Genomic DNA, 55,384 nt, shown 5'->3' on the forward strand with positions numbered 1-55,384 from the left:
GATGATCACGAATGGGGAACAATGTGCCACAGAGGCTTGCAGAGGATTTCAATCGCAGCTTTAATCTGCCAAGTCATTTGCTGTAGTGTTTGGGGTGAAGTTTATGCTGCAGACACGTCTTATTTTTCAGACTCAACTTACATGAGTGAAAAACATGTTCTTGCCAATCTGTAAATCTGAGTTGGAGGTTTCAGGAATTTCTGTCAGATATATGTCCTACTTGGTGAAAACAACCAAGCATGATGGGAGCCGTGTTGCCATGGTAGGCGGCAGCAGGCAGACACATTTGTGAACATGCATGGCTATTCGCGATGATGACTGTACTTTTTAAATGTGCTGAAACCACACCAGGTTAAACAATACATCTAATACATATACTAAAGTAAATTTTATGGGTATGACTACTATGAATTACACACTTCTTCGCCAGAAAAATATAAGTTAATAACAAAAATGGTCTTCAACCAATGTCATCTTCATAGTTTGATTATCCAGTCTGGGCAACTACATAATTTTTTTCAGCTACAACTTCCTCTTTTAAGCTACAGTAGGTGATCAGATAAGAGTAGATGGATAGCAGCCACTTGATTGGAGGTAGCTTGCCGAGGGCACTGTGCTGCAACTGCTGAACAACAACACTGCTGGTTGGCAGTTGCAGCTGTCTGAAAGCGGCGTAATGTGTGAATGTTTGACGGACATAATAAAGAGAGGTTTTCCCCATTCTTACTGTTCTGTTGACATGGCGTGAATGCAGCATAAGCTCTTTGGCACTTCATGGCTCATGGCTCCCTGTTCCTTCTGGTGTCTTCACTGTTGAGAGGATGTTTACAGATCTACCTACCCAGGTAACAGCTTTTATGCATGTTTACTGAAATTGCAGCGATGTGCTGACTGTGTAGAGATGATTTTAGAAACAAGAAGATACAGCTCAAGTCAACTTTATGTTAGGTTGTCCAGACTGCTGCAGCGTCTGTACAGTCAGGACAGATGGAGCTCAAGTCAGCGTTGTTGACATTCCACTACAAGCAGGTACAGTGTTGAGTAAATCTGAAATCTATTGATTCCAGGTCTGCAGTTCGGGAAAATGTGCAATAATACCTCAAACTAGTTTTAATATGACAATGACAGTGGTGTGCGCGCTACCTGTCAGGTTTCCATCGAGTGCAGTAACTGATTTTAAATCAAACAGATGCACAAAAGTGACAAGTCACTACAAGTGCATCCTAGAATCTAAAATGGAAAGAGCAAAAGTTATGTAGATATTTACATTATTTCCCTACATTGTTTTCCATGAGAGGGACCTAAGAAAACAACTTTTTGCACATCATTTTTTATATATAAAGTTTTCCCTATCTTTCTGTACCAGGGACCGAGGCCAGTGGAACGACTGTAGATAGAACGACAATGTGTGTTGATGTTTTCTTTATAAACTATCATAGTGATTTATGGAGGAAAAAAAAATCTGTTTATTGTAATTGTGTTGGACATATTTCAATATTTTTCTTGTGATGGTTACAAAACCAATGTGATCAGTTTTTATGATCTTTAAAATCTTTAAAATCTACTTAATTTACTTAGCAGCTGGTGAAACTTTGATTTACCATTTTCAAAGAGTGGACACAAAATGTGAATATTATTGTCTCTTTAAATGGCTAAATTGAATTTTACTGTTGTTTTGTGTCATTATGACATGTACATATTGATTTTGTCAAAAGGTGCAGATGAGGTTGGAGTTAGTAACAGGACACGCTATTGCCATCAGACACCTCCAGTGGTTTATCATGTGATTCTCTAGGTTTATAGATGTGTTATGGAGGCTGTATATACAGCACAGAGATTAACATTGTAGTATTAGTACGTTTTACACTCACAATATTGTCAAAATTCATGGAAAATGGTTCAGTTTCTTCTGAATGTTACATGTGGCATCCATGAATTATGAGTAGGATCACCGACACTCTAATTCTTAAAGGAGCACGATGACCTTGCAGATCGGTCTACTTGTTCTCTGTCTTCTCCAGAGTTGCATGTTTCAGATGGATATCAGTTTCATCTCTGAGTGTCCAGTAAAGAGATGGGTCTAGGACATGTTTCAGCCTTGCTTAACACAAATCCCGGAAGCCCAAGAAAAAACCCTCTGACAACTCCAAAGCTCTCTGATTTAAAAGATTAATATTATTTACTCAACAGGTGTAGAGACTGAAATGTAAAAGGGAGAAGCTGTGGTTTGATAGGATGTGTTTAGCCTAGTTGGCACAAAGACTGGAAAAAGGGGGAAACTGCTTCCGTATTTCCGTCAAAAACTAAACAAAGCTACGTGCTAACTGCTCACAATGACAACATTAACATGGTGACTTATCAGGTGATGTTAACTACAGTCACCATCTTAGTTTTTCGTGTTAGCATGCTAACATACATGCAAATGTACTGCTGAAGCTGACGGTAATGTCATTAATTTTAGAGGTATTTTCTTGTTAAATTTTCTTACATGTTGTCATTTGTAATCCTGCCCACAAAACCAGACATATTTAAAATCACTGAACAAATCAATTTTGGGGTGTGATTCAGAAGTGAAACCAGACTGTAAGCAGTATCTCAAACACCCTGTACTCTTCGTGGGGTTGCCAAGCCCAAGCAATGGGTTTGTTTAAATCAGACAGCTTCGGTGTTTCTGAAAGGTGGAGTATCCTCTCCTTCTTGAGCTAGGCTTGAAATTTCTCTGTGCTTCCAGTTTTGCTAAGCTAAGCACATACTGGACCCATCTCTGTACTGGACACACAGAGATGAAACTGATATCCATCTTCTCATCCGACTCTGGAGAAGTGGGAGATCAATAAGATTTATAGAAATGTCAAACTGTTTTAAAATACTTTAAACGCTGAGACTCAGAGAGAAAAGGTGGTATTAAACCTCTACCGGTTTTGTTTCCACGTTTTCCCTCTCTCTCTCGGCAGTGACTCAAACAATCTGAATAATGGATGACGAAGAGCGAATTTTCTCTTCCCACCCGCCCCTCTTCACCCTCTTTGCTTACGTTACACAAGGACACAGAGAGCTGAAAATAGTGCTGCTGTCCTCATGTGAAGTGAAATTAAAAGCACACTGGAGCGGAGACGCTTGCTGCTGGGGAACTCAACACTTGTTTCACTCCATCTGACAATCCCTCCATCCAGCCTGCAACACCACCTCCATCTGTCTGTGCAAGGGTACTTTTCACGACAGCAAGCTTTTTGGAATATGATGATGTACATGTGATTGTAATAAAGAGATTTTAATTAGCTATGACATAGTGGTTTTGTGTTTTCACTGAAGTGTTATCAACAAATTCTTGAAATGTGGGAAATGCTTAAGCTCAGACATGAGCAGTAAACTTTGGGTTGCTTTAGTCATCCATAACTGCTTTGAACAGGATCAATGTATTACTTTGATACTATTTTTTACGTACAACATATGAAGTCAACAGATGTTATAAGTGATGCAGATGTTATTCATTGGAAAAAATGAACATATTTCTACCAGATATACTGTATGCAGCTTCTCTTCTACAGCTCAGAATCAAAGAAGAAAAAAAGAAAAAGGTTACTTATATTTATAATTCACCATTTCATGCTAGAACAACAGAACCCTGTCTCTATGAGAGGAGCAAACTCCATCCGCAAATGAGGACTGTGAGATGCGGTTGAAATATCTGTAAAAGCTATTAGGTGTATCTTGTGTTAAGATTTATTAAATTTACATTGAATGGATGACACAGTAATAAAATTAATAATTTCATTGCTTACCTATATGTTCTTTGAAATCTAAAACTAGTTTAAATGGACTAAAGAAATTTGATGACCCGACATAATCTACATCAGTCTTTGATGTGGATTAATGTCTTTGAGTGGATCATTATTAACAAATTCAATGGGCCTCTGACAATATTTAGATTTTTTTTTTTAAAAAGTTTAAAATCGGTACACTTATCAGCTCCAGGTCTTGTAGAAGGGATTAGTTTACTTCAAAAATTTTCTCTTTCCAAAAGGCCACACACTGAAGCAAATGTGTTGCTTATTGAAACACAAATGTATTGATCCTTCAGTAAAAGCAGTGAAAGGACAGAGTGTGGGAAACCAGAGAAAAATGACTCACAGGGCCCCCGTAGAACAAAAGATCAAGACCTCTCCCCTGGAGAGACAGGGGTTAAGAAGGAATGTGGTGGTATCAAAGTGAAAACCTGCTCATATCTTTCAGAATTAATATTACATAATAGTGGACACCAAGAGGTCCAGAAATATGAAATAAAACATCTTGTAGACTAAGCTATATTTTGGCTATATCTTCTTGTTTATAGCTGTGCGCAGTCTCAACAACAAAAGACATATATGTTAGTATCTAAATTTAAAAAAGAGACATGTCTGAGTGTATATTTCTGGTGAAATATGTTTTAATGCTTTTTGCCATGAGCAATATTTCATGATATACAACAATTTTGGATATTTTTCATCCCTTTAATGTTACATCTTCCAGAATTTCAATAAGTACTGTAGCTTACACAGACATACTTTTATTTAGTTACATGTGGGTTATTCAGTAATTTCTACCTTACATGATATAGTAGTTGTGTCTTACACATTGACTGTACGTAGAGTCTAATGCAGGTGCGTGATGGGATGATGAGTATGTGCTCAGTCAAAGTCATTGATTCTGTCCTCCACCTGTTCCTATGAGATTTAACCATTGTCCACACAGCAATAACAGCATTCAGCATGCTACATCTTTTATTGTCTCACCAAGCTCCCTGATTGGCTGAGACTGTGAGAAACTCCAACTAGAGCAAGACCCACACATTCATATGGAGATGTGGGACTATAAATAGGAGGGATGAAGCCAGCAGAGATCAGATTCTCTCTACAGAGACCTCTACAGCACAGAGATCCAGACATGGCACCTACAATCACTGCAGCAATGACCAACTCTCAGGAGCATCTGACTCTGACCCACAAGGTAAATTGGAGATTCTAGGAGATTTAATCTTCATTCCTGAGAGGCTGACTTTGTTCATGCTAACTCTTTACTCCAGAACAAGTTTATTCATGACTTTGTTCTTCTTTCTGCAGCTCAGAAAACCTCTGGTGGAGAAGTTACGCAGAGAGCGAATCAACAGCAGCATTGAGCAGCTCAAGTCTCTCCTGGGTCCAGAGTTCCTCAAACAGCAGCCAGACTCTAAGCTGGAGAAAGCAGACATCCTGGAGATGACAGTTTGCTTCCTGACACAGCTGCAGCAGCAGAATCAACAGCAGAGAAGACTGCTGAACCACGTCAACAAGCTGCAGTCTTCCTCTGATAAGAACCTGAGAGAGGCTGACTTCTCTCTCCTGAGCTCCACAGTCCAGACCAGCATCACCAAAGACAAGAGTCCAGTCAACAACGCCCTCTGGAGGCCGTGGTAGACACCTGCAGACTGGAGTTTCTACCAGATAAACTGAGATGACCATGTTGGTCAAAGATCACTGGAACTGAATTCTATGAAATCTAAGGACTTGTTCTTCTGTATGAACAGAAGGTTGTATTTTGTGTGTTTTTTCTCTTTGTGTAAGACGACGTTTCCTAAGGAAATGGCAGCAACAATATCTTTCCTGTAAAGAAAGAGATCATCTTGTCATGCGTGTTGCATGAATCAAACATGATTGCATGAGCAATTATTACACCTCACTGTACTTCATGTATTGGTCGTATATAATGCTATGGTAACATTTGTTATCTTTTGATTGGAATTGATCATTGTGATAAAGTCTGTAAATGTCCTTTTTTATGGACATATTGTCTTTATGGACATTACGTCACTTTAATCTCTCTGATTACTCAAAACTGATCTGTTGTAAGATCAAAATGTTTATTCTTTTTTTTTTCCTAATAGTTTTGTTAAAATCACAATTTTTGGTGATAATTATTATGCTTCACTGTGCGTCATGTATTGGTAAAATATAATGCACTAGTGATATTTGTTACCTCTTGAATAGTATTGATCATTTTGATTAAACTGTTGTTCTTTCTATGGACATTTTGTCATAATAGACTTTGTGATTACTGAAAACTGATCTGTTATAAGATCAATATGTTTATCCTTTTACTGTAAAAGGTTTCATTTAATGTCACACTGTCACAGTTTTCCAGTGATAATACAATTTTTACTTTTTGAGAATCAAGTGAACTTAGTGGTTATTTAGAATAATGTGACCTGTAGTGGGGTCAGTTTTTTCTGTTTTTTCTTTTGTTCATTAACTGCAAACGTTTAATCCATTTGGTAAAAGCTCTCAAAGGACAGTGAGCACTGTGTCCTCAAATATCTGTCTTTCATAAAGACTGTTGTTCCCTTACTCTCTCTGAGTACAGTGTGTCTTGTAGAAATCTACAGGTTGTTGTTGTGATGTATCATCACCTCTAGTTGCAGCTTCCATTCTTGTTGTGGATCATTGTGCCTTGTTGAATAAACAAACACTGCCAGATGAAAATGGTGTGTTCTCATGTCATGTGTGTCATGGTGAAATTTTGATGTGGTTCAGTTGATATTTTTTTTAATGAAGAGAGAGATTATCAGTGTTACCTCACTCTGTTCATATGGAATAAGTCAAGTCATCAAACCAAATGAAAAACTATACATTTCAAAGACATTTTTGTTTCACCATTAATTTGGTAGAATTGTCTGTTTCAGGTGTTTTAATGTAAAGAATTTAAAATTAACCATTTCCCTCTTTAAAGAGGTCACAAATCGTATTTAATGTGATGTATAATAGGACACACTTCTATTGTTCCTCCAGTGAAAGCAGTGAAAGGACAGAGTGTGGGAAGCCAGAGGAAACTCACTCACAGAGCCCTGTGGGACAATAGATCCAGACCTTTGCCCTGAAGAGGCACAGATCAAAAGGGACACTGGCTCCCAAATGGGAACTTCTTGATCTGTTTCTAATCACTGATAGAATTCTAACCTTTTTTTCTTATGATAGCAAATCACATTCACCAATTCTACATTTGTTGCCAATTTCTCAAGCTGGGCCGTCGCAAAGTCATTAAATACATTTCTGTCAATTAAAAAAATAAACTGTAAAAAAGGATTATGTAGAATTTATACTGTGTGATATTTGGTTTGTTTAATTTCATTATAATTTGAGAAATTATGACACTTTTACTTTGAACATAAGACTTTGGAATAGAGAACACTGTTCAGTGATTGAGCCTCAAATGTCCTTTTGGATTTAAACAAAAACCTTCATTTTGTTTAATGCACAGAGTGTGGGAAAGCTCTGGAGGGCGAGTTTAGACTGATTAGCAGCCTTGACTCCACCAGCAGCCGACTATTCTCCAAAGGGATTTGGCACACTTCAGGAAACAGCTGCCTCAGCCTCCCACCCTCGTATATAGAGCTGAAATTTTGATCCAGTTGGTGATACAATGGCACAATTATGATTGGACTGTCAAAATGTTTGAAAGTTGGCTAAATAATCTGCCAAATCAACTGAGCTGACCCCTTATGATAAATCTTTCATCATACTTTTAAACACTGCGCACTCTCAGAGCCAGCCAATGGTGCTCTTTCCCTCCAGATGGCTGGTGACGTCAGGTTCTGTTTCTACTACAACACACATCCAGTATCAGCCACAAAAGCTCCATTCAAAGTCCCTTTGTTGTTCACTGACCACAGCATTCACCGAGTCAGTGTGGGAAACTGAGAGCAACTTTCTACTCACACTGACGATGAGACACATGTCAGAGGACTGTGCCACAGCTGGCCAGCAGCATGACTGTTGTAATTATGTACCATTTAAATACATCACGGGCATTACAGCCTTTTTTAATGCCTGGCAGAACTTGCTTCCGAAATACAGCATCTTAAAAAGAACAAGAGTTAGGAAAAAGGTCACATTTGGTGAAAAGAGAAATGGAATTGAAATATTAAGAAAAAAAGGAGGATACATGGCATGTATTGTACTTGCTAGATTTAAGTTGTGGCTCAAATGAAGCATTAGAGTAAAAAACAAATTCCCAGTAATGATTTAATTTAGTATATGTATACAATTAATTGCTATTTCCCCCACGTGTGTGATGGGATGATGAGCGTGTGCTCAGTCAAGTCATTGATCCCAGCATCAGGCAGCAGATCTGCTCTCTACAGGGTCACCACTTTCCCAGATTCACACAGAGCTCTGTGAGTCCCCCCCCCCCAGTCATCCACCTGTTCCCCTGAGATCTAACTATTGTCCCTGAGGCAATGTAACACCATTCAGCATGATGCCGCTCCACACGCCTTATAGTCTCACCAGGCTCTCTCATTGGCTGAGACTGTGAGAAACTCCAACTAGAGCAAGACCCACACATTCATATGGAGATGTGGGACTATAAATAGGAGGGATGAAACCAGCAGAGATCAGATTCTCTCTACAGAGACCTCTACAGCACAGAGATCCAGACATGAAACCTACAATCACTGCAGCAAGGACCAACTCTCAGGAGCATCTGACTCTGACCCACAAGGTAAATTGGAGATTCTAGGAGATTTAATCTTCATTCCTGAGAGGCTGACTTTGTTCATGCTAACACTTTACTCCAGAATAAGTTTATTCATGACTTTGTTCTTCTTTCTGCAGCTCAGAAAACCTCTGGTGGAGAAGTTACGCAGAGAGCGAATCAACAGCAGCATTGAGCAGCTCAAGTCTCTCCTGGGTCCAGAGTTCCTCAAACAGCAGCCAGACTCTAAGCTGGAGAAAGCAGACATCCTGGAGATGACAGTTAGCTTCCTGACACAGCTGCAGCAGCAGAATCAACAGCAGAGAAGACTGCTGAACCACGTCAACAAGCTGCAGTCTTCCTCTGATAAGAACCTGAGAGAGGCTGACTTCTCTCTCCTGAGCTCCACAGTCCAGACCAGCATCACCAAAGACAAGAGTCCAGTCAACAGCGCCCTCTGGAGGCCGTGGTAGACACCTGCAGACTGGAGTTTCTACCAGATAAACTGAGATGACCATGTTGGTCAAAGATCACTGGAACTGAATTCTATGAAATTTAAGGACTTGTTCTTCTGTATGAACAGAAGGCCTTTTAATTACTTTATGTTTACTTCAAACTTTCTTATTGAGAAAAACATCATGTCCTGTGGAAATAGCGAAACAAAGTAACATTATCTTTCGTATTAAGAAAGAGCCTTTGTCATGCATGTTGCATGAATCATATCAACATTAAGCAAATGAGAATTTATCTTGGCACAAAACTGTTCACCACTTGGTGGTGGTACTTGATGAAATGAAGTATACTACTTCTGGAGTGTCTGATCATTTTGATCAAAAACTTTGTTCTTTGTCTGGACATTTTCTCTCAGCTGACTTCATTTTAATGTCTTTGATTACTAAGTATTGGTCAGTTATCAGATCAACATGTATATTTTTTAAATTCTTTTGTTGTTTTCATGAGAATGTATTGACTTTACTTGATATTAACCTGCATGGATCACTATGTGATTATCCTAAATTGATCTGTTCTAAGATCAGTTCTTCTTCTTGGACTTTCTGATAAAGTGCAGATTATGCTCATTTTGAAACATGTTTTATGTAAATCTGAATGAATATGAATCTCACACCGTTTGTCTTTTGTAAAGACGACTGTTCCTTGACTCATTTTGAGTGCAGTGTGTCTTGGTGATGTTACCAAGTTATAGTTGTGATGTATAGTCACAACTATCTTCCTCTAGTAGGAGCTTTCATAAAATGAATAACTGAGTTCAATTCAGTAACTAAATCAATGTAAACTAATGAATTTTGGTGTTCATGCGTCATTTCTTCTTATGCTTAGTTATGCTGTTATAATTAGGGATGGTTTTTTCCAGTGTCCCTTTTAGAATTTCTCTCACATAACTAACTGAGTGCTGCAGCATCACTCTATAATACTGACAAACATCAGCATTCACACCTGGCAGAGGAGTGCTTTTCCATAAATACACATGCAGCCATAATTTTAGTTTCAAAGTGAGAATAGTACATTTTCATTTGGATTGATGGCGAGATTTGATGAATTGACATCATCCATCCCACACAGTTTACATGCAGTGGGTCACTGTTAGTCACCAAACCAAGTGGAGAAATTTTCTTTGTCTCTACTCTTCACCGTCTTTTGTAAAGACGACTCTTCCTCTTCTGAGTACAGTTTGCAGATGTTACCAAGTTATTGTTGCGATGTATCATCACACCTATCTGCCTCCAGTGGAAAATGTCATACTTTATCCCTGATTTGTTTGAAGAAAAACATAATCTAATCAGCAGCATTTTGTGCTCACGTGTTTGTTCTTTAACTGGATAGCTACATTTCAGCGATGAAGGATAAATTCTACAATTGTTCTGTCATGCATTTTTTGCTCCCCCATTGATAGAGTGCTCTGTCATCGTAATCATGGTTCGAATAACAAATCAAATCTGCAACTTGATTCCCTCACTATTATGTGCACCTTAATATTTAGTTTAAATCAAAGCAGAGTACATTTTCATGAGGACTGATGAAGAGATTTCATGAACTGACATCATCCATGTCCCTATTTTTAAGTGCAGGGGCTCATTGCAAGTATACAAACCAAGTGGGGACATATTCATTGTGTCTCTATTTATGGTGACAAATTTGGTGTGCCATAATCTTTAGGCAGTCGTCAGTTCAAGGTGTTGGAATGTGAAAACTTTTAAAGTGACATGTTTTCTCCTAAAGACAAGCCACACATTACAGCTAATGTGATGCACACTAAGACACACTTGGATTGTTCCTCCACTGAAAGGACAGACTGTGGGAAACCAGAGAAAACTCACTCACAGACCCCCAGTGGGACAATAGATCCAGACCTCCGCCCCAAAGAGACAGATGTTAAAAGTGAATTGAAGTACTAAAACTAAAATACGTCCATGTGTTTCAAATCAGTTTTGTAAATTGAGCACTGTTGAAACAATATCTAAAAGTTCATCATTAACAGTTGTGATGATGTTGCCAGTTGATTTTTGTTTTAAAATATCCTTAAATGTCCTATCACAACATATCAGTTACATAACATGTTATATTGAACTATAACCCAAAATCTCAAATTCAAAATCCATCTGATGTTTTCCAAAATTTCTGACCATAATCTCAGATAAAATTAGTCTTAATACTAGTGAGATGAAACAGAACATTTTTAAAATATGAATGTTATCCATATTGATTCTGTGCACTTAAGAACCATTTTACTCTTCGCTCAGAGTATGTTTTTTACATTGTAAGTTTTCCAAGAATGTGAATGATTAATGTACAGGTCTGCTACGTTAATAACTTATTAAAAATGATTTGTTTCCAAATAAAATCTTGAGAAGCCTTTATCTTGGAAAACAAAAAAAGTACACTAAAATTAAACACAAGAAATTGCTTCTGCATGTGCCGGCTAGAATACCTCTCTTAACACAGCACACACCAAACTTTAATTTAATGGACAAAGTGTGGGAAAGCTCTGAAGATGAGAGTCACAGTTCAAGTTGATTAGCATTCTTAATCACACAATCAGCTGCCTCTTGTCAAGGGGGATTTGGCACACTTCAGGAAACAGCTGTCTCAACCTCCGACCCTCATGTGAACATGTGAAATATTGATCCATTTGACGATACAAGAAATTCCTTTTGACTGGGTAGTTAAGTTTACTGCAAGTGTAACTTGAAAAAGTGGAAGCCCATTTAGTATGATCGCTGACATTTTACTTTTGTGATGAATTTTCATAATTCTGTTACAACATCAAAGTCAGCCAGTAAGGTTCTTTCCCTCCAGATGGTTGGTGACGTCAGGCTGTGTCTCAATTACAGCACGGGTCCAACATTTTTCACCACAGCTCCTTTTGTAGTGCACCGACTACTCAAAGACTGTGGGAATCTGAGAGCAAATTTCTACTCACACCAACTACCAACCTAAAGAAAGAGGACACTCCTGCTACATCTGGACACCAGGAAGACTTTGTCTAAATTTAATCATTAATAACTATAAGAAAATAAAATGATATCTGCTGTTGTCTCCCAGTGCCTTGCAGCACTGCAAAAAGCTTTCATTTTAAAATAAAATGTAATACTTTGGTAATTTGCATACACTGCAACACAGCACAGAGCAAAGTAATTATTATATGAAAGTAAATGTGGGATGTGAGACTTTCTAAATTTTAATACATTTTCTAATTACAATTACATATAGTTACACATATTTTATAGACCACCAGGTGATTTTGCTGTAATAAACAGACTGTATGTAGATTCTTTGGTTTCACATGTGTGACTGAATGATCACGTGTGCTCAGTCAAGTCATTGATCCCAGCATCAGGCAGCAGATCTGCTTTCTACAGGGTCACCACTTTCCCAGATTCACACAGAGCTCTGTGAGTCTCTCTCCACCCCCCCCAGTCCTCAACCTGTTCCCCTGAGATCTAACTATTGTCCCTTACTAATATGACCACTGAGCATGTGGCCGCTCAGAGGTCCTTTTACTCTTGTTAGGCTCTCTGATTGTCTGAGACTGTGAGAAACTCCAACTAGACCAAGACCCACACATTCATATGGAGATGTGGGACTATAAATAGGAGGGATGAAACCAGCAGAGATCAGATTCTCTCTACAGAGACCTCTACAGCACAGAGATCCAGACATGGCACCTACAATCACTGCAGCAATGACCAACTCTCAGGAGCATCTGACTCTGACCCACAAGGTAAATTGGAGATTCTAGGAGATTTAATCTTCATTCCTGAGAGGCTGACTTTGTTCATGCTAACTCTTTACTCCAGAATAAGTTTATTCATGACTTTGTTCTTCTTTCTGCAGCTCAGAAAACCTCTGGTGGAGAAGTTACGCAGAGAGCGAATCAACAGCAGCATTGAGCAGCTCAAGTCTCTCCTGGGTCCAGAGTTCCTCAAACAGCAGCCAGACTCTAAGCTGGAGAAAGCAGACATCCTGGAGATGACAGTTTGCTTCCTGACACAGCTGCAGCAGCAGAATCAACAGCAGAGAAGACTGCTGAACCACGTCAACAAGCTGCAGTCTTCCTCTGATAAGAACCTGAGAGAGGCTGACTTCTCTCTCCTGAGCTCCACAGTCCAGACCAGCATCACCAAAGACAAGAGTCCACTCAACAGCGCCCTCTGGAGGCCGTGGTAGACACCTGCAGACTGGAGTTTCTACCAGATAAACTGAGATGACCATGTTGGTCAAAGATCACTGGAACTGAATTCTATGAAATTTAAGGACTTGTTCTTCTGTATGAACAGAAGGTGGTATTTTGTGTTTTTTCTCTTTGTGTAAGACGACGTTTCCTATGGAAATGACAGCAACAATATCTTTCATGTAAAGAAAGAGAACATCTTGTCATGCGTGTTGCATGAATCAAACGTGATTGCATGAGCAATTATTACACCTCACTGTACTTCATGTATTGGTCGTATATAATGCTATGGTAACATTTGTTATCTTTTGATTGGTATTGATCATTGTGATAAAGTCTGTAAATGTCCTTTTTTATGGACATATTGTCATTATGGACATTACGTCACTTTAATTTCTCTTATTACTCAAAACTGATCTGTTTTAAGATCCAAAAGTTTATAACTTTTTTCTAATAGTTTTGTTAAAATCACAATTTTTGGTGATACTTATTATGCTTCACTGTGCGTCATGTATTGGTAAAATATAATGCACTAGTGATATTTGTTACCTCTTGAATAGTATTGATCATTTTGATCAAAATCTTAATTGTTCTTTTTATGGACATTTTGTCATAATAGACTTTGTGATTAGTGAAAACTGATCTGTTATAAGATCAATATGTTTATTCTTTTACTGTAAAAGGTTTAATTCAATGTCACACTGTCACAGTTTTCCAGTGATAATACAATTTTTACTTTTTGAGAATCAAGTGAACTTAGTGACTATTTAGAATAATGTGACCTGTTGTGGGGTCAGTTTTTTCTGTTTTTTCTTTTGTTCATTAACTGCAAACGTTTAATCCATTTGGTAAAAGCTCTCAAAGGACAGTGAGCACTGTGTCCTCAAATATCTGTCTTTCATAAAGACTGTTGTTCCCTTACTCTCTCTGAGTACAGTGTGTCTTGTAGAAATCTACAGGTTGTTGTTGTGATGTATCATCACCTCTAGTTGCAGCTTCCATACTTGTTGTGGCTCATTGTGCCTTGTTGAATAAACAAACACTGCCAGATGAAAATGGTGTTCTCATGTCATGTGTGTCATGGTGACCTTCTTTATCATGATGAAAGACAGACATCCTCCTTTTTTTTCATTGTCAATCCATTGATAGATGTCTACATCATTGTTCTACATTTGATTAAAAACTCAAAAATTCAGCAAACATAGTTACGGTTTATCCATAACACACCTGTTTTGTGTAAATCTAAGCACAGTAAATTTTTAATGTGGTTCAGTTGATTTTTTTTTTAATGAAGAGAGAGATTATCAGTGTTACCTCACTCTGTTCATATGGAATAAGTCAAGTCATCAAACCAAATGAAAAACTATACATTTCAAAGACATTTTTGTTTCACCATTATTTTGGTAGAATCTTCTGTTTCAGGTGTTTTAATGTAAAATATTTAAAGGTAAGCATTTCTTTTTTAAAGAGGTCACAAATCGTATTTAATGTGATGTATAATAGGACACACTTCTATTGTTCCTCCAGTGAAAGCAGTGAAAGGACAGAGTGTGGGAAGCCAGAGGAAACTCACTCACAGAGCCCTGTGGGACAATAGATCCAGACCTTTGCCCTGAAGAGACACAGATCAAAAGGGACACTGGCTCCCAAATGGGAACTTCTTGATCTGTTTCTAATCACTGATAGAATTCTAACCTTTTTTTCTTATGATAGCAAATCACATTCACCAATTCTACATTTGTTGCCAATTTCTCAAGCTGGGCCGTCGCAAAGTCATTAAATACATTTCTGTCAATTAAAAAAATAAACTGTAAAAAAGGATTATGTAGAATTTATACGGTGTGATATTTGGTTTGTTTAATTTCATTATAATTTGAGAAATTATGACAATTTTACTTTGAACATAAGACTTTGGAATAGAGAACACTGTTCAGTGATTGAGCCTCAAATGTCCTTTTGGATTTAAACAAAAACCTTCATTTTGTTTAATGCACAGTGTGGGAAAGCTCTGCAGAGATGAGTTTAGACTGATTAGCAGCCTTGAATCCACCAGCAGCCGACTATTCTCCAAAGGGATTTGGCACACTTCAGGAAACAGCTGCCTCAGCCTCCCACCCTCGGTTATAGAGCTGAATTTTTGATCCAGTTGGTGATACAATGGCACAATTATGATTGGACTGTCAAAATGTTTGAAAGTTGACTAAATAATCTGCCAAATCAACTGAGCTGACCCCTTATGATAAATCTTTCATCATACTTTTAAACACTGCACACTCTCAGAGCCAGCCAATGGTGCTCTTTCCCTCCAGATGGCTGGTGACGTCAGGTTCTGTTTCTACTACAAAACACACATCCAGTATCAGCCACAAAAGCTCCATTCAAAGTCCCTTTGTTGTTCACTGACCACAGCATTCACCGAGTCAGTGTGGGAAACTGAGAGCAACTTTCTACTCACACTGACGTTGAGACACATGTCAGAGGACTGTGCCACAGCTGGCCAGCAGCATGACTGTTGTAATTATGTACCATTTAAATACATCACGGGCATTACAGCCTTTTTTAATGCCTGGCAGAACTTGCTTCCGAAATACAGCATCTTAAAAAGAACAAGAGTTTGGAAAAAGGTCACATTTGGTGAAAAGAGAAATGGAATTGAAATATTAAGAAAAAAAGGAGGATACATGGCATGTATTGTACTTGCTAGATTTAAGTTGTGGCTCAAATGAAGCATTAGAGTAAAAAACAAATTCCCAGTAATGATTTAATTTAGTATATGTATACAATTAATTGCTATTTCCCCCACGTGTGTGATGGGATGATGAGCGTGTGCTCAGTCAAAGTCATTGATCCCAGCATCAGGCAGCAGATCTGATTTCTACAGGGTCACCACTTTCCCAGATTCAAACAGAGCTCTGTGAGTGTCTCTCCATCACCCCCCCAGTCCTCCACCTGTTCCCCTGAGATCTAACTATTGTCCCTGAGGCAATGTAACACCATTCAGCATGATGCCGCTCCACACGCCTTATTGTCTCACCAAGCTCTCTCATTGGCTGAGACTGTGAGAAACTCCAACTAGACCAAGACCCACACATTCATATGGAGATGTGGGACTATAAATAGGAGGGATGAAACCAGCAGAGATCAGATTCTCTCTACAGAGACCTCTACAGCACAGAGATCCAGACATGACACCTACAATCACTGCAGCAATGACCAACTCTCAGGAGCATCTGACTCTAACCCACAAGGTAAATTGGAGATTCTAGGAGATTTAATCTTCATTCCTGAGAGGCTGACTTTGTTCATGCTAACTCTTTACTCCAGAATAAGTTTATTCATGACTTTGTTCTTCTTTCTGCAGCTCAGAAAACCTCTGGTGGAGAAGTTACGCAGAGAGCGAATCAACAGCAGCATTGAGCAGCTCAAGTCTCTCCTGGGTCCAGAGTTCCTCAAACAGCAGCCAGACTCTAAGCTGGAGAAAGCAGACATCCTGGAGATGACAGTTTGCTTCCTGACACAGCTGCAGCAGCAGAATCAACAGCAGAGAAGACTGCTGAACCACGTCAACAAGCTGCAGTCTTCCTCTGATAAGAACCTGAGAGAGGCTGACTTCTCTCCTGAGCTCCACAGTCCAGACCAGCATCACCAAAGACAAGAGTCCAGTCAACAGCGCCCTCTGGAGGCCGTGGTAGACACCTGCAGACTGGAGTTTCTACCAGATAAACTGAGATGACCATGTTGGTCAAAGATCACTGGAACTGAATTCTATGAAATCTAAGGACTTGTTCTTCTGTATGAACAGAAGGCCTTTTAATTACTTTATGTTTACTTCAAACTTTCTTATTGAGAAAAACATCATGTCCTGTGGAAATAGCGAAACAAAGTAACATTATCTTTCGTATTAAGAAAGAGCCTTTGTCATGCATGTTGCATGAATCATATCAACATTAAGCAAATGAGAATTTATCTTGGCACAAAACTGTTCACCACTTGGTGGTGGTACTTGATGAAATGAAGTATACTACTTCTGGAGTGTCTGATCATTTTGATCAAAAACTTTGTTCTTTGTCTGGACATTTTCTCTCAGCTGACTTCATTTTAAAGTCTTTGATTACTAAGTATTGATCAGTTATCAGATCAACATGTATTTTTATTTTTTTTTATACTTTTGTTGTTTTCATGAGAATGTATTGACTTTACTTGATATTAACCTGCATGGATCACTATGTGATTATCCTAAATTGATCTGTTCTAAGATCAGTTGTTCTACTTGGACTTTCTGATAAAGTGCAGATTATGCTCATTTTGAAACATGTTTTATGTAAATCTGAATGAATATGAATCTCACACCGTTTGTCTTTTGTAAAGACGACTGTTCCTTGACTCATTTTGAGTGCAGTGTGTCTTGGTGATGTTACCAAGTTATAGTTGTGATGTATAGTCACAACTATCTTCCTCTAGTAGGAGCTTTCATAAAATGTATAACTGAGTTCAATTCAATAAATAAATCAATGTAATCTAATAAATTTTGGTGTTCACACATTTTGTTCATATGCTTAGTTAAGATATTATGATGAAGGATCATCTTTTCAAGTGTTCTTTTTTGCATTTCTCGCACATAACTGACTGAGTGCTGCAGCATCACTCTATAATTCACTGACAAACATCAGCATTCACACCTGGCAGAAGAGTGCTTTTCCATAAATACACATGTAGCCTTATTCTAGCTTCAGTCTGAGAATAGCACATTTTTTTGTGGATTAATGAAGAGATCTGATGAACTGACATCATCCATCTCACTCAGTTTACATGCAGTGGGTCACTGTTAGTCACCAAACCAAGTGGAGAAATTTTCTTTGTCCCTCTGGTTAAGTTCTATGGATAAACTGACTGCTGAGTCATAGTTTTGGTGCAGTTCTCCGTTCCTGGTATTGGAATGTGAATAATTTTAACTATAATATGTTTTCTCTGAATGTGATGGGTAATGAGACATACTTCTATTGTTCCTCCAGTGAAATCAGTGAAAGGACAAACTGTGGGAATCCAGAGAAAATGCACTCTCAGAGCCCCATGGGACAATAGATTGGGACCTCTGTCCTGAAGAGGTTAAGAGGGAATATGGTGGGATCAAAATGAAAACCTGCCTGCTTGTAAAGTTAGTATTCTACTGAGGTGATGACGACCGCATCAAAAGCTCTGAAAATATTGCAAATTGATCATGCAGAAAAAAAAAATAAAGCTACTGAATAACAGTTCATACAATTTTAATGTAACATAACATGATATATGAAACTTAAACATTGAAGTTTGTGACAAGTACAGTAATATGAAAACTGATTCTTTACAGAATACTAATGAGTAAAAGCATGAAGATTGTTCCGTGTGAATTACAGGCAGAGCAGTGTGGTGACTATGAGAAGTTCAGACTCATTTGGCTTCTTTCTTCCTCAGTGTATGTTTTTATTTTGACACGTACTACATTTTTAAAGAACATGAAAAGCTAATCTATTGGCACTAATCATTTATAACTAATGTTACATGTGACTGTCAATTACAATATTGAGTTTTATGGTTAATTTCAAAAAATAAAAGAGACACAATAAAATGAAATAAAAATATCGATTCCTGGTTTACCAAAAGCAATCCTGTTTTAACATGGCAGACAGTAAACAGTCTCTCAGTAGACGGAGTGTGGGAAAGCTGAGGACAACTGAATCAGACTTCAGTTTGATTAGCATCCTTAACCACACCAGCAGCCGACTATTGTCCAGAGGGATTTGGCACACTTCAGGAAACAGCTGTCTCCCCGCCCCACCCCCCCACCCCCCACCTCCAAATATAAAGCTGTAATTTTGAACTAGTTAATGATACAAAGGTTCTATTTTAAATTTATTTTTTTCTCCAACAAGCTGAAAGTGTAGATGTCAATTCAGTATATTTGCAGAGACCTGATGTATTTTTGATTATACTGTATTTTTAAGAAATATCAAACCTTGGAGGCAACCAATGAGGTTCTTTCCCTCCAGATGGCTGGTGACGTCAGGCTGTGTCACTATTGCAGCACACGTCCAGCATCCGTCACAAAAGCTCATTTGAAAGCCCTTTTCTTGTGGACTGACAACATCATTCAAAGACTGAGTGTGGGAAACAGACCAACTTTCTACTCACACCAACTGACAGCCACATGACAGAGGACACATCTGCTACATCTGGACACAAGAAAAAACCTATTCTCACTTTAAAAATAGACAGAAAAAGGCAGATTTTGCACTGAATTTTATATAGATTGTATATAAACTCAATAGTTTCATGTGCACCTCACTGTACTTCATGTATTGGTCCTATATAATGCCATGGTAACATTTGTTATCTTTTGATTGGTATTGATCATTGTGATAAAGTATGTAAATGTCCATTTTTATGGACAAATTGTCTTTATGGACATTACGTCACTTTAATTTCTCTGATTACTCAAAACTGATCTGTTGTAAGATCAAAATGTTTATTCTTTTTTTTTTCCTAATAGTTTTGTTAAAATCACAATTTTTGGTGATACTTATTATGCTTCACTGTGCGTCATGTATTGGTAAAATATAATGCACTAGTGATATTTGTTACCTCTTGAATAGTATTGATCATTTTGATCAAAATCTTAATTGTTCTTTCTATGGACATTTTGTCATAATAGACTTTGTGATTACTGAAAACTGATCTGTTATAAGATCAATATGTTTATCCTTTTACTGTAAAAGGTTTCATTTAATGTCACACTGTCACAGTTTTCCAGTGATAATACAATTTTTACTTTTTGAGAATCAAGTGAACTTAGTGGTTATTTAGAATAATGTGACCTGTAGTGGGGTCCCCTTTTTCTGTTTTTTCTTTTGTTCATTAACTGCAAACGTTTAATCCATTTGGTAAAAGCTCTCAAAGGACAGTGAGCACTGTGTCCTCAAATATCTGTCTTTCATAAAGACTGTTGTTCCCCTACTCTCTCTGAGTACAGTGTGTCTTGTAGAAATCTACAGGTTGTTGTTGTAATGTATCATCACCTCTAGTTGCAGCTTCCATTCTTGGAAAGAATTTAAAATTAACCATTTCCCTCTTTAAAGAGGTCACACATCGTATTTAATGTGATGTATAAAAGGACACACTTCTATTGTTCCTCCAGTGAAAGCAGTGAAAGGACAGAGTGTGGGAAGCCAGAGGTAACTCACTCACAGAACCCTGTGGGACAATAGATCCAGACCTTTGCCCTGAAGAGACACAGATCAAAAGGGACACTGGCTCCCAAATGGGAACTTCTTGATCTGTTTCAAATCATATATCAAATTTTAACCCTTTTTTTCATCATGGTAAAATTCCCAGCAGTTTTACATTTATTGCCATTTCCTAAAGTTGACACTTGACACAATCATTGAAAAAAAAAATCTGTCAAAAATGTAAAGTGTAAAAGTAGATTGTTATTTATGATTAAAATTATACAATATTTGGTATGTTTAATTTCACCAACATTTCACTATTACAGCCTTATATTTTTCCATTGAAAACAAGACATTGTAAAAAAGAACATTTTTAAGTAATAAAATCAGGCAAGTCACTGTTTTACTGAAAGAATATGACTATAGCCAAGTATCACGTGTTGAACTCAGTGCATGTTGGTTACATTTACACTATAGGTTATAAAACAAAAACATTTGAATGTCATTGTTGATATCCCCAATGGATTCCATTACTTCAGATTTTGACTGGGTATATTTTGGAATTCAGTCTTGATGAGCTTTTCACGGTAAAAAGAAAAATATGGACTCAACATGTTGAAAGAGAAGTCTCCAAAGGTCAATTTGGATTCAGGCAGAGCCTTCATTTTGTTTAATGCACAGAGTGTGGGAAAGCTCTGGAGGGCGAGTTTAGACTGATTAGCAGCCTTGACTCCACCAGCAGCCGACTATTCTCCAAAGGGATTTGGCACACTTCAGGAAACAGCTGCCTCAGCCTCCCACCCTCGTATATAGAGCTGAAATTTTGATCCAGTTGGTGATACAATGGCACAATTATGATTGGACTGTCAAAATGTTTGAAAGTTGGCTAAATAATCTGCCAAATCAACTGAGCTGACCGCTTATGATAAAGCTTTCAACATACTTTTAAACACTGCACACTCTCAGAGCCAGCCAATGGTGCTCTTTCCCTCCAGATGACTGGTGACGTCAGGTTCTGTTTCTACTACAACACACATCCAGTATCAGCCACAAAAGCTCCATTCAAAGTCCCTTTGTTGTTCACTGACCACAGCATTCACCGAGTCAGTGTGGGAAACTGAGAGCAACTTTCTACTCACACTGACGATGAGACACATGTCAGAGGACTGTGCCACAGCTGGCCAGCAGCATGACTGTTGTAATTATGTACCATTTAAATACATCAAGGGTATTAGAGCCTTTTTTAATGCCTGGCAGAACTTGCTTCCGAAATACAGCATCTTAAAAAGAACAAGAGTTTGGAAAAAGGTCACATTTGGTGAAAAGAGAAATGGAATTGAAATATTAAGAAAAAAAGGAGGATACATGGCATGTATTGTACTTGCTAGATTTAAGTTGTGGCTCAAATGAAGCATTAGAGTAAAAAACAAATTCCCAGTAATGATTTAATTTAGTATATGTATACAATTAATTGCTATTTCCCCCACGTGTGTGATGGGATGATGAGCGTGTGCTCAGTCAAAGTCATTGATCCCAGCATCAGGCAGCAGATCTGATTTCTACAGGGTCACCACTTTCCCAGATTCAAACAGAGCTCTGTGAGTGTCTCTCCATCACCCCCCCAGTCCTCCACCTGTTCCCCTGAGATCTAACTATTGTCCCTGAGGCAATATAACACCATTCAGCATGATGCTGTTCCACATGCCTTATTGTCTCACCAAGCTCTCTGATTGGCTGAAACTGTGAGAAACTCCAGCCAGACCAAGACCCACACATTCATATGGAGATGTGGGACTATAAATAGGAGGGATGAAGCCAACAGAGATCAGATTCTCTCTACAGAGACCTCTACAGCACAGAGATCCAGACATGACACCTACAATCACTGCAGCAATGACCAACTCTCAGGAGCATCTGACTCTGACCCACAAGGTAAATTGGAGATTCTAGAAGATTTAATCTTCATTCCTGAGAGGCTGACTTTGTTCATGCTAACACTTTACTCCAGAACAAGTTTATTCATGACTTTGTTCTTCTTTCTGCAGCTCAGAAAACCTCTGGTGGAGAAGTTACGCAGAGAGCGAATCAACAGCAGCATTGAGATGCTCAAGTCTCTCCTGGGTCCAGAGTTCCTCAAACAGCAGCCAGACTCTAAGCTGGAGAAAGCAGACATCCTGGAGATGACAGTTTGCTTCCTGACACAGCTGCAGCAGCAGAATCAACAGCAGAGAAGACTGCTGAACCACGTCAACAAGCTGCAGTCTTCCTCTGATAAGAACCTGAGAGAGGCTGACTTCTCTCTTCTGAGCTCCACAGTCCAGACCAGCATCACCAAAGACAAGAGTCCACTCAACAGCGCCCTCTGGGGGCCGTGGTAGACACCTGCAGACTGGAGTTTCTACCAGATAAACTGAGATGACCATGTTGGTCAAAGATCACCGGAATTGAATTCTATGAAATCTAAGGACTTGTTCTTCTGTATGAACAGAAGGTGGAATTTTTGTTTTTTCTCTTTTTGTAAGACGACGTTTCCTATGGAAATGACAACATTATCTTTCATGTAAAGAAAGAGATCATCTTGTCATGCGTGTTGCATGAATGAAACGTGATTGCAGGAGCAATTATCACACCTCACTGTACTTCATGTATTGGTCATATATAATGCTATGGTAACATTCGTTATCTTTTGATTGGTATTGATCATTGTGATAAAGTCTGTAAATGTCCATTTTTATGGACATATTGTCTTTATGGACATTACGTCACTTTAATTTCTCTGATTACTCAAAATTGATCTGTTTTAAGATCCAAAAGTTTATAACTTTTTTCTAATAGTTTTGTTAAAATCACAATTTTTGGTGATACTTATTATGCTTCACTGTGACTCATGTATTGGTAAAATATAATGCATAGTGATATTTGTTACCTCTTGAATAGTATTGATCATTTTGATCAAAATCTTAATTGTTCTTTCTATGGACATTTTGTCATAATAGACTTTGTGATTAGTGAAAACTGATCTGTTATAAGATCAATATGTTTATTCTTTTACTGTAAAAGGTTTAATTCAATGTCACACTGTCACAGTTTTCCAGTGATAATACAATTTTTACTTTTTGAGAATCAAGTGAACTTAGTGACTATTTAGAATAATGTGACCTGTTGTGGGGTCAGTTTTTTCTGTTTTTTCTTTTGTTCATTAACTGCAAACGTTTAATCCATTTGGTAAAAGCTCTCAAAGGACAGTGAGCACTGTGTCCTCAAATATCTGTCTTTCATAAAGACTGTTGTTCCCTTACTCTCTCTGAGTACAGTGTGTCTTGTAGAAATCTACAGGTTGTTGTTGTGATGTATCATCACCTCTAGTTGCAGCTTCCATTCTTGTTGTGGATCATTGTGCCTTGTTGAATAAACAAACACTGCCAGATGAAAATGGTGTGTTCTCATGTCATGTGTGTCATGGTGAAATTTTGATGTGGTTCAGTTGATATATTTTTTAAAGAAGAGAGAGATTATCAGTGTTACCTCACTCTGTTCATATGGAATAAGTCAGGTCATCAAAGCAAATGAAAAACTATACATTTCAAAGACACTTTTGTTTCACCATTATTTTGGTAGAATTGTCCGCTTTCAGCTGTTTTAATGTTAAATATTTAAAGGTAAGCATTTCTTTTTTAAAGAGGTCACACATCGTATTTAATGTGATGTATAATAGGACACACTTCTATTGTTCCTCCAGTGAAAGCAGTGAAAGGACAGAGTGTGGGAAGCCAGAGGAAACTCACTCACAGAGCCCTGTGGGACAATAGATCCGGACCTTTGCCCTGAAGAGGCAGAAATCAAAAGGGACTCCTGCTCTAAAAAGGGGAACTTGTTTCAAACCACTTGCTGTGTAAATGGACAGGGTAAAGTTGGACGTAGACTTGGTTTGGTTTGTTTGTCCAAAAATGTAGCTGTATATTGGCAGAAGTCCCAACAGAAAGAACAGAACCAGGCTTTCTAGGAGTGGAGGAGCTGGGCTGACTGGCTGCACCTGAGCAACATTAGCTGTTAGCCCTTAACTGTTGGGGGGATGGCTTCGCTGCTGCTTATGTCTGTCAAGCTTTAGACTCGACTGAATTTCTTCATGTGTTGCACTTCTCTCATCCCTAATATTTCCCCATCTGCTGCCCTAACTAGACTCTCTAGCACTGGTGTAAACTTTAAGTCACAAAAAAAAGTTTCTGAGACCATTTAAATGTCACGTTTTCATGTCAGCGGGTGAAGTCAATTCTGTGTGAAGGTCTGTATCTAGTGTCCACTTCTCGTCACATTAATTATGACCTGAGTCGACAAAATTGGACAATCACAAGTAATGAACATGACATTTTAGCCTCTTACAATATCAATGAATTATTCACATGTCAACATTGTGAAGTAGTAATTCTTAATTTTCACATATTGTTCCAGTGACCACTTTTTCACTTTAACTATTTGTTGACTGGACACCACTGCCCACACAGTGCTTGTACACAGAACCCTCAAAAGACTCCATTTACAGTGAGGCACATGTCTATTTTTTGCTAATGGAGGGAGAGTGGGAAAGCTCTGGAGGGCAAAGCTGAGTGTGAACCACGTCCACTCCACCAGCAGCAAAGTAATTTCCCAAAGGGATTTGGCACACTTCATGAAACAATTAGGCTACCCCCCCAGTAAACCTCCCACCCACATGCACAGAGCCTAAATTTAAATCCCACTGATGGTCAGTAATGAGACATGATTATGACTGAAAGTTTGAAATGTACGACAATAACTGGAAGCTGTGAATGTGAGATGCTAAGTCACTTTATTGATATTTTACGACAGATTTTTCACCATAATTTCAAATTTTACAAACTGTCAGTGCCAGCCAATGGGATCCTTTCCCTCCAGATGGCTGGTGATGTCAGACTCTGTTTCCATAACAACACACAGCCAGCATCTGTCACAGACGTCCCATTGTTGTCCATTGAGCGCAGCTCAGGGAGTCAGTGTGGGAAACGGAGCTCAGCTTGTTACTCACACTGACTACAAGGCACGTGTCTAGAGACTCTGCTACATCTGGGCAGCAGCATGATGTTTGTCTTGACTTTATTTTAAATGCCATGAATGGGATTCACACTGTTTTCTGACATCTTATGGTGTCATCTTTTTTTTTTGCTAAATGGTGCATTTTTAAAAGCAAAATATGATTTAAAAAATCATGTATAAAATGAAATATCAAATTAAATTATAAATTCAAAATAGAGGGATTTCACCTGCTAGAGTGCTGGAAAAAAGAAAGATAAGTTGTTCTTAGTGTACATCTTCATTTTAATCCTATGTGTAATCCATACATTACAACATTACACATATTTTCCCCCACATGCGTGATGGGATGATGAGCGTGTGCTCAGTCAAAGTCATTGATCCCAGCATCAGGCAGCAGATCTGCTCTCTACAGGGTCACCACTTTCCCAGATTCACACAGAGCTCTGTGAGTGTCTCTCTATCACCCCCAGTCCTCCACCTGTTCCCTGAGATCTAACTATTGTCCCTGAGGCAATGTAACACCATTCAGCATGATGCTGCTCCACACGCCTTATTGTCTCACCGAGCTCTCTGATTGGCTGAAACTGTGAGAAACTCCAACTAGAGCAAGACCCACACATTCATATGGAGATGTGGGACTATAAATAGGAGGGATGAAACCAGCAGAGATCAGATTCTCTCTACAGAGACCGCTACAGCACAGAGATCCAGACATGGCACCTACAATCACTGCAGCAATGACCAACTCTCAGGAGCATCTGACTCTGACCCACAAGGTAAATTGGAGATTCTAGGAGATTTAATCTTCATTCCTGAGAGGCTGACTTTGTTCATGCTAACACTTTACTCCAGAACAAGTTTATTCATGACTTTGTTCTTCTTTCTGCAGCTCAGAAAACCTCTGGTGGAGAAGTTACGCAGAGAGCGAATCAACAGCAGCATTGAGCAGCTCAAGTCTCTCCTGGGTCCAGAGTTCCTCAAACAGCAGCCAGACTCTAAGCTGGAGAAAGCAGACATCCTGGAGATGACAGTTTGCTTCCTGACACAGCTGCAGCAGCAGAATCAACAGCAGAGAAGACTGCTGAACCACGTCAACAAGCTGCAGTCTTCCTCTGATAAGAACCTGAGAGAGGCTGACTTCTCTCTCCTGAGCTCCACAGTCCAGACCAGCATCACCAAAGACAAGAGTCCACTCAACAGCGCCCTCTGGAGGCCGTGGTAGACACCTGCAGACTGGAGTTTCTACCAGATAAACTGAGATGACCATGTTGGTCAAAGATCACTGGAACTGAATTCTATGAAATCTAAGGACTTGTTCTTCTGTATGAACAGAAGGTGGTATTTTGTGTGTTTTTTCTCTTTTTGTAAGACGACGTTTCCTATGGAAATGACAGCAACAATATCTTTCCTGTAAAGAAAGAGATCATCTTGTCATGCGTGTTGCATGAATCAAACATGATTGCATGAGCAATTATTACACCTCAGTGTACTTCATGTATTGGTCGTATATAATGCCATGGTAACATTTGTTATCTTTTGATTGGTATTGATCATTGTGATAAAGTCTGTAAATGTCCTTATTTATGGACATATTGTCTTTATGGACATTACGTCACTTTAATTTCTCTGATTACTCAAAATTGATCTGTTTTAAGATCCAAAAGTTTATAACTTTTTTCTAATAGTTTTGTTAAAATCACAATTTTTGGTGATACTTATTATGCTTCACTGTGCGTCATGTATTGGTAAAATATAATGCACTAGTGATATTTGTTACCTCTTGAATAGTATTGATCATTTTGATTAAACTGTTGTTCTTTCTATGGACATTTTGTCATAATAGACTTTGTGATTACTGAAAACTGATCTGTTATAAGATCAATATGTTTATCCTTTTACTGTAAAAGGTTTCATTTAATGTCACACTGTCACAGTTTTCCAGTGATAATACAATTTTTACATTTTGAGAATCAAGTGAACTTAGTGGTTATTTAGAATAATGTGACCTGTAGTGGGGTCAGTTTTTTCTGTTTTTTCTTTTGTTCATTAACTGCAAACGTTTAATCCATTTGGTAAAAGCTCTCAAAGGACAGTGAGCACTGTGTCCTCAAATATCTGTCTTTCATAAAGACTGTTGTTCCCTTACTCTCTCTGAGTACAGTGTGTCTTGTAGAAATCTACAGGTTGTTGTTGTGATGTATCATCACCTCTAGTTGCAGCTTCCATTCTTGTTGTGGATCATTGTGCCTTGTTGAATAAACAAACACTGCCAGATGAAAATGGTGTTCTCACGTCATGTGTGTCATGGTGACCTTCTTTATCATGATGAAAGACAGACATCTTCCTTTTTTTTCATTGTCAATCCATTGATAGATGTCTACATCATTGTTCCTACCTTTGACTGACAAATCAAGATAAAATTAAGCACATAGTAACAGTCGATTCATGACATACCTGTTTTGTGTAAGTCTAAGCCCAGTAAATTGTAAAGTGGTTCAATTAAGATTTTTGATGAAGAGGGATTATTGATGTTATGTCACTTTGTTTAGTTGGAATAAGTCAAGTCATCAAACCAAATGAAAAACTATACATTTCAAAGACACTTTTGTTTCACCATTATTTTGTAGAATCTTCTGTTTCAGCTGTTTTAATGTTAAATATTTAAAGGTAAGCATTTCTTTTTTAAAGAGGTCACACATCGTATTTAATGTGATGTATAATAGGACACACTTCTATTGTTCCTCCAGTGAAAGCAGTGAAAGGACAGAGTGTGGGAAGCCAGAGGAAACTCACTCACAGAGCCCTGTGGGACAATAGATCTGGACCTTTGCCCTGAAGAGGCAGAGATCAAAAGGGACTCCTGCTCTAAAAAGGGGAACTTGTTTCAAACCACTTGCTGTGTAAATGGACAGGGTAAAGTTTGACGTAGACTTGGTTTGGTATGTTTGTCCAAAAATGTAGCTGTATATTGGCAGAAGTCCCAACAGAAAGAACAGAACCAGGCTTTCTAGGAGTGGAGGAGCTGGGCTGACCGGCTGCACCTGAGCAACATTAGCTGTTAGCCCTTAACTGTTGGGGGGGATGGCTTCGCTGCTGCTTATGTCTGTCAAGCTTTAGACTCGACTGAATTTCTTCATGTGTTGCACTTCTCTCATCCCTAATATTTCCCCATCTGCTGCCCTAACTAGAGTCTCTATCACTGGTGTAAACTTTAAGTCACAAAAAAAAGTTTCTGAGACCATTTAAATGTCACGTTTTCGTGTCAGCGGGTGAAGTCAATTCTGTGTGAAGGTCTGTATCTTGTGTCCACTTCTCGTCACATTAATTATGACCTGAGTCGACAAAATTGGACAATCATAAGTAATGAACATGACATTTTAGCATCTTACAATAACAATGAATTATTCACAGGTCAACATTGTGAAGTAGTAATTCTTAATTTTCACATATTGTTCCAGTGACCACTTTTTCACTTTAACTATTTGTTGACTGGACACCAATGCCCACACAGTGCTTGTACACAGAACCCTCAAAAGACTCCATTTACAGTGAGGCACATGTCTATTTTTTGCTAATGGAGGGAGAGTGGGAAAGCTCTGGAGGGCAAAGCTGAGTGTGAACCACGTCCACTCCACCAGCAGCAAAGTAATTTCCCAAAGGGATTTGGCACACTTCATGAAACAATTAGGCTACCCCCCCAGTAAACCTCCCACCCACATGCACAGAGCCTAAATTTAAATCCCACTGATGGTCAGTAATGAGACATGATTATGACTGAAAGTTTGAAATGTACGACAATAACTGGAAGCTGTGAATGTGAGATGCTAAGTCACTTTATTGATATTTTACGACAGATTTTTCACCATAATTTCAAATATTACAAACTGTCAGTGCCAGCCAATGGGATCCTTTCCCTCCAGATGGCTGGTGATGTCAGACTCTGTTTCCATAACAACACACAGCCAGCATCTGTCACAGACGTCCCATTGTTGTCCATTGAGCGCAGCTCAGGGAGTCAGTGTGGGAAACGGAGCTCAGCTTGTTACTCACACTGACTACAAGGCACGTGTCTAGAGACTCTGCTACATCTGGGCAGCAGCATGATGTTTGTCTTGACTTTATTTTAAATGCCATGAATGGGATTCACACTGTTTTCTGACATCTTATGGTGTCATCTTTTTTTTTTTGCTAAATGGTGCATTTTTTAAGAGCAAAATATGATTTAAAAAATCATGTATAAAATGAAATATCAAATTAAATTATAAATTCAAAATAGAGGGATTTCACCTGCTAAAGTGCTGGAAAAAAAGAAAAATAAGTTGTTCTTAGTGTACATCTTCATTTTAATCCTATGTGTAATCCATACATTACAACATTACACATATTTTCCCCCACATGCGTGATGGGATGATGAGCGTGTGCTCAGTCAAAGTCATTGATCCCAGCATCAGGCAGCAGATCTGCTCTCTACAGGGTCACCACTTTCCCAGATTCACACAGAGCTCTGTGAGTGTCTCTCTATCACCCCCCCAGTCCTCCACCTGTTCCCCTGAGATCTAACTATTGTCCCTGAGGCAATGTAACACCATTCAGCATGATGCTGCTCCACACGCCTTATTGTCTCACCGAGCTCTCTGATTGGCTGAAACTGTGAGAAACTCCAACTAGAGCAAGACCCACACATTCATATGGAGATGTGGGACTATAAATAGGAGGGATGAAACCAGCAGAGATCAGATTCTCTCTACAGAGACCGCTACAGCACAGAGATCCAGACATGGCACCTACAATCACTGCAGCAATGACCAACTCTCAGGAGCATCTGACTCTGACCCACAAGGTAAATTGGAGATTCTAGGAGATTTAATCTTCATTCCTGAGAGGCTGACTTTGTTCATGCTAACACTTTACTCCAGAACAAGTTTATTCATGACTTTGTTCTTCTTTCTGCAGCTCAGAAAACCTCTGGTGGAGAAGTTACGCAGAGAGCGAATCAACAGCAGCATTGAGCAGCTCAAGTCTCTCCTGGGTCCAGAGTTCCTCAAACAGCAGCCAGACTCTAAGCTGGAGAAAGCAGACATCCTGGAGATGACAGTTTGCTTCCTGACACAGCTGCAGCAGCAGAATCAACAGCAGAGAAGACTGCTGAACCACGTCAACAAGCTGCAGTCTTCCTCTGATAAGAACCTGAGAGGCTGACTTCTCTCTCTCCTGAGCTCCACAGTCCAGACCAGCATCACCAAAGACAAGAGTCCACTCAACAGCGCCCTCTGGAGGCCGTGGTAGACACCTGCAGACTGGAGTTTCTACCAGATAAACTGAGATGACCATGTTGGTCAAAGATCACTGGAACTGAATTCTATGAAATCTAAGGACTTGTTCTTCTGTATGAACAGAAGGTGGTATTTTGTGTGTTTTTTCTCTTTTTGTAAGACGACGTTTCCTATGGAAATGACAGCAACAATATCTTTCCTGTAAAGAAAGAGATCATCTTGTCATGCGTGTTGCATGAATCAAACATGATTGCATGAGCAATTATTACACCTCAGTGTACTTCATGTATTGGTCGTATATAATGCCATGGTAACATTTGTTATCTTTTGATTGGTATTGATCATTGTGATAAAGTCTGTAAATGTCCTTATTTATGGACATATTGTCTTTATGGACATTACGTCACTTTAATTTCTCTTATTACTCAAAATTGATCTGTTTTAAGATCCAAAAGTTTATAACTTTTTTCTAATAGTTTTGTTAAAATCACAATTTTTGGTGATACTTATTATGCTTCACTGTGCGTCATGTATTGGTAAAATATAATGCACTAGTGATATTTGTTACCTCTTGAATAGTATTGATCATTTTGATCAAAATCTTAATTGTTCTTTCTATGGACATTTTGTCATAATAGACTTTGTGATTACTGAAAACTGATCTGTTATAAGATCAATATGTTTATCCTTTTACTGTAAAAGGTTTCATTTAATGTCACACTGTCACAGTTTTCCAGTGATAATACAATTTTTACATTTTGAGAATCAAGTGAACTTAGTGGTTATTTAGAATAATGTGACCTGTAGTGGGGTCAGTTTTTTCTGTTTTTTCTTTTGTTCATTAACTGCAAACGTTTAATCCATTTGGTAAAAGCTCTCAAAGGACAGTGAGCACTGTGTCCTCAAATATCTGTCTTTCATAAAGACTGTTGTTCCCCTACTCTCTCTGAGTACAGTGTGTCTTGTAGAAATCTACAGGTTGTTGTTGTGATGTATCATCACCTCTAGTTGCAGCTTCCATTCTTGTTGTGGGTCATTGTGCCTTGTTGAATAAACAAACACTGCCAGATGAAAATGGTGTTCTCACGTCATGTGTGTCATGGTGACCTTCTTTATCATGATGAAAGACAGACATCCTCCTTTTTTTTCATTGTCAATCCATTGATAGATGTCTACATCATTGTTCCTACCTTTGACTGACAAATCAAGATAAAATTAAGCACATAGTAACAGTCGATTCATGACATACCTGTTTTGTGTAAGTCTAAGCCCAGTAAATTGTAAAGTGGTTCAATTAAGATTTTTGATGAAGAGGGATTATTGATGTTATGTCACTTTGTTTAGTTGGAATAAGTCAAGTCGTCAAAGCAAATGAAAACTATACATTTCAAAGACACTTTTGTTTCACCATTATTTTGGTAGAATCTTCTGTTTCAGGTGTTTTAATGTAAAATATTTAAAGGTAAGCATTTCTTTTTTAAAGAGGTCACACATCGTATTTAATGTGATGTATAATAGGACACACTTCTATTGTTCCTCCAGTGAAAGCAGTGAAAGGACAGAGTGTGGGAAGCCAGAGGAAACTCACTCACAGAGCCCTGTGGGACAATAGATCCAGACCTTTGCCCTGAAGAGGCAGAGATCAAAAGGGACTCCTGCTCTAAAAAGGGGAACTTGTTTCAAACCACTTGCTGTGTAAATGGACAGGGTAAAGTTTGACGTAGACTTGGTTTGGTATGTTTGTCCAAAAATGTAGCTGTATATTGGCAGAAGTCCCAACAGAAAGAACAGAACCAGGCTTTCTAGGAGTGGAGGAGCTGGGCTGACCGGCTGCACCTGAGCAACATTAGCTGTTAGCCCTTAACTGTTGGGGGGATGGCTTCGCTGCTGCTTATGTCTGTCAAGCTTTAGACTCGACTGAATTTCTTCATGTGTTGCACTTCTCTCATCCCTAATATTTCCCCATCTGCTGCCCTAACTAGACTCTCTAGCACTGGTGTAAACTTTAAGTCACAAAAAAAAGTTTCTGAGACCATTTAAATGTCACGTTTTCATGTCAGCGGGTGAAGTCAATTCTGTGTGAAGGTCTGTATCTAGTGTCCACTTCTCGTCACATTAATTATGACCTGAGTCGACAAAATTGGACAATCATAAGTAATGAACATGACATTTTAGCATCTTACAATAACAATGAATTATTCACAGGTCAACATTGTGAAGTAGTAATTCTTAATTTTCACATATTGTTCCAGTGACCACTTTTTCACTTTAACTATTTGTTGACTGGACACCACTGCCCACACAGTGCTTGTACACAGAACCCTCAAAAGACTCCATTTGCAGTGAGGCACATGTCTATTTTTTGCTAATGGAGGGAGAGTGGGAAAGCTCTGGAGGGCAGAGCTGACTGTGAACCACATCCACTCCACCAGCAGCAAAGTAATTTCCCAAAGGGATTTGGCACACTTCATGAAACAATTAGGCTACCCCCCCAGTAAACCTCCCACCCACATGCACAGAGCTGAAATTTAAATCCCACTGATGGTCAGTAATGAGACATGATTATGACTGAAAGTTTGAAATGTACGACAATAACTGGAAGCTGTGAATGTGAGATGCCAATTCCCTTTACTGATATTTTACGACATATTTTTCACCATAATTTCAAATTTTACAAACTGTCAGTGCCAGCCAATGGGATCCTTTCCCTCCAGATGGCTGGTGATGTCAGACTCTGTTTCCATAACAACACACAGCCAGCATCTGTCACAGACGTCCCATTGTTGTCCATTGAGCGCAGCTCAGGGAGTCAGTGTGGGAAACGGAGCTCAGCTTGTTACTCACACTGACTACAAGGCACGTGTCTAGAGACTCTGCTACATCTGGGCAGCAGCATGATGTTTGTCTTGACTTTATTTTAAATGCCATGAATGGGATTCACACTGTTTTCTGACATCTTATGGTGTTTTTTTGTTGCTAAATGGTGCATTTTTTAAAAGCAAAATATGATTTAAAAAATCATGTATAAAATGAAATATCAAATTAAATTATAAATTCAAAATAGAGGGATTTCACCTGCTAGAGTGCTGGACAAAAAGAAAAATAAGTTGTTCTTAGTGTACATCTTTATTTTAATCCTATGTGTAATTCATACATTACAACACACATATTTTCCCCCACGTGCGTGATGGGATGATGAGCGTGTGCTCAGTCAAAGTCATTGATCCCAGCATCAGGCAGCAGATCTGCTCTCTACAGGGTCACCACTTTCCCAGATTCACACAGAGCTCTGTGAGTGTCTCTCTATCACCCCCCCAGTCCTCCACCTGTTCCCCTGAGATCTAACTATTGTCCCTGAGGCAATGTAACACCATTCAGCATGATGCTGCTCCACATGCCTTATTGTCTCACCGAGCTCTCTGATTGGCTGAAACTGTGAGAAACTCCAACTAGACCAAGACCCACACATTCATATGGAGATGTGGGACTATAAATAGGAGGGATGAAGCCAGCAGAGATCAGATTCTCTCTACAGAGACCTCTACAGCACAGAGATCCAGACATGGCACCTACAATCACTGCAGCAATGACCAACTCTCAGGAGCATCTGACTCTGACCCACAAGGTAAATTGGAGATTCTAGGAGATTTAATCTTCATTCCTGAGAGGCTGACTTTGTTCATGCTAACACTTTACTCCAGAACAAGTTTATTCATGACTTTGTTCTTCTTTCTGCAGCTCAGAAAACCTCTGGTGGAGAAGTTACGCAGAGAGCGAATCAACAGCAGCATTGAGCAGCTCAAGTCTCTCCTGGGTCCAGAGTTCCTCAAACAGCAGCCAGACTCTAAGCTGGAGAAAGCAGACATCCTGGAGATGACAGTTTGCTTCCTGACACAGCTGCAGCAGCAGAATCAACAGCAGAGAAGACTGCTGAACCACGTCAACAAGCTGCAGTCTTCCTCTGATAAGAACCTGAGAGAGGCTGACTTCTCTCTCCTGAGCTCCACAGTCCAGACCAGCATCACCAAAGACAAGAGTCCAGTCAACAGCGCCCTCTGGAGGCCGTGGTAGACACCTGCAGACTGGAGTTTCTACCAGATAAACTGAGATGACCATGTTGGTCAAAGATCACTGGAACTGAATTCTATGAAATCTAAGGACTTGTTCTTCTGTATGAACAGAAGGTGGTATTTTGTGTTTTTTCTCTTTGTGTAAGATGACGTTTCCTATGGAAATGACAGCAACAATATCTTTCCTGTAAAGAAAGAGATCATTTTATCATGTGTGTTGCATGAATCAAACGTGATTGCATGAGCAATTATTACACCTCACTGTACTTCATGTATTGGTCGTATATAATGCTATGGTAACATTTGTTATCTTTTGATTGGTATTGATCATTGTGATAAAGTCTGTAAATGTCCTTTTTTATGGACATATTGTCATTATGGACATTACGTCACTTTAATTTCTCTGATTACTCAAAACTGATCTGTTTTAAGATCCAAAAGTTTATAACTTTTTTCTAATAGTTTTGTTAAAATCACAATTTTTGGTGATACTTATTATGCTTCACTGTGCGTCATGTATTGGTAAAATATAATGCACTAGTGATATTTGTTACCTCTTGAATAGTATTGATCATTTTGATCAAAATGTTAATTGTTCTTTCTATGGACATTTTGTCATAATAGACTTTGTGATTAGTGAAAACTGATCTGTTATAAGATCAATATGTTTATCCTTTTACTGTAAAAGGTTTCATTTAATGTCACACTGTCACAGTTTTCCAGTGATAATACAATTTTTACTTTTTGAGAATCAAGTGAACTTAGTGGTTATTTAGAATAATGTGACCTGTAGTGGGGTCCCTTTTTCTGTTTTTTCTTTTGTTCATTAACTGCAAACGTTTAATCCATTTGGTAAAAGCTCTCAAAGGACAGTGAACACTGTGTCCTCAAATATCTGTCTTTCATAAAGACTGTTGTTCCCTTACTCTCTCTGAGTACAGTGTATCTTGTAGAAATCTACAGGTTGTTGTTGTGATGTATCATCACCTCTAGTTGCAGCTTCCATTCTTGTTGTGGATCATTGTGCCTTGTTGAATAAACAAACACTGCCAGATGAAAATGGTGTGTTCTCACGTCATGTGTGTCATGGTGACCTTCTTTATCATGATGAAAGACAGACATCCTCCTTTTTTTTCATTGTCAATCCATTGATAGATGTCTACATCATTGTTCCTACCTTTGACTGACAAATCAAGATAAAATTAAGCACATAGTAACAGTCGATTCATGACATACCTGTTTTGTGTAAGTCTAAGCCCAGTAAATTGTAAAGTGGTTCAATTAAGATTTTTGATGAAGAGGGATTATTGATGTTAGGTCACTTTGTTTAGTTGGAATAAGTCATCAAAGCAAATGAGAAAAGTTGTCCAAGACCCTTTTACTGCAACATTATTCTGGTATGACAGCCAGCTGCGTGCGTATAAATGTGAAGAATTTAAAGTTAACCATTTCCCTCTTTAAAGAGGTCACACATCGTATTTAATGTGATGTATAATAGGACACACTTCTATTGTTCCTCCAGTGAAAGCAGTGAAAGGACAGAGTGTGGGAAGCCAGAGGAAACTCACTCACAGAGCCCTGTGGGACAATAGATGCAGACCTTTGCCCTGAGGAGACAAAGATTACAGGGACACTGGCTCCCCAAATGGGAACTGTTCCTCAATGATGTAGACCAGCTTTACCACTTTTTATGATTCTGTCAGTGTGTGAACCAGTAGTTTTAGTAAGAGTTTCAAAAATGTCTGTCTCTTACTATGTAAGTTAACCTGTTTAACAAATTTAACATAAACATTTGGTTAATAACACTTAACGTTATGTTTCAGAGAATTACAACCTCTTGAAACTTGGCCTGTGAACAGTATAAAGCCGAAACAGAAAAATTACTGCACACAGTTCAGATGCTAAGAGCAGTGGTGGAAGAAGCCCTCATATTTTTTACTTAAGTAAAAATAGCAATACAGCAAGGCAGAAATACTCTGTTACAAGTTAAAGTCATCCATTCAAAATTTCACTCTAGTAAAAATACACAAACTATAAACATGAAAATATACTCCAAGTACCAAAGGTAAAAGTACTCATACAGGATGGGCCATCTGATAATAATGTATATTATATTTTCTATTATTATTATTGATGCATTAATGTGTGCATCCCTCTAATACAGCAGCTGGCAGAGGTGGGTAACTTGTGAATTTCCCAATGGAACAATAAAGTCTTATCTTATGTTATCTTGTAACAACACAATCAGGCACCAACATACTTTGAAACAACACACTCTTCACCCTCATTCCCAACACATTACTGTCTTTGCAGCTAACTACACCAATTATTCAACACTAGGGACGGCACGACGCTGAAGTTAGGTTCCAACGTGTTCCTTTCAATTCATCAGTTAAGGGGAAATTTAGGGAAACTTAGATGATAATACTGAGTGACTGATTTTCCGTTTATTGCACAATTTATTGTTGTGAGAGGGAGTTAAGACATCCTAGTTAAAGCCTTAACGCTGTTTAAAATCCACTTTCAGATTTCCGAAACCTTTTTTTTTTTTAATTTATGAAAGCAAAAAAAAGTGGTGATTTCATTGCGTTTTCTCCAACCAGATACAATTGACCAGGTCTGGCTTAAAAACAGCCCAATGTGTTGTACTTTAGATGTGACAAAGAAAAAAGTGAAATCGCCCTTTTTGTTTTTTCACATATAAAATAAAGGTTTCACAAATCTGAAACTGTTAAACTGTTAAACTATTAAAGAGTTTTTAGCTCCTCTGCGACAAAGTAGTCCAGATTTGACAAGTCTGAGTATAGTGGTTTTTGATCTAGACCTGGTCTGATGTGGTCTAGATGGGTCAAAAGCTGTGAAATCATTAATCTATTTATTAATTTTGCATTTTCACAATAAAATAAAGATTTCACAAATCTGAAACTGTGTTTTAAAGAGCCTTTAGTTTGATTGGGATTGAGTAGTCCAGATTTGACAGGTCCAAAGATGGTGGTTTTTGAGCTGGACTTGGTCTGATGTGGTCCAGATGCGGGGGGAAAAAAGCAGTGAAACGTCCCTTTCCTATTTTCAGAAATAAAATAAAGTTTTCACAAATTTGAAGGTGGGTTTGAAAAAAAATGAAGCTTTACTCACCACGGAAACTTCAAGGGATTCGGGTCGGCGGTGAACCGTTGGAGGATAATATCCTTTCACTCATCATTAACGGTAACGGTGGAAACGATTTCTCAGATTGTAACAAATCTCTTTTCTTCTGCCGGTTTTTTTTTTTTTTTTACTTTTAAGCGCTTAAGTTTCAAATAATTACACTTGGTGTATTTTGGTTGATCCAAAAAATCTTCGCTATGTCGGTAAAAGTCCGAAGAGAGAGCAGCAGAACCAGTAAAAGTGTTTTAGGGGATGGAGGACCGGGGCTGACAGGCTGAAACCAACCAACTTTAGCCGTGTAACATTTAACGAAGTCTCCACTTGTTGCACTTCTGTCGTCCCCGAACGTTTCTTCAGGTGCTACTCTATCGGGCCTCCCTATTGCTGGTGTGTACTTTGAGAAATGTTTGAAGACCATTTAAATGTTAATTTGTTGTTAGCTACCGAAGTCTTTTTTTTTTTTTTTTCGTAAGAGGTTGTATCAACTGTCCACTTCCTGTCACATTAATTATGACCTGAGTGGACAAACTCACACACTCAGAGGTTCCGCCCTCATGTTCTGACCCCAACCCAGCGCACAAACACGAGATTTTATCGTTTTACAATATTTCTTAATAAATTGTCTAAAGTGTTAAGTTATTCTGGTTTCTCATATGCCTTAAGTTCCCACTTTTCACTTTAGTGGGTAATTACTTTTTCAGGGGGCCCAACCTTCTATCCCTGGCCCCCACACACTGCTTACCCCGTAGAATCCTATAAAGAGTCCATTTGTGGTGAGGCACATGTCTATTTTCTGATAACGGAGGGAGAGTGGGAAAGCTCTGGAGGGCAGAGCTGACTGTGAACCACATCCACTCCACCAGCAGCAAAGTAATTTCCCAAAGGGATTTGGCACACTTCATGAAACAATTAGGCTACCCCCCCAGTAAACCTCCCACCCACATGCACAGAGCTGAAATTTAAATCCCACTGATGGTCAGTAATGAGACATGATTATGACTGAAAGTTTGAAATGTACAACAATAACTGGAAGCTGTGAATGTGAGATGCCAATTCCCTTTACTGATATTTTACGACAGATTTTTCAACATGATTTCAAATTTTACAAACTGTCAGTGCCAGCCAATGGGATCCTTTCCCTCCAGATGGCTGGTGATGTCAGACTCTGTTTCCATAACAACACACAGCCAGCATCTGTCACAGACGTCCCATTGTTGTCCATTGAGCGCAGCTCAGGGAGTCAGTGTGGGAAACGGAGCTCAGCTTGTTACTCACACTGACTACAAGGCACGTGTCTAGAGACTCTGCTACATCTGGGCAGCAGCATGATGTTTGTCTTGACTTTATTTTAAATGCCATGAATGGGATTCACACTGTTTTCTGACATCTTATGGTGTCATCTTTTTTTTTTGCTAAATGGTGCATTTTTAAAAGCAAAATATGATTTAAAAAATCATGTATAAAATGAAATATCAAATTAAATTATAAATTCAAAATAGAGGGATTTCACCTGCTAGAGTGCTGGACAAAAAGAAAGATAAGTTGTTCTTAGTGTACATCTTTATTTTAATCCTATGTCTAATTCATACATTACAGCACACATATATTCCCCTTCATGCGTGATGGGATGATGAGCGTGTGCTCAGTCAAAGTCATTGATCCCAGCATCAGGCAGCAGATCTGCTCTCTACAGGGTCACCACTTTCCCAGATTCAAACAGAGCTCTGTGAGTGTCTCTCCATCACCCCCCCAGTCCTCCACCTGTTCCCCTGAGATCTAACTATTGTCCCTGAGGCAATGTAACACCATTCAGCATGATGCTGCTCCACACGCCTTATTGTCTCACCAAGCTCTCTGATTGGCTGAGACTGTGAGAAACTCCAGCCAGACCAAGACCCATACATTCATATGGAGATGTGGGACTATAAATAGGAGGGATGAAGCCAGCAGAGATCAGATTCTCTCTACAGAGACCTCTACAGCACAGAGATCCAGACATGACACCTACAATCACTGCAGCAATGACCAACTCTCAGGAGCATCTGACTCTGACCCACAAGGTAAATTGGAGATTCTAGGAGATTTAATCTTCATTCCTGAGAGGCTGACTTTGTTCATGCTAACACTTTACTCCAGAACAAGTTTATTCATGACTTTGTTCTTCTTTCTGCAGCTCAGAAAACCTCTGGTGGAGAAGTTACGCAGAGAGCGAATCAACAGCAGCATTGAGCAGCTCAAGTCTCTCCTGGGTCCAGAGTTCCTCAAACAGCAGCCAGACTCTAAGCTGGAGAAAGCAGACATCCTGGAGATGACAGTTTGCTTCCTGACACAGCTGCAGCAGCAGAATCAACAGCAGAGAAGACTGCTGAACCACGTCAACAAGCTGCAGTCTTCCTCTGATAAGAACCTGAGAGAGGCTGACTTCTCTCTCCTGAGCTCCACAGTCCAGACCAGCATCACCAAAGACAAGAGTCCACTCAACAGCGCCCTCTGGAGGCCGTGGTAGACACCTGCAGACTGGAGTTTCTACCAGATAAACTGAGATGACCATGTTGGTCAAAGATCACTGGAACTGAATTCTATGAAATTTAAGGACTTGTTCTTCTGTATGAACAGAAGGTTGTATTTTGTGTGTTTTTTCTCTTTTTGTAAGACGACGTTTCCTAAGGAAATGGCAGCAACAATATCTTTCATGTAAAGAAAGAGAACATCTTGTCATGCGTGTTGCATGAATCAAACGTGATTGCATCAGCAATTATTATCACACCTCACTGTACTTCATGTATTGGTCGTATATAATGCTATGGTAACATTTGTTATCTTTTGATTGGTATTGATCATTGTGATAAAGTCTGTAAATGTCCTTTTTTATGGACATATTGTCTTTATGGACATTACGTCACTTTAATTTCTCTGATTACTCAAAATTGATCTGTTTTAAGATCCAAAAGTTTATAACTTTTTTCTAATAGTTTTGTTAAAATCACAATTTTTGGTGATAATTATTATGCTTCACTGTGCCTCATGTATTGGTAAAATATAATGCACTAGTGATATTTGCTACCTCTTGAATAGTATTGATCATTTTGATCAAAATCTTAATTGTTCTTTCTATGGACATTTTGTCATAATAGACTTTGTGATTACTGAAAACTGATCTGTTATAAGATCAATATGTTTATCCTTTTACTGTAAAAGGTTTCATTTAATGTCACACTGTCACAGTTTTCCAGTGATAATACAATTTTTACTTTTTGAGAATCAAGTGAACTTAGTGGTTATTTAGAATAATGTGACCTGTAGTGGGGTCAGTTTTAACTGTATTTCTTTTGTTCATTAACTGCAAACGTTTAATCCATTTGGTAAAAGCTCTCAAAGGACAGTGAGCACTGTGTCCTCAAATATCTGTCTTTCATAAAGCCTGTTGTTCCCTTACTCTCTCTGAGTACAGTGTGTCTTGTAGAAATCTACAGGTTGTTGTTGTGATGTATCATCACCTCTAGTTGCAGCTTCCATTCTTGTTGTGGATCATTGTGCCTTGTTGAATAAACAAACACTGCCAGATGAAAATGGTGTTCTCATGTCATGTGTGTCATGGTGACCTTCTTTATCATGATGAAAGACAGACATTCTCCTTTTTTTTCATTTCCCTCCATTGATAGAGGTCTCCATCATTGTTCCTACCTTTGACTGACAAATCAAGATAAAATTAAGCACATAGTAACAGTCGATTCATGACATACCTGTTTTGTGTAAGTCTAAGCCCAGTAAATTGTAAAGTGGTTCAATTAAGATTTTTGATGAAGAGGGATTATTGATGTTATGTCACTTTGTTTAGTTGGAATAAGTCAAGTCATCAAAGCAAATGAAAAACTATACATTTCAAAGACACTTTTGTTTCACCATTATTTTGGTAGAATCTTCTGTTTCAGGTGTTTTAATGTAAAATATTTAAAGGTAAGCATTTCTTTTTTAAAGAGGTCACACATCGTATTTAATGTGATGTATAATAGGACACACTTCTATTGTTCCTCCAGTGAAAGCAGTGAAAGGACAGAGTGTGGGAAGCCAGAGGAAACTCACTCACAGAGCCCTGTGGGACAATAGATCCAGACCTTTGCCCTGAAGAGGCAGAGATCAAAAGGGACTCCTGCTCTAAAAAGGGGAACTTGTTTCAAACCACTTGCTGTGTAAATGGACAGGGTAAAGTTTGACGTAGACTTGGTTTGGTATGTTTGTCCAAAAATGTAGCTGTATATTGGCAGAAGTCCCAACAGAAAGAACAGAACCAGGCTTTCTAGGAGTGGAGGAGCTGGGCTGACCGGCTGCACCTGAGCAACATTAGCTGTTAGCCCTTAACTGTTGGGGGGATGGCTTCGCTGCTGCTTATGTCTGTCAAGCTTTAGACTCGACTGAATTTCTTCATGTGTTGCACTTCTCTCATCCCTAAAATTTCCCCATCCACTGCCCTAACTAGAGTCTCTATCACTGGTGTAAACTTTAAGTCACAAAAAAAAGTTTCTGAGACCATTTAAATGTCACGTTTTCATGTCAGCGGGTGAAGTCAATTCTGTGTGAAGGTCTGTATCTAGTGTCCACTTCTCGTCACATTAATTATGACCTGAGTCGACAAAATTGGACAATCATAAGTAATGAACATGACATTTTAGCATCTTACAATAACAATGAATTATTCACAGGTCAACATTGTGAAGTAGTAATTCTTAATTTTCACTTATTGTTCCAGTGACCACTTTTTCACTTTAACTATTTGTTGACTGGACACCACTGCCCACACAGTGCTTGTACACAGAACCCTCAAAAGACTCCATTTGCAGTGAGGCACATGTCTATTTTTTGCTAATGGAGGGAGAGTGGGAAAGCTCTGGAGGGCAGAGCTGAGTGTGAACCACATCCACTCCACCAGCAGCAAAGTAATTTCCCAAAGGGATTTGGCACACTTCATGAAACAATTAGGCTACCCCCCCAGTAAACCTCCCACCCACATGCACAGAGCTGAAATTTAAATCCCACTGATGGTCAGTAATGAGACATGATTATGACTGAAAGTTTGAAATGTACGACAATAACTGGAAGCTGTGAATGTGAGATGCCAATTCCCTTTACTGATATTTTACGACATATTTTTCACCATAATTTCAAATTTTACAAACTGTCAGTGCCAGCCAATGGGATCCTTTCCCTCCAGATGGCTGGTGATGTCAGACTCTGTTTCCATAACAACACACAGCCAGCATCTGTCACAGACGTCCCATTGTTGTCCATTGAGCGCAGCTCAGGGAGTCAGTGTGGGAAACGGAGCTCAGCTTGTTACTCACACTGACTACAAGGCACGTGTCTAGAGACTCTGCTACATCTGGGCAGCAGCATGATGTTTGTCTTGACTTTATTTTAAATGCCATGAATGGGATTCACACTGTTTTCTGACATCTTATGGTGTTTTTTTGTTGCTAAATGGTGCATTTTTAAAAGCAAAATATGATTTAAAAAATCATGTATAAAATGAAATATCAAATTAAATTATTAATTCAAAATAGAGGGATTTCACCTGCTAAAGTGCTGGAAAAAAAGAAAAATAAGTTGTTCTTAGTGTACATCTTTATTTTAATCCTATGTGTAATTCATACATTACAACACACATATTTTCCCCCACGTGTGTGATGGGATGATGAGCGTGTGCTCAGTCAAAGTCATTGATCCCAGCATCAGGCAGCAGATCTGCTTTCTACAGGGTCACCACTTTCCCAGATTCACACAGAGCTCTGTGAGTGTCCCCCCCCCCAGTCCTCCACCTGTTCCCCTGAGATCTAACTATTGTCCCTGAGGCAATGTAACACCATTCAGCATGATGCTGCTCCACATGCCTTATTGTCTCACCGAGCTCTCTGATTGGCTGAAACTGTGAGAAACTCCAGCCAGACCAAGACCCACACATTCATATGGAGATGTGGGACTATAAATAGGAGGGATGAAGCCAGCAGAGATCAGATTCTCTCTACAGAGACCTCTACAGCACAGAGATCCAGACATGACACCTACAATCACTGCAGCAATGACCAACTCTCAGGAGCATCTGACTCTGACCCACAAGGTAAATTGGAGATTCTAGGAGATTTAATCTTCATTCCTGAGAGGCTGACTTTGTTCATGCTAACACTTTACTCCAGAACAAGTTTATTCATGACTTTGTTCTTCTTTCTGCAGCTCAGAAAACCTCTGGTGGAGAAGTTACGCAGAGAGCGAATCAACAGCAGCATTGAGATGCTCAAGTCTCTCCTGGGTCCAGAGTTCCTCAAACAGCAGCCAGACTCTAAGCTGGAGAAAGCAGACATCCTGGAGATGACAGTTTGCTTCCTGACACAGCTGCAGCAGCAGAATCAACAGCAGAGAAGACTGCTGAACCACGTCAACAAGCTGCAGTCTTCCTCTGATAAGAACCTGAGAGAGGCTGACTTCTCTCTTCTGAGCTCCACAGTCCAGACCAGCATCACCAAAGACAAGAGTCCAGTCAACAGCGCCCTCTGGAGGCCGTGGTAGACACCTGCAGACTGGAGTTTCTACCAGATAAACTGAGATGACCATGTTGGTCAAAGATCACTGGAAATGAATTCTATGAAATTTAAGGACTTGTTCTTCTGTATGAACAGAAGGTTGTATTTTGTGTTTTTTCTCTTTGTGTAAGACGACGTTTCCTATGGAAATGACAGCAACAATATCTTTCCTGTAAAGAAAGAGATCATTTTATCATGCGTGTTGCATGAATGAAACGTGATTGCATGAGCAATTATTACACCTCACTGTACTTCATGTATTGGTCGTATATAATGCTATGGTAACATTTGTTATCTTTTGATTGGTATTGATCATTGTGATAAAGTATGTAAATGTCCTTTTTTATGGACATATTGTCATTATGGACATTACGTCACTTTAATCTCTCTGATTACTCAAAACTGATCTGTTGTAAGATCCAAAAGTTTATAACTTTTTTCTAATAGTTTTGTTAAAATCACAATTTTTGGTGATAATTATTATGCTTCACTGTGCGTCATGTATTGGTAAAATATAATGGTAAAATATTAATTGTCCTTTTTATGGACATTTTGTCATAGTAGACTTTGTGATTAGTGAAAACTGATCTGTTATAAGATCAATATGTTTATTCATTTACTGTAAAAGGTTTAATTCAATGTCACACTGTCACAGTTTTCCAGTGATAATACTTTTTTACATTTTGAGAATCAAGTGAACTTAGTGACTATTTAGAATAATGTGACCTGTTGTGGGGTCAGTTTTTTCTGTTTTTTCTTTTGTTCATTAACTGCAAACGTTTAATCCATTTGGTAAAAGCTCTGAAAGGACAGTGAGCACTGTGTCCTCAAATATCTGTCTTTCATAAAGACTGTTGTTCCCTTACTCTCTCTGAGTACAGTGTGTCTTGTAGAAATCTACAGGTTGTTGTTGTGATGTATCATCACCTCTAGTTGCAGCTTTCATACTACTGCTTGTGGATCAATTTGCTTCTTAGAATAAAAAAATATATATTATTTTTTTTGTCTTTTAGTCTTTTAATGATTTTTAACTAATTTACATTTTATTAGTTAGAGTAGAAGTTTCTTCCCACACTCTCCACATCATTGTGGGTGAAATTACTTATTGTACATTTTGAACCCCCCCTCCCCAACACCTATTTTCAGGATGAGTTCATTTTAAAGGGAAGAAGCACTTGGATTCAAGATAGCCAAGTTAATAAGCCAGTGATTCAACAGTAAATAACAAAAACATTGTCTTACACTTAACGCAATTAAATTTTCAAGAAACCCCTCCTCACCACAGTCACATATACTAGGAATCTAGGAAACAAAATATTCTCAAGGCAAAAAGCAAAAGACTCAGTAATATCATAATACCAAACCTGTGCATCATCATACCGTAGCGACGCCTCACTTACAATTTCTGTTGGATCGCGGCTTTAATCGTGGGGTAGGGTGTAGGAGGTGTTGGTGTTGGGGGGGGGACTCATAAATCTGTGTTCACCCTGCAGACTTCCTATAAAATGCACTCTGGTTATGCTTAATGTTGACGGTGCGTGAAGATGGTCTGGGTTTTCTCATAAAGTCAGCGTTTACTGCCAGAAATGTGCATTTGACTGACTGACAGAGTCATAAATACAAGGGAATATCTGGGGTTTTGAGCCAGAAACCCCACAATTCCTGCCAGACACAGTCAGATTATTGATGAACTATTAAAATCTAACCTTTAAATCTAACCTTGTTGAGTTCCCTTACTTCAGTAGAAGTAGCAATACCACAACGGAAAAATACTTTATTACCAGTTAAAGTCCTGCATACAGAAGTACAAGCTGCTTACTGTACTTACAAGTACAAGTAAAAGTACTCATAATACAGAAAATTGACCCCTGTGAGAGTTATATAATTGTGTATGGTATTAATATTAGGTAAAGATGGAGCTAATTTTAACTCATTTCTATACTGTTGGGTAGTTTCATTTATAACAGTGGATTCTAAATCTATCTGATGTTTGCTATATAAAATCTTAATTTGTAAAGACAAAAGATGTTAAATAAAGTTAATGGAGTAAAAAGTACATTTTTTCTGAAATGTGGTGGAATATAAGTATTAAGTAGCATAGAATAGAAATACTGAAGTATAATACAAGTACCTTTAAATTGTACTAAGGTGCTATACTTGAGTAAAAGTCCTTTGTAACTTTCCACAGCCGTCTGTGAGACGTATTTCCAAGCAGAATCATCATCCTCATGTCTTTGTTCTGTTCTTACCTTTACTTAATCTCTTTGATGCACATGAATGTATGTGCTTCGAGATACTGGTTTGAGTCGCGTTTCCTCGTCTGCGACTACTGTCTTGCCTTTTTTTGTTCATAATTATCTCTGAGCCCACGAGGACAGCTGATGTGTAACTCGGTTCAGGTGGGATTGCCCTCCAGTGTATCTCCTCTCCATCTGCTCGTCTGTGTAGGGGCTCAGGTTTCCCAGCTCCCCTCCCCCTGGGCCCCCACAGCTCCCTCGGCAGGGCCGAGCGTGCCCTGGTCACACGCCCTCCTCTCTCTCTCTGGTGCTGGGAGCCGCCGCGACACACGGCTTCCCACACTTCTGTATGCACCCCGCTCAGCCGACCACACAATGGAAGTGTGTCTGCTCTCACAAAGCCCCAGGCCTGTTCTCAGGCAGGGAAAAGACAGGAGGCCACTTCTCACACAAACCATCTGCTTTAGCTGTAACTCACCGCTGAGACACACAGAGTGAGAAAATACATCCTCAAAACTTTATCACTTTATTTATTGGTCATTTTTTTGTGAATGTTTTCTGTCATATGAGGTATCAGGGTTTTATTTTTTATTTATAGAAGTAATTGAAAGTTTTGTGAAGTGAATTAATTTATATCATTCATCTCAAGAAAGAAGGCAAAGAGTAAAGGTATATTTCTGAAGCACCTTACTTTCTGACATTAAGCGTATTAATACTTTTCAACTTTTGCCCATACTGTGTATCTAATTTACTGGAGTATTTGTGGATGCAGTTGAGACATTGCCATGTTGTCTACTTTGTCATGTAATATTTTGCGTTATTTTTCGTTTCGCATTCCTAGATTAGTGTCATTTAAGGCTCTTTGCTTTGTCAAATCATCCAGGTCTAAACGTCACAGTAGAAATTCTTTCTTTTTTTTTTTTTTTCCCGTGTCCACTTCAGGAAAAGCATTTTCCCACTGACCTCCCTGATGTGTGTTACACAGATAAAGCCTCCCACCTGTTCTGCGTGACAGCCATTAAATTCCCCCTATTGTCCGATGCTCTGAGGCTCGTGATTGGCTGAGCGGCAGAGAGAGCGCAGTATGAGCAGCATAAATGCCGAGCTGAGGCGCAGATGTCAACAGAGACATTGTCTGAACCTTTGCAGGCAACTCCTGAGCTCGCCACCGCCAGAAAACAAGCTCTGAGATGGCTCTCTACGCGGACCTCGCTCTTCAGGACAGCATGAAGGAGCAGCTCTTTAGGTAAGCCAGCGCTGCCTTCTGGAGCCAACCAAACCATCATTATTGTACACCGTCAATTTAAAAAAATAAATGCCCCTAGTTGTTTTAATTCCTGTAAAAGTCCTCGTTTCTTCAATTTCTTTTTGCTGAACATATTGATAAAGGTCATGACCTTGTTTCTCTCAGGTGTAAACTCCACATGTTGGAGAGAAAATGCTGCACCGGAGTGGAGAAGCTGAAGGCTCTGATTGGAGAACACCTGCACAACGGGATCCCTATCGCAGACATCCTGGAGAAAACCAAGTCCTTCCTCACCTTGAGAAAAGCCCTGCTGTCACACAACGGCTACTCCAAATATTCAAGGGACTTTTTGCGCCTGTTTCCCGACGCGGAGGACGACGTGGCTCCACTGTGCTTTTAATGAGGACCAGGAATGGAGTAGAGAGAATCACTGAATCTGCATCAAACCGATGTTATTGATGCCACCTGCATGCATTATTTGCATTACGTCCAGCGGATATACAAAGGCTGATATAGCTCGTCTGCCTTATTCAGGCATGTTGCAGAAGAAAATTTCCACCTCACATGATATGGTTTCAGTCTAACTTTGACCACAGCCAGAGAATCCAGAAAGCTGGATTCAGAGTTAAGGGTGAAGGACGTTATTGACTTGACAGGAAACTGTTAAAATGAGCCGTGCTGCTATTTGTGGGATTTTTTGATTTTTTTCATTGAACAAGACCACAGAAGATAAATCCAGTCTGTTAACTATGCAGGAATTAGTTGCTGATGTTTATATATTTAGGACCAAAATGTTTTAATGGATTTTATTTTATCTTAAGAATTTTTACTGTTTAACTTCAGTAAAATCTGCTTAACGTTTTAAGCCCATCAACAATGTAAACCTATTCTGCCTGTGAAAATACTGTATAGGCTAATATTGTGTGATAACAGTTTGGATATTGCCTTGTTTCAAGGTATAATGTATCGTATTCTTAAACACCAACCTTTCTTCTGAAAAGGGATTTGATATTATTTTGTGTATGCCATGTATGCATGTTTTGTTTTATTCATCAGTTTTATTTCTGTTCATCCAAAGTGGATTCAAATTTGTTTTGTTTTTTGTTTTTGCAGATTTCTAGAAAATAAAAATGTAAAAGATGACAAGTTTTCTCATGTCAACTCATTTAAATCAATTTTGGGGAGTTAAAACGAATCATTTTCTACCGAAACTTTGAAAACTGAATTCAGAACTTAGTCAGTTCAGTTTTATTCTGCACAGATAATTAAATTTGGGGGGGAGTTTTTATCATAGTTCCAGGTCTTAAGTGGAACGAGTGCTTTTGAAACACCGCGTACAGCACTATTGCCTTCTCCATGACACACCCTGAGTTAACTGCCACCACGCCACAAGTACAGGCAGGTGACAAGCTACACACAAACCCGAACAGAGCAGGGCAGGAACAAACTCCATGAATGGTTCGCTGAGAACGAAAATGATGTGACTCATATTCTGTGGCCTTTTCATTCACCACATCGTCACCCAGTTGAACATCTGACTGACAGCTCTCCACTAGCACTCATCAAAACCCCATACGAGGGACTATCTTTCAGAAGAACGGCGTTCATCCGACCGGGACCTAGACAAAGAAAGTCTATTCCGACGCTGGAGGCTTGTGAAGACCCAACGCCTTACTCAGACACTTCCAGTCCGTTTTTCTGTTATGTAACACCACAATTTGCATTGATTATAGATATTATTGAGGGGATCTCAGCCACAAGATCACAGATAAAGGGGTTGAGCCGGCAGCCCTCCCGACTGTCTGGCTTAGGGGCCATCATATGTTTGTGACATCTGTTCAAGATGTGGAATTATTGTGTAACAATCAACAAAACCCACTAATCACCCTCTGTCCAAGTTAGGATTGCAACTGTGGAATATTTTTGCCCGAGTTTACCCAAAGGTGGTGTTACTGAGATGCTTGGCTCAGAACTCCGCATCTGTCAGCGATACATGTTATAAAATATATTTTGAAACATACAGTGGATTAGCATCAGTGCAAAGAAAATGGTTAAAATGAGACAAGCAAACGTTTTTCTTTGTTTTCTTTTCTGATTGTTTTATTGCGCATCACTTGGCTTGAAGAGATACATTCAATTTGAGACATTTTCCGAACAACAAGCCCTTCATTGAAGGCATGGGTGCTGTCACTCACAGAGCGATAAATCAGCACATTTGTCTTGATGAGTTTTGTTCATACACAAACTTCATCTGCTAAAAATGCAGACAATGAAGACATTCAAAGAAATATCGTAAAGGACATTTCAATCAATTGGGTACGTGAATATCACATATAAATCTAAAACATGTTCAACATGAATAACTGTGTCCTGAATGGAACAAGTGGACATACGTCACTGTCAGTGCTACTAACAATATATAGGCATTCCCATTGAGAATAATAATGTCGACTTGACAGCATAACACCAGAATCAGAAATATTTGACTGCTTTTGCATCGCAAAGTAGTAGCTAACCTGCTGTCTGCAAATATCACAGAAACACATGATTTAACCTTTACAAAAGCCAATAAAAAGGACAAACTGCAGTAACACATGCAATGACTCTTGGAAAACAGGATGACCACAAGAATGCGTACCAGTACAGGTGCCTGTACAATATTACAGCTGCGCTCTTGAGCATCACTTTTATACAATTCCTTAGGGTTCTACCACGGCCTCCAGAGGGCGCTGTTGACTGGACTCTTGTCTTTGGTGATGCTGGTCTGGACTGTGGAGCTCAGGAGAGAGAAGTCAGCCTCTCTCAGGTTCTTATCAGAGGAAGACTGCAGCTTGCTGATGTGGTTCAGCAGTCTTCTCTGGGACTGAGTCTTCACCTCCTCCTTGGACAAGAAGTGCGCCACCTCTTGGACACATCTGGAATAGCCCTGATCGAAAGCTGCCGATTCCACAGCTTGATGATGTTGCTGTAGTCGCCTCAGGAAGCAAACTGTCATCTCCAGGATGTCTGCTTTCTCCAGCTTAGAGTCCGGCTGCCGTTTGAGGAACTCTGGACCCAGGAGAGACTTGAGCTGCTCAATGCTGCTGTTGATTCGCTCTCTGCGTAACTTCTCCACCAGTGGTTTTCTGAGCTGCAGAAAGAAGAACAAAGTCATGAATAAACTTGTTCTGGAGTAAAGAGTTAGCATGAACAAAGTCAGCCTCTCAGGAATGAAGATTAAATCTCCTAGAATCTCCAATTTACCTTGTGGGTCAGAGTCAGATGCTCCTGAGAGTTGGTCCTTGCTGCAGTGATTGTAGGTGTCATGTCTGGATCTCTGTGCTGTAGAGGTCTCTGTAGAGAGAATCTGATCTCTGCTGGTTTCATCCCTCCTATTTATAGTCCCACATCTCCATATGAATGTGTGGGTCTTGGTCTGGCTGGAGTTTCTCACAGTCTCAGCCAATCAGAGAGCTCGGTGAGACAATAAGGGATGCAAGACGCTGAATGATGTTATTGCCCTTAGGGATAATGGTTAGATCTCAGGGGAACAGGTGGAGGACTAAGGGGGGGGGGGGCTCACAGAGCTCTGTGTGAATCTGGGAAAGTGGTGACCCTGTAGAGAGCAGATCTGCTGCCTGATGCTGGGATCAATGACTTTGACTGAGCACACGCTCATCATCCCATCACGCATGTGGGAGAATGATAATGAAAACATTTTACATTTTCAGTTTTTTCTGAAATTGGAACATGCATATGTTTCTGTTTTACATAAATCAAACTCAGCGTATATAGTGTAAACCCAACGCTATCTGATGCATGAAGAGTATCCATCCCTGCTTGGTTGGTTTCTTTATTAACTGGGTGGTCAGGCAATGTATTGTGAATTTGCAGTTGAGGTCATACTAATACTAATACAACCGGATAAAGACGTTTCAAATAAAGTTTGATTGCAGCTCTTACAAATAAGCTTTAACTTCAAATTCGTAGCCTTACTATGCCATAACCAGCACCTTATCAATTCAGGGAATGGACTTATCCGTCCCGTAAAAATAAACTGCCTGGAATGCAAAAGAACAATATGAATGTAAAGGAGGGGAGAAAAAAGAGTTTTTGAAGGTTCATTAATCTTTAGCATGACTGCATTCCTTACACACATTTAACAAAAGCTTGGTAATGACGAGTCCTGATGACAGGAATTTCCATTCAGAGGCAGTGAGACAAAACTCCTAAACTTACTCCATAATTAATGTGATGTGCAACCAGACACACTTCTTTTGTTCTTGAAAGCAGTGAATGGACAGAGTGTGGGAAAACAGAGAAAAACTCATTCACAGAGCCCCTGTGGGACAATAGATCCAGACCAGACAAAGACGTCTGAGGGGGTGGGGGGTGGGGGTCTCTACTACTGAATTTTAAATGTTTACATTTTATTTCACTAAGGCTTCCAATATGTATAGATCGTATATTTTATTTTTACACGTTTTAAAAAATTGAAACTCAAACATGGGGGACAATCTAAATTCAGAGGTTTGTCGCTTGTTGAAAGAAATTCAATTACATTTCAATAAACAAAAGGATTATTAAATCTGGTTGTTTGGTTTAATTTATACTTTAATAGCTATCAAAAATGCAGAGTGTTTATCCTCAAAGTAACAAAAAGGTGGCAATATTTTAAGTCAAACTCCCCATTTAACATTTATAAGCAGTATATATGCAGCTTATAAATGCTTATAAGTATATACTATACTTAATAGTATAGGATATAGACATATAATAAATGGATATAAAGCTATATAAGTGTTTATTGATTTATGTGTCAACAACTATAACAATTTCTGTGGATTACCTTAAGTGGCTCAGCAGACAATGAATGACAATTAAAAAAAGCAGTTATAATAATGTAAAATGTGTCTTCAAAGGAGAAGTTAAAATTGTTGACAAATGCTGCACCTTGACAAACACTCAACAACGAGCAAAAACGTCTTCTATCTGCTTACTATTACATTATAGTGTGTTATCAACCATTTATCAAATGTCTATATACTGCTTATAAAGTGCTGGGGTTAAATTAAGTGTTGCTACATTGATAGAGTTCAGAGCTGTATCTAATTATAAAATCAGTACCCAAATTCATTTAGTTGATCGGTTTTTAGGTGACATCAGTCAAAATATTTGCGGTTATCTCTCTTGTCCTAATTGAGAGTGTCTAAACAACAAACTTTACCCTGGGGGTGGCTGGGAGCTGCTCTGTGTGGGGGTGAATTAGCATTTAACAAGGCACATGTCTATTGTTGAGTGGCAGCTCCGTCAATGGGCCGAGTGTGGGAAAGCCGAGAGAGCAGAGTCACAGTTCAGTGTGATTAGCATCCTCGGCCCCACCAGCACCTGACTATTCTCCAGAGGGAGTTGGCACACTTCAGAGGAAGATTCTCTTCTCTCCTCATTCTCTCTTTTGCTGAATCTCTTTCACTGTCCAGCTCTCTCTGGTGCCAACTCACTAACTTTTGCCAACTTAATTTCCCCTCTATTTAACAGGTCATCATTTCAATCTAAGCCTTTTCATTTGTTCCATTGACGGTTGCCAAACTCTCAGGGCAATGTGGCCCTAACAACAAGGGTTGTAGAGACTTTTGTTTTGCCTGATGTTTTGACATACATATACCTTTACGTGAATGACACGTATTTTAAGAAACCTCAAAGTAAGCCGACTAGTTGACAAGCAAAAAGATCTCGCGGTGCAGAGGGTGGTCTCTGGATGGAACAGACAAGAGAAAATGAAGAAAATTTTGTTGGACTTTTAGGCCAAAATGAAATTGGAATTTGGTATTCCTCAAACGATTTATCAAGTACCTGTAACCGGCTTTACATTCAAATCCCCTTCAACTTTGGACATTAGAAAACACTGTCTAAATATTGTGTTAAATAATAATAATAAGGTCTTTTTAGCATTTGCCAGAGCCCTTTAAAAGCTAAGCCCCTGCCTTTCTTTCCCCCCAGATGGTTAGTGCCGTCAGATTCCGTCCCTTTCACAGCGCAGGGACCTATAGTCATCAGTGAAGCATTCAAACTCCCATTGTGCGGCACTGATCATAGCTCACAGGATTCAGTGTGGGAAACCCGGACTAACTCTTTACTCGCCGGAAAAACCTGTCACAGGACACGGGGCTCTGTTTCATCTGGACTACTTTCAGAGGACTTAGGGTTTACTTTGCCATTTTACCAAGCTGATATTTTATTATATGCACATAGCTGGGACAACTTCGTTCACCAGTAAAACTGTGTTGCCTTAAAAGCCTTTCGGTACCTGGTCATAATAATTGATATACTGTTTGCTGGCTTTAGCATAGGTAAAATATCAATTTTAAATATGTGATAAGTTTGCTTTTAAAATATGACATTTCATTTCAAATTGGTTATCAAAGGCTGATAATTGTTTCAACAGCACAAATATAAGAATACTTCTAATGTATGGAGGTGTTCTTAATGTTGTCACTCTCCCACGTGTGTGATGGGATGATGAGCGTGTGCTCAGTCAAAGTCATTGATCCCAGCATCAGGCAGCAGATCTGCTCTCTACAGGGTCACCACTTTCCCAGATTCACACAGAGCTCTGTGAGTCTCTCTCCATCACCCCCCCAGTCCTCCACCTGTTCCCCTGAGATCTAACTATTGTCCCTGAGGCAATGTAACACCATTCAGCATGATGCTGCTCCACATGCCTTATTGTCTCACCAGGCTCTCTGATTGGCTGAAACTGTGAGAAACTCCAGCCAGACCAAGACCCACACATTCATATGGAGATGTGGGGCTATAAATAGGAGGGATGAAGCCAGCAGAGATCAGATTCTCTCTACAGAGACCTCTACAGCACAGAGATCCAGACATGACACCTACAATCACTGCAGCAATGACCAACTCTCAGGAGCATCTGACTCTGACCCACAAGGTAAATTGGAGATTCTAGGAGATTTAATCTTCATTCCTGAGAGGCTGACTTTGTTCATGCTAACTCTTTACAACAGAATAAGTTTATTCATGACTTTGTTCTTCTTTCTGCAGCTCAGAAAACCTCTGGTGGAGAAGTTACGCAGAGAGCGAATCAACAGCAGCATTGAGCAGCTCAAGTCTCTCCTGGGTCCAGAGTTCCTCAAACAGCAGCCAGACTCTAAGCTGGAGAAAGCAGACATCCTGGAGATGACAGTTTGCTTCCTGAGGCGACTGCAGCAACATCATCAAGCTGTGGAATCGGCAGCTTTCGATCAGGGCTATTCCAGATGTGTCCAAGAGGTGGCGCACTTCTTGTCCAAGGAGGAGGTGAAGACTCAGTCCCAGAGAAGACTGCTGAACCACATCAGCAAGCTGCAGTCTTCGTCTGATAAGAACCTGAGAGAGGCTGACTTCTCTCTCCTGAGCTCCACAGTCCAGACCAGCA

General features: G+C 39.2%; 6 protein-coding genes and 6 pseudogenes across 6 annotated transcripts in view; 11 read left to right on the forward strand and 1 right to left on the reverse strand.

Moving 5' to 3' along the window:
• Positions 1-2,974: 2,974 nt before the first annotated feature.
• LOC120807219 lies at positions 2,975-5,432 on the forward strand (annotated as a pseudogene).
• Positions 5,433-8,350: 2,918 nt separating this feature from the next.
• Positions 8,351-9,075, forward strand: LOC120782920 (annotated as a pseudogene).
• Positions 9,076-12,601: 3,526 nt separating this feature from the next.
• On the forward strand, positions 12,602-13,417 carry LOC120807002 (transcription factor HES-2-like). The gene is made up of 2 exons (XM_040158598.1): positions 12,602-12,724; positions 12,838-13,417. The coding sequence occupies exons 1-2, from the start codon at positions 12,602-12,604 to the stop codon at positions 13,168-13,170; spliced, it is 456 nt and encodes a 151-aa protein (XP_040014532.1). The 3' UTR covers positions 13,171-13,417.
• A 2,882-nt stretch (positions 13,418-16,299) lies between these two features.
• On the forward strand, positions 16,300-17,658 carry LOC120807003 (protein hairy-like). The gene is given in 3 exon segments (XM_040158599.1): positions 16,300-16,422; positions 16,536-16,789; positions 16,791-17,658. Coding segments are annotated over 3 exon segments (453 nt in total). The 3' UTR covers positions 16,867-17,658.
• Positions 17,659-22,185: 4,527 nt separating this feature from the next.
• On the forward strand, positions 22,186-23,047 carry LOC120783143 (transcription factor HES-7.1-A-like). The gene is made up of 2 exons (XM_040115899.1): positions 22,186-22,308; positions 22,422-23,047. Exons 1-2 carry the CDS (start codon positions 22,186-22,188, stop codon positions 22,752-22,754), a joined length of 456 nt encoding a protein of 151 aa, XP_039971833.1. The 3' UTR covers positions 22,755-23,047.
• Positions 23,048-26,016: 2,969 nt separating this feature from the next.
• On the forward strand, positions 26,017-26,858 carry LOC120783124 (annotated as a pseudogene).
• A 3,222-nt stretch (positions 26,859-30,080) lies between these two features.
• On the forward strand, positions 30,081-30,922 carry LOC120783148 (annotated as a pseudogene).
• Positions 30,923-34,162: 3,240 nt separating this feature from the next.
• On the forward strand, positions 34,163-34,850 carry LOC120783123 (annotated as a pseudogene).
• Positions 34,851-39,852: 5,002 nt separating this feature from the next.
• Positions 39,853-40,600, forward strand: LOC120783116 (protein hairy-like). The gene is made up of 2 exons (XM_040115856.1): positions 39,853-39,975; positions 40,089-40,600. Exons 1-2 carry the CDS (start codon positions 39,853-39,855, stop codon positions 40,419-40,421), a joined length of 456 nt encoding a protein of 151 aa, XP_039971790.1. The 3' UTR covers positions 40,422-40,600.
• Positions 40,601-43,904: 3,304 nt separating this feature from the next.
• On the forward strand, positions 43,905-44,969 carry LOC120783120 (protein hairy-like). Its single transcript, XM_040115864.1, has 2 exons — positions 43,905-44,027; positions 44,141-44,969. The coding sequence occupies exons 1-2, from the start codon at positions 43,905-43,907 to the stop codon at positions 44,471-44,473; spliced, it is 456 nt and encodes a 151-aa protein (XP_039971798.1). The 3' UTR covers positions 44,474-44,969.
• Positions 44,970-50,677: 5,708 nt separating this feature from the next.
• Positions 50,678-51,398, reverse strand: LOC120783140 (annotated as a pseudogene).
• Positions 51,399-54,775: 3,377 nt separating this feature from the next.
• LOC120783130 (transcription factor HES-5-like) overlaps positions 54,776-55,384 on the forward strand; it is a 659-nt gene continuing 50 nt past the window's right edge. Inside the window, exons 1-2 of the mRNA XM_040115874.1 lie at positions 54,776-54,898; positions 55,012-55,384. The exon at positions 55,012-55,384 is cut by the window's right edge and continues 50 nt beyond it. Of these exons, the coding sequence (XP_039971808.1) occupies positions 54,776-54,898; positions 55,012-55,384 (496 nt within the window). The remainder of the gene's footprint in view (positions 54,899-55,011) is intronic.

The sequence above is a fragment of the Xiphias gladius genome, chromosome 21 (assembly GCF_016859285.1).
Source record: "Xiphias gladius isolate SHS-SW01 ecotype Sanya breed wild chromosome 21, ASM1685928v1, whole genome shotgun sequence".
Taxonomy (NCBI): Eukaryota; Metazoa; Chordata; class Actinopteri; order Istiophoriformes; family Xiphiidae; genus Xiphias; species Xiphias gladius.

Coding starts and splice junctions, on each gene's coding strand:
- LOC120807002 (XM_040158598.1), top strand. CDS start 12,602: ATGAAACCAGCAGAGATCAGATTCTCTCTACAGAGACCTCTACAGCAC. Junction 12,725..12,837: donor ATCTGACTCTGACCCACAAG/GTAAATTGGAGA, acceptor TTCTTTCTGCAG/CTCAGAAAACCTCTGGTGGA.
- LOC120783143 (XM_040115899.1), top strand. CDS start 22,186: ATGAAGCCAACAGAGATCAGATTCTCTCTACAGAGACCTCTACAGCAC. Junction 22,309..22,421: donor ATCTGACTCTGACCCACAAG/GTAAATTGGAGA, acceptor TTCTTTCTGCAG/CTCAGAAAACCTCTGGTGGA.
- LOC120783116 (XM_040115856.1), top strand. CDS start 39,853: ATGAAGCCAGCAGAGATCAGATTCTCTCTACAGAGACCTCTACAGCAC. Junction 39,976..40,088: donor ATCTGACTCTGACCCACAAG/GTAAATTGGAGA, acceptor TTCTTTCTGCAG/CTCAGAAAACCTCTGGTGGA.
- LOC120783120 (XM_040115864.1), top strand. CDS start 43,905: ATGAAGCCAGCAGAGATCAGATTCTCTCTACAGAGACCTCTACAGCAC. Junction 44,028..44,140: donor ATCTGACTCTGACCCACAAG/GTAAATTGGAGA, acceptor TTCTTTCTGCAG/CTCAGAAAACCTCTGGTGGA.